The sequence below is a fragment of the Vitis vinifera genome, chromosome 13 (assembly GCF_030704535.1).
Source record: "Vitis vinifera cultivar Pinot Noir 40024 chromosome 13, ASM3070453v1".
NCBI classification, from domain to species: Eukaryota; Viridiplantae; Streptophyta; class Magnoliopsida; order Vitales; family Vitaceae; genus Vitis; species Vitis vinifera.
The window spans coordinates 16,495,905-16,556,656 of record NC_081817.1 but is presented as its reverse complement, the minus strand read 5'-3'; the positions used below and the strand labels follow the sequence as shown (position 1 = coordinate 16,556,656).

The following is a 60,752-nucleotide window of genomic DNA, read 5'->3' as shown; positions in this document are numbered from 1 at the left end:
AACATCAACTTATATTACATATCAAATAAGTACCCATCAAATAAATAAATAAAAGTAATTGCATCGTGTGATGTTTGGTATAGACAATACATTTCAATATTTAGCAAATATTTTTACTTTTACATGTGATAGAATTTATAAAATAAATAAATCTTTTGTTTAACATTAATATATAAAATCTTATATCATAAACCTCTAAATAATAAAATAGAATTTTTAAATTTAAACCTTAATTTATCAAATGTATTATAATAATTAATATTTAAAATCAAGTATATTATTTGAGGGATAATATTTTCATTTTTGTCCATTATATATTTTTGTTTTTATTTAATTTATTATATTAACTATTTATTATATGTTATCATTTTAAGTTTAATATATTAAAAAAAATAATTAAAATCAATAAATATGGAGAAATTAAAGAGTGAAAAAAAAATAAAGAAGTTTTATGAGAAAACACATAAGTATATTAAAAAAGAATATCAAAGGAAAAAGAGAAAATTAACAATAAAAAATATAATCAATGACTATGGATTATGGTGGCAAGAGAGGAAAAAAAAAGAGAGAGAAAAAGGAAAAAAGAAAAAAGTGGGAATGTGGCAAGTGGTAAGTGAAATGTGTGAGAGAGTTGAGGTGAGAGAAATAAAAAAAATAAATTATACATGTACTTGTTGACAGATGATATTAAAGTGGTGTGTACTTTGTCCTTTGCTTTTGAGGGTGCGTTATTGTGAAAAAAATTTAAAAACATTATTAGAGTATGACAATATTTTTTTCTCATTTTACACTAAAATTAAAAAGGTAAAAATAAAGTTCTAAAAATCTTTTTTTTTTTTTGTGATGTATGGTTACATGATTTCCCCTAAAACTTACAAGTAGTTGTTAGTTGTTAGTTCTGGCCACATTGGTTGGATGGATAATCCCACTTAGAAAATGTACATCCCATTATTATTTTCAATAAACTATAATATCCTTACATATCATATTCATTTTGCATAATATAGGATATCTAATATGTTATTTTATACTTATTATTAGTTTATAAAATTAAAACAAAAATGAAATATGATATACATATATATATATATATATATATATATATATTATTTTTTTAATATTTAAAATAAAAATTATATTGCATTTCAATATTTTCTATTTAAAAATATATGAAAATTCTATTATATTTAAGACATTTTATGATTAAAATATTCAAATTTTATAAATAATTTTTTATATAATGTTATTCAGTACATAAAAATAACATAATATAAGTAATATAAAAAATTTAACCAAATTTTAATTTTTTAATAAAATATTTTTCGTTTTATAAAATAAGTAATATAAAAATTATGATACATAAGATATGTCTATCATATATTTTAATTTAAAATTTACATATTTTATGTAAAAGGATATAAAAATAAGATAATAAATAATTTATTTCATCATTTATCTTATTTTATATTTGATTAAATTTAAAATAGAAAAGTAATGGGAAAACTTATCCTATCTTTTATTACCAACCGAACATGAGTTATTCAATCTCTTATCATATCTCATCCGAGATCCCACCATCCAAATATGGCTTCTTGTCGTTCGAGTTTTCCTTCTTTTATATGTTTATCATTAAACCCTATTGAGAAGTCGTAAACTTCCTTTTTCTATTCGGAGAATTTACAACATTTCTTATTTTTTTGTCACAAAAATACTCCTGGAAGAATGACCACAATGCATCACTTCACTATTCATTTCATTATGTGCAATCTTTTCAATTAGCGGTTAGCATTGCTTCGCTAAATATGTCTATAAACAACATCCAATAAAAAATGAAAAGGTTGATTAAAAGGGTCATTGGAAACCAATTTTGGAAATCTAATCTTCCATCATTTCTTGGTCATATTTTGACAAAAATACCATCATTCTCTTCTTATAAAAATAATCATTTCTTTTAAAACTTACATTAAATACTTGAAATAGTCAAAGACATTTATGTCAAAAATGGGTTACTCTTCAAGAAAAAATATGAAAAATATTAAAGTGATTATTATTTCATCCCTTTTAACCAATTAATTTAAAATGAAACTATGGATGTGCATGAAAATAAATAAATAAATTTTAATAAATATAATATAATATATATATCAAAATAAATGTTAATAAAAATATAAAAAATAAAATATCTATTGTAAGATTAGTAAAATTACTATAATATAGTTGATAAAACAGACTCTTAGTAAATAACGAATACCAATATGGAGATTAAAATTTTACTTCATTTAATTTCAATTTTTGAAAACACATCATATTTATAAAATAGATTAAATTATACTTGAAAACATATAAAATTTCATAAAAACTTATCCAACTCACTCTTTATATAAACTAAGTATGGCTACGTGCAAGGTATGTGACCAATTAGCTACATTCAAAATTCACTAAAATATACAAAATACACAAATTTTTAAAAATATATAAAATCCTTTGTAGTTGGAGACACATTCACTACTTCAATGTCGTCATTGCTAACATCTACGCTCCATTGCATTTTACAGATTATAATAACTTTCATCGTCAAGGTTTCCCAAAATGACGTTGTTATATATTTAGCTTATGTAAATATGCCTATTGTAAATAAAGAATTTTTTTATTTAGTAACCCAGTTCATGGATCAAGGAATTTTAAAAAAATATTTTTATGAACCATGTATCTCAAATCCCTGAAAATTTTCTAGAAAAATTAAAAGATATTTTAACCTATCTTTTCAAAACCGAAAAACAGATAGACATTTCTTTTGAAACCATTCCACCTTTATTTCAAACCGATGGATCGGTAGTGTCAGTCTATCACCATGTTTATATAAAACACAATAAAGAACCACTGATTCCTCAATAAGAACCAGAATGGGAAATGACCCATCTAAATGAATTTTCAGAACTTTTTTTATTTGTTTTACAACCTTTCAAATTTATGATCTTAGATCAACTCGAAATAAATTATTTCATCTCATTGAAGAAACAAAAACCATGTCCATATGGAGAAACAAACCTTTAGAGTACATTATTGTTCCAAAACCTATTATTACTCCTCTAGAACAAGATTCTATAATCGAGCTACCAGAACCATCTTCTTACCTCAGTGATGACGCATCATTTTGGGAAAACCTTGATGATGAAAGTTATTATAATTTGCAAAATGCAATGGAATGTTGATGTCAGCAATGACGACATTGAAGCAGTAAATGCGTCTCCAACTACAAATGATTTAATGCAACAATAGAAGTTTAGAATCAATAAAGCTACTCACCAAGCCATGAGATGAAAAAAAGAAAACAAACAAAGAAGAAGTGACCAGACGGATGGAAAAGTCAAATCTCATAAGTCTTTACCATTTCTATATTTATTATCAACCAAACCTCTGAAGACTTTGTAAATATTTTTGTCTACCATCTAATTGCCACCAACCCTAATTAAATTTAGTATTTGTCGTATTTTAAATGTTTTGTCTATAAATAAGTTAAAAGTGAAGCAAGTTTGAAAATAAGCGATCTGAGAGGAGCAACCACAATGTCAGTTGTATCATCAACTTGTAAATTTCTACATTCAACAATAAAAAAGTCAGAAATTTCTGTTAACTTTCTATTCTCATTTCATTTGCAATTTAATTTATTTTTTACTTTTTTTCCTAGTCTTAGGGGCTAAAAGGGGTAAATAGGTAAAGTAGGGAAATGAAAATTATTTCGATCATATTTCAGTTAGTTTTCTTTTACTAGTTAATATCTGCAATATATTTAGATTCTTTATATATAATGTTTCCATCAAATTAAAAAAAATGATCAGGTTATTTAGAAAGTTTTTGGTGTAAAATTAGGTTTTAAAACTAGTCTTTAGTCTTAATTCTTGACCTGTAACCCATTTTTGCCAAAAAATTGGCGTATTAGGGAGACTTTGTCTGGTAAGAAGGGTGGTATCAAGTTTTTCTACTTAGTTCATTTAATGGTTTTCTAAGTTCAGGACATTCAAGTCTCATATGGCCTTCCTGACCACACAAATAGCATTAAAACTTTCCAGGTTTTTTTATATCTTGTTTGATGTGGTTGTTTTTTATAAAAGGATTTTGACTTTCTTCTTAAAAATTTATTGTAGTTCTTAGGTTTTCTAAACTTATATTCTCTACATCCTATATCTAAATTTTCTCCTATATGTAATTTTCTACAAAGTTGTTGATTTATGTCTTGTTTCTTTATTTGTCTTATTTCTCCTACACTTACACATTCTCTTTTTAACCAATTTTTTAAAAATTCTATTCTAGCACCTATATAAGGAGAGTTTTTATATTCGGAGGTTGAAAATTCATTCCATAGTCTAAGTCATACAAGTCCTTGTATTTTTAATATATATTTATTTAAATATTCAGGGGTTCTATCTATTTTAGCAAATATTGCATATTTTCTAAATTTTTGTTCATATTCTTTTATATATGAAAGGTTACATAATTTCAATTGTTCTAACTTATGAAGGTATATTGCAGGTTCTTTTACATCTTCTTGAGTTATTCCTAGAAAATATAATTTTATTAAATTTATAAATACTGATATGCTAAAATTATTTCTAACTTCTTGAAAATAACTACTATTTTCTTGTTCCATGTTTTTAAAGAATTGTAATACGGTTCCTCTAAGGGTACTTTTACAAAATTCATAAATTTCTTGTCAGTTTTCAAATGATACTACTACACCAGCTGAATTTAAGGATTGTTCCCAAATTTCTATGGTTTTCCTAAGGTCTTATGTATCGTCTATATCTAATATTGTTTCATATTCATATATTGGTTGTAAGGAATTGAAGGTTTTGTTTTAGTTTTCCATTGAGGTCATTTTAGCTTACTGTACGACTTACTATATCTTATTATTTCAGTTTTTATATTTACAAATTCTTTTTCTTCATTTATTGTATTTACTGATTCATTTGAGACTATTTATAAGTTTTCTTTAGCTTTTGGTTGAATAGTAAATTGATTTATTGTTTCTATATTTGTTAGTTTTTTTATTGAATTGGTTTTATAAAGTTGTTTTATTATTTGCTCATCTGTATAGTTTTTACACTATATCAACAAAGTTTTCTTGATCTGCATGTTCTTCTAGTAGCGTTGGGTTACTGAATTCTTCTAACATTATATTAACTAGTTCTGAATTTTTGTATAGGTTTTCTATTATTTCGATGTTTATTAAAATATCTTCTTGTATAACATTTACAAATTCCATTTCAATATCTAACTCTACCTCTACATTTATGATTTTATAAGGTTATACTTACACTTTCATCTTGATTTTCATATCAACTACTTGATGTTGGATATTTTATTACTGGTTTATTTATTTGGGGTAATTCTCACTCTCGTCTTAACAAATAGTTTATATTTACGGGTTTTGCTTCTATCATATTTACAGTCTTACTTCCAAAGGTTTTTACTATATCATCAAATTCCATCATACTTCTTAAGCTTAGAGCATTAATGGTTTTTCCTATAAATCCTATAGTTATGCTAAGGTTCTTACTTCCTAATTCCATATCATAACCTTTAGTATTTATAGTTATTTTTATTTTTCTATGAATTCCTTAAGATCTATACAAAATTGAAGTATACAACCAATGATTGCATAATTTTGGTTCATATTAACTTTTGCACTAGCTAAAAGAGCTCGTTCTACTGTATTGTTTCTAGTATCTAAAAGGTTGATATTTATAAGTGCTCCAATTTCTTTACGATGAAGTCATATTATTCCTATTAAAATTATCCCTAAATGCATATATTTATCAGTTTTATTTTTTAATAGTTTATGTTTTGTTTCTAGAGATACTAAGTGTAAATATACAATATTTCCTATTGAACTTATTGTATGTTGGTTTAAAAATCTAGTTATTTTAGGATTTTGAACTAATTGTTTTTTGTAAGGTGTTATTTCTTTTACTGTTTTTTTTTTCTTCATTAAATTCTTTTACATTATCTTTGGGGTTTATAGTTTCTACTATTTCCATGGTTTTATTGCTAAACTTTTTGGTTCAAAATGATTTATTTTTCATTCTATTCTAATTACTAGTTTTTCTTCTAAACTAAAGTTTTCAAATTGTTTTAAAAGATGATTTAATTTTTGTTCTTCCGATGATCTTGTATTTCTTTGTTCATTAGCAAATATATTAAGTTTATGAAAAAAAAATGTTTTCCTTTATAGGAAAGTGCATTTATATTGCTTATTTATGCCTTTGTATGTGTTGTTGGGCCTATAAAGTCTTGAGCAAATTGAATTTATTAGGAAAGAAATAATTGAACTTATTTTTGCAATAAGAAAAAGGAATAAAAGTTCATCCCCCGCTAACAACAATTGGGCAACGAAATTTTTTTTTGCCACTCCTTGTCCAAAACAATCAAAGTTTTATAACTTTTCTACAACCTTTTGTTTAATTAGCTCATTAGTCCACACAAAGCCACGAGGTTCAATGACTAGGACTTGAATGGAAGAGATGCTTAATTTTGCAATATAGAAAAGATACATGATGTAATAGAATACACAACATTTAAATAATCTTAGAATATCAGTAAAAATAAGGGGGAAAAAAGAAGAAAAAGTTGAAATTAAGTACAGGACCTTTAGGAATAGTAGGCATCCTCGGACCTATGTTGTTTTGGATTGACATAATCCCTCCATTAATTCATCAACCATGAATTAGCCCTAGTTTACATCATTTTGGAAGGAGTCTTCACATATAGTATGTTAGGATAGAGCCCTTAAAAGTATGACATGATGTAATAGATTTGTAATTCATTATTTATTTAATGATATTCTAATTTCACTTTCATCCATCCTTATTCCATGCATTGTACTTTTAGAGCATTCTCGCCTAACATCTCTTACATTTTACGTGACTTGAGTGCATTAGAAGTTGTATGGAAGATCTAAGTCATTTGTTTCTTGCAAGTAGATGACTTATTCATAGTCAGTTCATAGACTTAAACAATCCATTAGAGATTGTAGCATATTATCTCCTAATTGGAAGGGTAGTTGGTCTTAGTCATTAAGATGAGTTTCCCATAGTGAGCATATTAGTGTGTATGGTTACACGTTGGACATGACCTATATGGAGTCATGACGTAAGGCTATCAAGTAATCTCTTCACCAAGTTGCTTCATTGTGTTGTCTCTCAACCTCGAGAGAATATCGAACTTGTGCTCAAGTTAGTAGTGGCTTTGATCTATAAGTGAGATCCTAAAGGGATCTTATACTCCTTATGGATTAGGTCATTTTTTATGGAAGTCAATAATAATAGGTATTCTTAATAGAAGCACCATGATATATCATGACATTGAAAAAGAATGTTGTCCTGGGTAATCCTAAAAAGGTCTGCTCATGTGAACTATGAGCATAGTAGTTCCCTAAGTGGAACCTAACATAAGCTCTTTGTTATCTAAGATATGTTAGTTGATTACATAATAGAAGGATCTGTAACTCAAGGATAGTAAATGTAATCTTAAAAGGTTGATAACTTTCTCTTTGTTAAACTACGAATACCAATTCATGGGAAGGTTAAATGCAATGGATAATTAGTCATAGACTTGAGCACTTTGTGTCTCGTTATCATTTACATAGAGTACTAGAGTGTAGTTGATTCTTTGTAGTGAGATGTTGAATCAACTTCATAATTAAATTCTAAAGGAGTGAGTACTATCCTATTGGTCCCAATGATCCTCATTTGATCTCATATACTTTCTTAGCACGAATTATAAGGATTGGATCGACTTTTGGTTCACTTATGTTCATAAGCGCACTTTTGTAATCTCACAAGGTTGCATAGGAGTTAGTGAATAACATCTTTGGATTGTGTTAATTGATTAATTAAATGACCCTATGAGGTTAATTAATTGATTAGGACCCGATTTTTGCTAGATTAAATAACGAAGCTCATGTAGGTTCAAGTCACTTAAACTTAGTTATGAACCCTATAAATACCCTTAGGGGTTACGGTTTTCATGACTTTTGTCTTCCACCATTCAAAGATAAGAATAAGCCTTGGCCTCCACCCTCCCAAACTACCCACCATTTGAGTGCTAAGAAATGAGATTAAGTCATTGTGTGCAAGATCGTGAGTCTAAGAGACTTCCAAAGACATCGATTTATTTTTTTAGCAATTGGAATTTAAGATTTGGAAACAAGAGAGATATGGTTGTTTGAGGCAAGACTATGTAAGTATGGGTCAAATTCTTTTAGTTGTTTGGGTTTTGTTTTGGAAAACTTGTTTGGCTCAATTTGTGGCAGAAATCTGGTGCCTCGTGGACTAAACATGGATGCACAAAGTTGTCATTTTTTAATAGCAAAAGTTCCTAATTTTTCTAGTTGACAAAGTTGTTCTTTTTAGTGGAAAAGTTCTTAATTATCTTATTGAGAAAGTTTCTATTTTGCATGCACAATGGATAGTCATATATGAGCATTATTTTGACTGGTTTTGATGCCAAAAGTTAGTATCAAGTTATGGCAAGTTGAAGACCAATGGCTCTTGTGCATAATTGGAAAGTTGCTTGCGCAAAAATATTCATTTGCCATAGGAACTCTTTTTATTATTTCTTTTTTATGCATATTGATTATATTGCATATGATGAGAAATATTTTCAAAGTTGGTAATTTTGAATTTTCTTTTCGAAAATAAATTTTCATGAGAAGGTTATTTCCAATTTAAGATTTTATTAAAAATTGGAATGGTGCTACTATTAAAGAATTTTCTTTATATAGAAAGATTTTTTAAAATTGTGAGAGAATTTAGTTTCCTTTTCTATAAAGTCCTTAGAAGATCCCTTTTTCAAAGTTTCTAATTTTGAGATATTCAAGGACTTAATTTTCTATATTAAGGAAAGATTTCCTTATTTTTAAATCTTTTTAAAATTAGATATTCCTAATAAGCACACCTATTCAAATTTAGAGAATAAATAAAGTTTTTAGAAATTTTCATGATAGATAATTTATTTTAAGAAGGTTACCAAAATTATTTAAACTCTCTTATGTAAATATGGATGAATGTAAATAATATGAAACTTTTAATAATTTAATGGATATAAATTTTCTTGGAAATTAGATTTCAAAGCATGTTATTTACTTAATTTTGGAATAAAGTAGATTAAGAAAATAAAACTATGAAAATAAATTAAAGAGCAAAGTTCCTTTTCTAAATTATTTCAAATGATTCTAAACTATTTCTTTAAAATTATTTTAATGAGAATCATTATAGAATAAAAGTTTTTCTTTTAGATAAAGTGCTCTCTAGATTTTATTTTTAAAATTTTTGGAAATTTTCTTATTTCACTAATCCCTAATTTGGAGAGTAAATAATTTTTGGAAATTCTTAAAATGGATAATTTATCATTAAGGGAATTACTAAAATTTTTATTTTTAATAATTTTAATAGAATAAATTGTTGTGAAAATTAGATTCCATATTAAAGAATATTTATTAAATTGGAAAGGTGTAGGAATAAGGAAAATAATGTTATAAGGAATTTTGAATGTGAGAGCGAAAGTTCCTTTCCACTTTTATTTTTAAGGATTTAAAATATTTTTCTTAAATTTATTTTTGAGAATCCTTGAACAATTATATCTTTCCTAATTAGATAGGGTGCTCTCAAATTTTCAAAATTTTATAAATTGGAAGTTTCCTTATTATATTAGAGTTTCCAATTGGAGAATAAATATTTTGGAAATTTTCATTAGAAATAATTTATAACTAAGGGACATTACCAAAAGATTTAAAGGAAACTTAGTAATTTAATGGAAATAAATTTTTTTGAATATTTCTAGGATATATATTTATTAAAATTGAAATTGTGTAAAGAAGAAGTTATGAAAATGGACTTTAAAATTTGAGAGTAGAGAATTTATCTTATTAACTTTTGAATAAAATGCTCTCACGAAAATTTTAAAATTTTTCAAATTTAAATTCTCCTATTACACTAGATTTCCAATTATGAAATGAAATTTTTTTATAGAAGATAATTTATTTACTAAGGTAATGGGGATTGCAAATGTTATAAGGTGAAATAATTGAAATCCATATAAATATGACATCAATAACTATGTTAAACATTATTAAGGAATGCACTCAAAAGAGAAATAATGCACTAGTTTACCAAGGGAGGTTCGTTACTACAACTAGCCTTGCTATGTCTTCTCATGGTAAGTTAAAACATATATAATATTAAAATCAGACAACTAATCTAGTGGCACAACATTTGATAACCAATCCATCCTTCTACCTCGCAATCACTTTCTAGTTAGAGATAAATACTAGAACTTCATTATGGAATATGACTATAAAACAAAATCTAAATATGAAATAAAAAAGTCTAAGAACACATGTTGGAGATGTTAAAGATTTAACATGGACCCATGCACATCATCATGCATACCCACATGCCCAAGTGTTTGAGAGATAAAGGGTTCACTCAATTTGAACCATCATTTTGTTAAGATAGAGCCTTTAAAAGTATGACATGATGTAATAGATTTGAAATTCATTAATTATTCAACAATTTTCCAATTTCACTTCCATCTATCTTTATTCCATGCATTGTATTTTATGAGCATTCTCACCTAGCACCTCTTCCATAATACATGACTTGGGTACATTAGGAGTTGCATGAAAGATCCAATTCATGGGTTCCTTACAAGTAGACAATTTGTTCATAGTTGGTTATTTAAGGTTATAGAGCATCACTTCCTAATTGGAGGGATTGTTGGTCTTAGCTATTGGGATAAGGTTCCCATGGTGAGTGCATTAGTGTGTACATACATTGGATAAGACTTATGATGAGTCATGATATAAGGATATCTAGTAGTTATGACTTCACCAAGCTGCTTTACTATATTATATCTCAACCTTAAGAGAATATTAAGCTTGAAACAAAGTTAGTAGTGACTTTGAAATACGAGTGAGATCTTACATACAATGAATGGCAAGTCACAAACTTAAGCACTTACTGTCTCGTTGTTATTTACATAGGGTACTTAAGTGTAGTTGATTTTTTATGGTGGAATGTTCAATCAAATTTAGAATTGGATTATGAGATAGCTAGTATTTTCTTATGGGTCCCAGCGGTCCCTACTTGAGCTCATAGACCTTAATAACATGGTTTATGATGGTTGGAGTGACTCTTGATTCACTTATGTGCATAAGGGTGTTTTAGTAACTTTGTAAGATTACACATGGGTTAGTAAATGGCATCTCTAGATTAGGCTAATTAATCAATTAGGTAGGCTAATTAATCAATTAGGAAGCCTTATTGAGTTAATTAATCAATTAAGATCCTTTTTGTACTAGATTAAGTGAATCAAGCCCATGGTGGGCTCAAATCACTTAAACCTAGTAGGAATCCTATAAATACCCCCTTAAGGGTTGGATTTTAGACTTCTACTTCATCCACCACTCATAAAGAGAGAGAGTTTTAACCTCCACTGTCCTAACCCCCCATCATTTGAGTGCTAAGATTCGAGATAGAGTTATGGATAAAAAAAATTATGGGTTTATGTGGCTTCTAACAACATCATTTGGTTTTTCACCAAAAAGAAAAAGATTTGGAAACATCCAAATCATTGGCAAGGTTTTCTAACTTAAATATCTAGATTCATTTTTGTTTAAAAATGTGTTTTTGCTTTTGTTGTTAGGATTGATGTCTCACAAAGTTAATGCATGTACCTAACCTGATAATGAGATAGGAAACAGAGTAATATGAAATTCCTTACAACTAATATCAGAGCCCTAAGTTAGGAAAAAACATATTAAATCTTTTCTAGGGTGTGCTAACCCTTGTTTTGCAAGGTATTTTGTTCATCCCATGACCTCAATGATGAATCTATGTGCATGTTATCTTTGTTATGATGATTATATATTATGGTTGGATTTATGTTTACTTTTCTTTAGATGGGTTATAAGCTCCATAATGCGGTATAGGATTTTGTTTATTATATATATATATATATATATATATATATATATATATATATATATATAAGCTTCAATATGAAAGAAACATAGGTTTTGATTTTCCAATATAAAAAGTTTTCAATTTTATCAATCTATATAACCCATGGAGAATATGGAAGCAATCTAGATAATCACAAGGTGATCTTGCACGTCCCCCTATCCTATGGAGAAAATTGCGATTGGAGATGCAGAAAGCAATCGTCAGAATTTGGAATTCCATAAGAGCGCTTGAGTGACTAGATTAAAGCTAAAGCAATTATAGTACTCAAGTGCTACTTCTAGTGCTCAAAGCTACATCAACACTTGAAGTGCTTCAGGTGGCTTTTCAAGCGCCCAAAGCAATTTCATGTGCTCTTGATGGCTCCAACAACCTTTTTAGTGTTTTAAGGGTATTTTGGTCTTTTGTGAAGCCACTAACCCTATTTTTGTTGCAAGTTTAATTTGGTATATTTGGATTTTAAAATTTGAATATTTGGTTATCAAATAAGCAATAGGATCCCTAAGGCCATGAAATCCTCTTTTATATTATTTCCTTTTATGTTTTTATTATATATTGTATATGATAGGAAATCTATCTAAATGATCTTTCATAAATGGTAATTTTGGATTTTCTTACAGAGAATAAAATTTCATGAGGTTTTTTCCAATATTATTTATTTTTTGAATTGAAAGTTGTTATTTTGGATTGTCATTTCTTTTTTGAACTTTCTTATTATTTTGGGTTAGGTAGTTCTTTAGGCTTTCCTATTTTGAGAGAAGGAGAACAACACATATGGTGATCCTTCAAACTCTCCCATGCTGAGAAAAGAAGAATAACACCAAGTTTTTCAAGCTCTATCACCACGCAAGAAGAAGAACTATAATTAGAAAATGAAAGTTCAATGACAAGGAATATGAGTGCAATTCCTATTTAGCACAAATGCTCTAATTCAAGTAATAAATAACGTTCGAAAAATTTCATGATGGATAATTTATTTTAAGAAGGTTACCATAATTATCTTAAAGTCTCTTATTTCAAAATATTAAGTGGGAAAGGGCTATAGGCAAGCTCATAGCCTCCAAGATCACTCTCATCTTGATTTTAGGCCCATCACCATCTCGAAGATAGGGTGACCTAAGGAATTAAGAAACGTTGATTATCTTTATAGGACAAGATTATTCATGTTTGTATGATTAGTGCCCAGCTGGTGTATGTCCTATTGACTGGTGTTCAATCAACTAGTGTGCCTTGATTTCAGTCCTCACACGGGAGTAATCAACAAAATTTATAAACCTATTTCACCATGTACTAGGGTAGCATTAGCTAGCATAGCATAGTGGCTCTAGGATCGTTCACTCGGATGGGTTTTCAAATTACAACTGATATTAGTTCAAAAACTGAATTGGTGCTTTTTCTTTTCAAGGTTATCTTTAAAAGAAAACATAAAGATGTTTGAAAAGGTTGGTTTTGAAGTGAAACCAATAATAAAGTAACGGAAATTACTTATAAAGAAAAGTGCTTCTTGGAGTTTTTGGATCACTGGGCTCAAGTTCCTTATACAAAAAGGGAGTTACGGTACTTGAATCTTTTCCTCACATTGGGGATTTAACATATAGTTATTTCCCGAACCGGTGTGGTACAAATGCTTCCCCTTTATGGATTCAAACACTAATTCCCTGTCACTGAATCATCTTGCAATGGTTCATACCTCTCACCTAGTATTGGCCATTCAAGGTGATCCTTAACCTTGGATTACCCGTCAAAAGCTCGCAAGAGATAACTAATGGATGTCTCCTTGGAGTCCAAAAGTTTACCAAGTGTTGGCTATTCTAGAAAATCCTACCTTTAAACCACCTCCTAAAGGCTTGCAAGAGATAAACTAGTGTAATTCAATGGACGAAGTCCACTTACCTTACCAAGTATTGGCCCAAGTGATTTAAGGGATTTTAAGTTAACTAAAAAGATAAAAACCATTAACGGGTCACATTTTCTCTTTATTAAAAACTGAAACAACAAAACTTCCAATTTTGCATTCAGAACCTTACCCAGCTTCCTTCACTCCAAGAAACAAAAAAAAAATCTTAGCCACTCATCCTCTGGGAAAACATCCTCAGAGTTTGTTTGGCTAGTGAGAAAAATACAATCAAAATGAGTAAGTAAGGCAGAGCAAAGCTTTGTGTATTACTTTCTTCCAAAAACTATAGAAAGGGTGTCATCTCTAAGAAAAACTCCTGAGCGATTTTTTAAAAGAAAATTACAATAGATTATATAGAAAGGCTATTCACCCTTCCTTCTTACTTCCTAACTAAGGAATCCCATAATTGGTGGATTACAAGGAGAAAATAGGGATTTATACAAAATATCTGAAGAAAATATCTAACAGAGTCAATCGCAAATATTTGGGATTACACATGTGGATTTCACAAGTTGAAACATGACTTGCGAAAATTTCACAAGTTGAAATTTTCCATTTCGCAAGTTGAACTTTGATTTCGCAAGTTGAATTTGTGATTTCGCAACTTACGAAATTGTCTTTTAGCTTAGTGCAGTTGTTTTTCAATGGTCATAACTTCTTCATTTTAGCTCCGATTTATACACCATTTGAAGCATTGGATTCCTGACTTCCCAAGCTTCAAAACGATATATAGTATGTATAAAATAGACTCCAGGAAGTACTCAAAATGTGTCCTGCAGCTGCTCTCCTTTTGAATTTCGTCATGTTAGATTCCTCTCTCTGTTTTTCCTCCTTGCATTCTTGATTGACTTTGGAAAAGGACTACGAAGCTCCAAATCTTGGATTCTTCATTTAAATGAGCTTCCATTTGCTTTGCCATGGACTATACAAAGATCTCCCTCATTCTTGGATTGCTTTGGTAATCAAAAAGCTATAAAAAACACCAAAACTTACCACAATTTGATTAGAAACGATTGCAAGGGTCCTTAACATGCCAATTGAGTTAAAAGGTAATAACTACTACTCAAAAGTATTTAAAAGAGTTAATTACAAACTATAAAATAGCACTTTTTGAGTAGTAATCATTGTAGTGAGAGTGGTCATTCTTAATGATGAAACTCTTCACTAGGTAAAATTAATGTCAAGGATCTTGGTTGTATACTTAACTTAGACATGAAGTGATAGAATCACCTAAATTGGTCCCACTTACATGTGCTAAAAGTTGAACACAAAGGTACGTGAATCAATGCTTTAAGATAACTTTTGAAGGTTTAAGGCATGATGATTAATTAGAAAGGGCCTCTACCCTAGTAATAAGACTCATTAACTATCTTACAATAGACTTGATTCTTATGATAGTAGGATAACTTGCATAGATATATGAAGTTTGAGAAAACTACATTTTTGTTAAATTAATCACCATCTTACCTTGAATGCTCAGTTTCCTTTATTAATGCATGAAATGTTTTATTTGTTATTGGAATCATGTCTTATAACCCTATTTTCATTGATAATAAGTTGATTGGACCTAATCATGTCATGCTTTTGATACTTGGTGATATTTTAAGAAAATTTATGAACATGACTATTGGAGCCTTCATTTTACTATTCTCAAGATTGATTTTTGACCCTAGATGGTAGTTGCACTCCAAATTCCTATAATTATATTCTCTCTTAATTATACAATAGTCTAATTGTATATCCATGTAACATGCTTTATTAATAAACATTATTTATTTAAATCTAACTTTTGAATGTAAGCAATCAGTTTATAATTTATCTACTTAAGTTTCGGCATATACGAGGGTGTTTGGTAAATTAACTTAATGACTTAATTTAAGTCATCAAAGTATGTTTGGTAAATGTAACTTAATATCACAATTTAAACTCAAAACTAACTTTGAGTATTAAGTCAATATAATTAACTTATTGTTAATCTCAATTTTTTTTTTATCTCATTTAACTATGTCTAGTGAAAATATATTATACAATTATTACTCCACATTCACAACTCATCTTTTATAGTAAATATTTTTTTTTTTGTTTCTCATATTTTTACAATATTTTAAATATGAATATTTAACAAATAATTTTTTTATTTAAACTTAGTGAAAATATAAATATTAGTTAAAATTTATGAAGCTAAATATGTTAATTTGATGATTTAAAATAAAATTTAAGTTAATTTTACCAAACAGCCTTAACACTTAAAATAAAAAAATAAGTAATAACTTTTAAATGAACTATTTAACAATTTAACTTATAGTCAACTTAAGTCATTAAATAATAAGTATTAAGTTTTATCAAATACCCACATAATATAAGACTTAATATGTCTACTTTCAACACTAACTACAAAATGAAACTAATTTTACCCTTAATTTATGTATTAATGATTATCTTATCATATTTCAAAGTTTTATACAAAAATTCTCATATTTTTGTGGCCATAAAAGCCAACCAATAAGATATTTAAATTTTCATCTTTTATTTTGACATGCAACATTCACTCCCTTGCTAAAAGTGATGGAGATGTTCTCCATATCTCCATGTCTTATAGTCCAACCAAATACAAAGTGTTTAATTCATTGAAAACCTTGAAAACAAACTCTTGTATTAAGTTCCAATCACTTTAATAATTACATTAAAAATCAATTTATTTTGATTTCATTAATCATTTAATTTAGGAAAGCTTAAGCTAACTTTCTTGAAATTATTAATAATTACTTAGATATCCTTAAGTTTCCTGATATTAGAATGTCACCCCTTAACTAGATATTTTCTAAAAAAGACCATCTATTTTATTAAGAGAAAGCATTAGCTATTAAGAGAGAGTATTAACCATCAATTGATTGAGAATGTTTTCTTTATATGTATATATATATAAAGAGCATTAGCTATTAGTTTATTGATGATGTTTTTGTAAGAGAGTATCAACAACCAATCAATTGATAATGCTTTTAATAGAGTGAGTATTAGTTATCAATTGATTGATGATGTTTTAATAATTTACAAGGATGCAAAAACTATCTATGTTAAAAATCAATTCATATCCATTTAGGTTAGGTTTAGTTGGCAGAATATAATAAGATAGGATATATAACATATTCATCCTTATATAAGATTAACATATCCTATGTAAAGGGGATATAATAAAAAATAAAAAAATGGATAATATATCACATTAGTTATCATATTTCATGTTTGATTGAACATAAGATATGATAAGTGATGAGATGACTTGAATCATCATTAATTAAACATAAGATAGGATATCCCACATCGGATGAGAGGAAAAAGTTTTTGGTTCTATATAAGAATTAATTTTTATTAACTATCTAAATGTAATTTAAAGTTATGAGGGTTCCTTTCGACCCAGAACAAATAATATCTATATGGTTGGATGCATGTCGTTATAATATCTATCACATCATATAATATCATAATCATTTTAAACCTAAAAAGATATTTTTAATAATATTTTAAGTAATAAAATCACAATATTATTGAATAATCATGTACGTAAGTTATCTCTTCCACTATAATATCTAAAATCCTTTAGGAAGCGTTAAGTAATAAAAAAATTACCTCAATGACAAACCTATCATATGAAGCATATTGTCATGGATCTAGTAAGCAATCTTTTGATATTAAATAATTCACCTTTCTTGAATTTAGCTTGCAATACAAATTAAAAGACCATATAAAAATTAGAGATGAATAAAGAAGGTAAGTAGAGAGACTACATAAGCTAAGTTTGAGCTAATTTGGAAGGATGTGGCAATATGGCTGTGAAATTCAAATCAAATTAAATATTCTTCATGTGTAAGAAAATTGTGCAATGCATTTTTAGATTATAATATCTCAAAATCAGTAAGAAAAACAATAAATTATTTGAGGGGTGGAAAATTTCTTCCTACCTGACATGTGTTTTGCCTGCGATATTAGTTTACTATTAATAAAAGATTTTTCTCTAAGAAAACAATTAAGAAAGAAATAAAAATAATAATAATAATACACAAGGAGACAAGCAAAGAGCCTGTGACTCACTGACACATCACAGAGAGTGAGTCCGATGGGCTTTCACAGTGCCAGTCTCTTCTTCATAGTCCAGCTGTGTCTGCAACCCTAACCCAGAAGAAGTGAAAAAAGGTTCCAATTTGAAATCACAGCTTTAGTAGGTAATCACAACTATATTCTCTTTCCGAACAGGGAAGATGTTGACATTTGCTTATGTTTTCAGTTGGAATATATTCTGTTTTGGATCTGAAAACATGGGTAATTTTTTTGTTTTTTGTTGGTTTGAATTTGGAACTTTCAGATCTTCAAACCCTTTTGCCTCTTTCATGAACTTTGATGCTTAGGGGTTTGCAGCAGCTGGTTTTCAACTATATATGACCTTGTCTTTTTTTTTTTTTTTTCATTTTGCAGGGATCGTTTTGTTGGTGGGTCACTCACAAGTGCACTGCAAGTGTACGTGTATTGTAAGTACTTGAATTAAACAGTCAGGTAGGAATTTTGCCACAAGAGAAGAAAAAACCCATAAAGGGAAGAGGAAAGCCATAAAGGAGAAGAAAAGAAAGCTTTTTGTTTGTTTGTTTGGTTGAAGGATTGGAAATGGATGGAGGGTCAGGCCATGGCTTTGTGCCTCCTTCGGCTTCTTTTGATAAATCTCGAGTTTTGGATATCAAGCCTTTGCGGAGTTTGGTTCCGGTGTTCCCTAATCCGCCCCAAGCGCCCCCGTTTGTGTGTTCACCGCCCTTTGGGCCGTTCCCACCTGGGTTTACTCCATTTTATCCATTTAGCGTGGCGCAAGGGCCTCAGAGTTCACCTGAGTTGAACCAACACAAAACCCCAACTGGGGCTACCAATCATGAAACCCCAATATCAGCTTCTGCTAATTTGTTTAGGACTCCGCCCCATTTTCCTGGGGTGGTGAATGGAGATGCGGAAACCTCCAGAGAATATGGTGTGCAATTTCTAAATGAAAATTCGAATATGGGGGTAAAACAGGATGGGTTCTTTGATGACCCAAAGCGAGCAGCTCCTCATTTGCGCGCCTCCAATTCCTCTCGGAAGAAGGCTAAGAAAAGCAAAGATGTGGATATTTCTTTAACAGTTGATAATGAGAAAGGATCAAGTAAGAATTTTGTTATGAGATTTGACTCACTTCAATTGGATGATGGTAACAGGGAAATGGTGAATTATGTACTTATGACATTTGATGCACTTCGAAGAAGACTTAGTCAAATTGAAGAGGCTAAGGAATCACCTGGTGGAGGTATTAAACGTGCAGATTTAAAAGCTGCCAATATTTTGATGAGCAAAGGGGTTCGGACAAACATGAGGAAGAGAATTGGAGTTACTCCTGGTGTTGAGGTTGGTGACATTTTCTTTTTCCGGATGGAGATGTGTTTGGCTGGATTACATGCTCAATCTATGGCTGGGATTGACTACATGTTTGTCAAGGGTGGTTTAGAAGAAGAGCCAGTGGCTGTAAGCATTGTCTCGTCAGGAGGATATGATGATGATGCAGATGATGCCGATGTTTTGATCTATAGTGGCCAGGGTGGTAATGTAAACAGGAAAGATAAGCAAGTGGCTGATCAGAAGCTAGAAAGGGGCAATCTTGCTTTGGATAGAAGCTTTCACCGAGCCAATGAAGTAAGAGTTATCCGAGGGGTGAAAGATGTAGTTAATCCATTGTCAAAGGTCTATGTCTATGATGGTCTTTATACAATCCAGGAGTCATGGACAGAGAAAGGGAAGTCTGGTTGCAATATGTTCAAATATAAATTGGTCAGAATACCTGGGCAGCCTGGTGCTTTTGCTCATTGGAAATCAATTCAGAAATGGAAGGAAGGTTTCTCTTCAAGGATTGGACTTATTCTTCCAGACCTGACATCTGGGGCAGAAAGTATACCAGTTTCACTTGTAAATGATGTTGATGATGAGAAGGGACCTGCTCATTTCACTTACTTTCCTACTCTCAGGTATTCAAAATCATTTAACTTAAAACACCCTTCTTTTGGTTGCAACTGCCAGAACGCATGCCTCCCTGGTGATCTCAACTGCTCTTGCATTCGGAAAAATGGTGGTGATTTTCCATATACCTCCAATGGGATTCTAGTTGCCAGGAGGCCATTAGTACATGAGTGTGGTCCCACATGCCCATGCATTCCTAACTGCAAGAACCGAATGTCCCAGACTGGTTTGAAAGTACGCCTAGAAGTGTTCAAAACCAATAATAGAGGTTGGGGTCTCCGGTCATGGGATCCAATCCGCACTGGTACTTTTATTTGTGAATATGCAGGTGAAGTCTTGGACAAGGTTAAGGTTTATCAAGAGAGGGATGAAGGTGAAAGCAATGAGTACCTCTTTGATACAACCCATGTTTATGACAATGCTTTCAAATGGAATCATGAGCCTGGGTTACTGGATGAGGAGCCATCTGCTGAGCCTAATGAGTATTATGATATCCCATCTCCTCTAATTATAAGTGCAAAATATGTTGGAAATGTAGCTCGATTTATGAATCATAGCTGCTCTCCTAATGTCTTTTGGCAGCCGGTTCTATATGAACACAACAATGAATCCTTTCTCCATATTGCATTTTTTGCAATCAAACACATTCCTCCTATGACAGAGTTGACATATGATTATGGGATGTTGCAATCTGAAAATTATGAGGTCCAGAGTAACCATACTCCAAATGGGAAGAAAAAATGCTTATGTGGATCGTCAAACTGCAGGGGCTATTATGGTTGACCATTAAGAAATGCACTCTGATGGAGTCCACCAGATTAAAAGGTTAGAAACATTTCTAGGTTGTTTATCTTTAGCCTCTCCAACAGAACTCTTTTTTGTTTCACTATTGTTATCTGTGATTTTCCTTTTTATGCATCAAAGCTTGTAATATATGGAAGTTTATGCAATTATTTGAAAAAAGGGTTAAAGATGCAATTTATCTAACAAAATGAAGCAGTATATAAGTTTTTAGTTGAAAAAATTGAGAGATTTATAATTTAAGTATACATGTCTAAATGCTTTAGTTATTTTGTTAGATCTCCTATGATATAGCATCAGAGAACATTGTATGATATTGATGTGTGAACATTCATTTCAGTGTAGAGGATGACTGGGTAGAACCTTTAATTTGCTTCAACTTCTTATCTTTTTCTATTGCCTAAGTATAGTAGGAAGAAAAAAAAATGTTCTCTTTTATCTTTTTTAATGGATAAGAGTATGTTAACTTAGAAAAGAGATGTGACCAAAGATAAAATATGCATACAAAATATACACTCTAAATATTATAAAAATTTAGAACCTTCCCCATGTATTACTTGAAAACTAAAAAGAAAAATTGTGTTCAATTATTACTCATATTTCATACCTCTGGACTTCATTAGGTGATGTGTTGGTACATCTTTTGGTTTCCAAGCTATAACATATGAACTGCAACTCTTTGAAATTTTATTGAAAGAATCTTTTGCCTTCAAACATTAGCATATGTTTGGAAAGGAGGAATTTGGTGGGATAGGAAAGAAGTTGGATTTGAAGTTTTCAATTCCTTGAAAAAAGGGTAGAATTTGAAAGGATTTGGAATTAATTAAAATAGAAGATTGGATGGAACTTTCTTCTCTTCTCTTGCCCCCTCAACTACCCTTCTCACTCGCTCGTGTTGTTCATAACTTGGCAGCTGTTTCCCCTCTCTATCTTAACAAAGTTGTGCATTTGGCCTATTAATATTTAAAATCTTTAGATAATACCTAAATGAGTTTTAGTAATTTTTTTTTTTTAATAATTTTTGTAGATTTTCATTAAGTATCTACCCATAAAATAATATTTCTGAGTTGATTCCATATGGTATATGTTTGTTGATCTAGTAGGTTCTTATTTGGGTTGAAAGAAAAAAGGGGGAGTTTGCAAGGTTTCAATTTGTGTTTATGGGGCATACCTTGAGGGGCACCTCAAGGCAAGGTGTTCTATAGTAGTCTCGAAGCTATAGCCCTATTGCATGGGACTAAGGTTTATGATTCACCTTATTGAGGTGTATGGCCCTTGGGCTAAGAGACTCAAGGGTTTGAGGTGTAGGCCTTACATATGCAGAGTCTTAATGGGTTTTTGACTTTTGCTATGTGGATCTTGGGTCTTTGATCTTGGATATTGGGTTAAATGGTTAAAAAAATTAAGGGTTGAGTTTGTTGACATTTAACCTTGTGAGGAAAAAAAAAAGGAAAAAAAGAGAGATAGAGAAAGAAGAATGAAGAAATCAAAAGCTAAGGCAGGAGGTTAGTTTCATCTCATACTTGATGAATACTTTTTTTTTTTTTATCGGTAAAGTAAGTGATTATATTAAAAGCACTTGGGAAAGGCGCACCAAAGTACACACAAGGTATACAAATAGCACCAAAAGACAAGCAAAAGGAAAAGAGCAACAACAACTACCACCCAATACAAAACCAATGCTCTAAAGACATAGTTAAACAGAATGCTCCCCAGCCAACCCTTTTGCTTTCTCTGCACCTGACCCCAAGAAACTTCCCACTCCTTAGCTCCTCACCATTGGGACCAACAACAGAAGCATCTTTGATTCATTAAAGCAGGCTAGATATAAATTAGGTCTGGTTTCTGAGCTCTAACTAATGACTTTATAAAGCATGCTTATGCGTACATCATCTGTAAGTTAACTTATACTTTCAATTTACTAATTTATGTATTTATATATAATAATCTTGTTATTGACAAATAAAAGAAGAAGATAAGTGCAATTGGTGGATGAAGGAGTTGATATTGAGACTGTTGAATAGAATGATAGAGCAGTTAGATTTGTTGATAATTCCTTAAAGGATCCTATTGGTGATGGTGATAGTGATGGTGGAGTTGAAGATTATTTGATGTAGCCATGAAAAAATTGGATTGTTTAAGAGAAGAAAGATGAACCAAGTAAAAAATAGTTGAAAATAAAAATTTACTAATTTTGAAAATAAAAAAGATGAACTAAACTACTAATTGTTTTTGGTATTCCTTATGTTTAGTTTTTATTTGTGGGAGAATTCCTCATCCTTCTTTTGTTCTACTTAACTCCCAATTCAATATATAACATTGTTGTTTCTCATAAAAAAAATAAATAAATAATAAATAAACTAATGATTTTCTTGGTGTAAAGTTAATGGTTTTCTATTATTTTATTTTTATGTGGCTTTATTAGTATTTTTTTAGATTCTCTGACATTTTCATGCTTAGGTTGAGACATATGTCTTATGCCTAATGTGTTATTTGGGTAAAATGCCTCACAACTAGCTGTAGCCTTTTGGAACATTGGTGAATCATTTACTTAAAGGATATGCTTATAAATATAGTGAGGAAAGAAAAATTGTATGGTTCGAAGGTTCCTTCTAAGCATTGTACGTATGTCATTTCTTAGAGGATATAAGAACTGTCTTAATGGTTGGAATGGGTGCCTCAAGCATGACATATGTTGGTTCATGTTGTATGTGTTATCTAGTCAAGTTGTCATGTTGCCAATACATAAGTTGGAAAATAAGAAACAAAACTACAATTAACTGTATTGCATTGATAAAACACGAGGCAATAAATCTAACATGTCAGTGTTGTATTGTATTTTATTTTTTGGATAGGAAAATTATAAAGTATACCATAGATTAGGCACCTAACAGCAGTGGGCACATTTACAGATCAACGATTCTTATAGAGTAACAGTAACACCCAAACTTCTATTATCCAATCCAAATTTAATTAGGTCAAGCTAGATATCAGTCAATACCAAATGATATAGTGTATGCTAGCACACCATATCTTAATCCAGTGAATTTCCTTATATTTGAACACTCACCCTTAAACTAATGTTCCATCAATTTGAAAAAAACAAGTGTTTCCATGCTTCAATAACATTCGTTAAAAAGAGTACTGAAGAATTGAAGAACTTGATCCCTAAAGAAAGCCTATGTTTCCTTTATGACGAGTTCAATTGGAAGTGCTTTAGGCTCATAGGTGGCTAGCAATCTCTAACATCTGTCCAAACAAAAAACAGGCAATGTTCCATCAATTTGCAAAAAAACAAGTGTTTCAATGCTTCCATGCTTCAATTGCACATGCTAAAAAGAGTTATGAACAATTGAAAAACTAGATCCTTGAAGAAAGTCGAGTGTTTTCTTTACCATGAATTCAATTGGAAGTGGTTGTAATAGTGTTCACATTAACAAAACGCAAATAGACTAATAACTGAAAACCCTAAACAGTTGTTAATACTGAATGCAATAAAATGTTAACCTCACTAGATGTATCCAGCTGAAATAGGCAAGTACATACATTTTGTCAAGCGCATCTGGGTGGATAAATACATTGCACTAAACACTCGAACCCAAAAACACTAGGCTTTTGAGTGGTCACAAACTTTCAAGTGGGTTACTCGCTCTAGGCTTGTAGGGGGCTAGCAAGCTCTCACATCTGTCCAAACACAATCACACAAAAAAAAAAATCTTTCCAACTTATGAGAAACTATCCCTTTTTTTATGGGACAACCAATCAAACCCTTAGAATTTTGCTGAAGAACCAGAATTTGGAGTAACACATTTAGTTAGTAATCTTCCAACTTTGATGGATCAAGACATGCATTCATCAGCAGAAATGAAGGAGATCATTATTAAATTTAACAGAATCTTACCTGGACTTACTGCAGGAGACATAGACAACATAATGAAGAGATGCTTATTCCATATGTTGAAACCATCTCAAACAATGCTATTGGCTATAAGTTAGTAACAGGGAAGAATTTACTAGTGAATGTTTACTATCACATATTTTTAATCAATGAAAATGCAAATTAGGAAGCAAATAGGTAACTATTTAAGAGACCATGTATTGCTGATTTTGGAGAGGCTTCCAATTGTCATAACCATATCTAGAAGACAAAGGAAGATGAAAGACTGAAACGTGCAAATTTTGAGCTGAATTAATTCTTCTTTTGAGAGATCAGAACAAATGGCTAGAAATCTTTGCTCACCCTTTCAGGGGCCAATTGAAGTCCACCCAACTGTATAAAGTGCTTAAACTTGGGACATGGGTAAAGCCCTCACTCCACCTTCCAACCAAACATCTCCTCAGCTTAGCCTTTCTCTTTTGAACCTCCTCAGACCCCATCTGAATCCAAATTGCTTCACCCAATCTACCATGACCCTTCCTAACTGCATCTGCAAATGAGCCTTTTGTCCCATCCTTTGAGCTGCCCCCATCTTCCACAGTCCTAGAGTTGACTGAGAGAGGAGCCGCCCCAACCACAAAAAGGGAATCAACCCCAAGGTGGCGAAGCTTTTCTGCCAAAACAGACCATCCCCCAGGTAGACCCCTTCCTTCAGGAAAACATAGAGAAAAAATCTCTTAGCCTCCACTGAGCTTACCATGCAGTGAATGAATCTGCCAGCCCTGTTTGAATGGTGCTCCAATCTGAACTCTCTACCATTTTCCACCCAAACTTTGCTACACCGCTTTCCAGCTTCATCCCTGCAACAAGCTTCCACTCCATCCAACAGATTACGTAAACTGAATTCCCCAAACCTAATCAAGGAAGAAAAGCCTTTACTTCTCTCCACAATTCTCCCCGACAGCTTACCCCCAACCTCCTGTAAAGAGATCTCAAAGGATTTGGACTCAACAGCAAACCAACTACTCTCTCCTACAAACCGTTGTCACCCACCGTCATAGGGATGTATAAAGATTTGACTTTAACACACCGTGCAACAGGTCTTCTGCAGCATTCTGGGAGTCTTTGGCAAACTTTCTTTGCTCAATCTGCCACTTAAACTTTTAGATTGCATGGGCTGACCAACTATGTATGGAACACCCCTTTTCCCCTTTTGGAATAAGCTATTCAAAAATGGCATTTGGCAGAGAGGTTATTTCATTTCAACCATTACCTTGTATGGCTATTTGCAATTGGATGAGATATATGGATCTTGTTCTAACGGGAATGGTGTATGTAATGTTGCATTGCAGATATTACTTTTGTGGATATGAGGCCATGAGAGTTATTAAATTCAGGGTTGATTGGAAACATGGATTTGTTGGTTGACTTGTCATACTTTTTTGTTGACTCAACTTATACCATCTCCTTTTCAGGTGCAATTATACTATAATGTTATAGATGTTCCAAGTTTTGCTTCTCATATTTATTGTTTATTTTCCATTTTGTAACAGAAAGATGAACTAGGGCAACAAACTCCTCATGATCCTGTTTACTAGTGCAGAATTACTGAGCAGGCGCATATCATCTCTTGGATTACCAGCACCAAACTTGGTTATAGCTAGGATTAGACCTGCAAGCTTTGGTTTCTAAAATTGTTGACAACTATTTAGCAAAGTTAATTGGTGCTTAAAATATTAACTTGTAATACAGTAGATGGTTGTTTCTATCTATGAGAATAGCTGTTTTTAATTGCTCTTATAATGGGTTTTTTCTTGTAAGAGTCCAGTTGTCTGGGATTGTTAATACCAAAGCTTCCCAATGCTGTTTCATCAGGTCATGTATGTAGTTGATCAAATCTTGACCACCTTGATCGTGGGGTTTTAGGGAGCTTAATATATGTACAGGTTTAGGGTACTAATTTGGCCAATGTATATCACTCATCTCCTCCCTCCCCTTGGATTGGTCTTTTTGTATTAATTCTTGACTAATGAAATCTATGACAAAAAGTTAATGAAATTCTCGGAATTGTTGAGTATTCTTATCAACTTATGCCATCAAATTACTTGTAGTAGTGGTTTCAACTGTTGTAACCTTGAACCAGACCTTAATAGCTGTGAACAAAGTCCTCTTGCCACTTGGGCATTTCCTCATAATGAAAAAAATGAGTTCTAATAAGAGCAATCATGCCTTACCCCATGTCTCAACAGCTTTGGCGTCAAGGGCAAGCCTCTGTAATAACTCAAAAGCAATCAAGATGGGAGGACTAATTCGCACTTGGCAAACCCAATTTGTCTTGTATTTTGGCTCATTCTTGTCTTCATCATCATTTAGTTTTGGCACAAAGGTTCTCTGCTGTTTTGTGATTCTCAGAGCCTCCGTAAAATTGATAAGGTGATCATTATTTGTGGTTCTTTGTATAAGATCGGTATCACTAATGATAGCTTCACTGACATCTTTAGCTTGAATCTCATTGAAATTAGAGAAAACTTGCTCATAAGGTAGATAGAATTGCACAAGCATGCATGCAGCCAGGGGCAGAGCCACATAAGGCTTGACCTTTTATGACAGTTTGAACCCATACCCTGTAGTTTAGGAGGAAACCACCATTAAGCTATCCAATTGATTTTTGCCATTTTTTGCCCCCCAAAAAGGTTTAGTATTCTTGGCCCCCCCCCCCCCCCCCCCCCCAGCTTTCCGTCACTGGATGCAGTAGTGGGGAAAAAAATGAATTTTTAGAACTCACCTTTTCACCTTTACCAATAGGGTATCATGTAGACCACAAAAAAATAAATAAACATATGGGCTAAAAGACACCATCTCTGCTGCCAATGATGCGAATGCCACCTCCCATACATATGCATGGTTATTAGATTCTCTTTGTAGAAATTCTAACAAACGTTTTTAGTTTAAGACGTATTTTTTTTAAAAAAAAAAAATTAGGTTTTTAACAAAATTTATGAAACACTTATAAAATTTTGAAAAATTATTTATAGTGATGAAAAATCATTGTTGTATTTTCTGAAAAAATACTTTGATATATAATTTTTTTTTAAACGCTTCTAAAAAAACTCTTTCACTAAAATACTTCAAGTAAAAATATTATTAAACACGCTTTTAAAAATTGATCTAAGACATGTCTATAATGTATATGAATGCTATAGCTAGTTATAATTAGGATAGGTTGATCATGACCTTGGGGATTTTCATAGTAAGTTCCAATTGGTTGTTGGAGCTATTGGACTAAAAATATGCACATATTTATATAAAGGAAGATTAGTAGTGGAAGAAAAATGAAAAGAAATTTGTTTTGCCTTCAATCACTCTTTATTTCAATTATTACACAATTCCTTACTTATTCATACTCATACTTTATAAAATAGAAATTTTGAATAACAAAAGTTTATAAATCTACAACTCAATTCATCAAATATAGAGCATAAAATAGAAACTTCTAATAAGAAAAGTATAGAAATCTAGAACTCAGATTAATCAAATCTAGAGACCAAAATCTACTATTTAAATTTAAAATATTTTAATTGACTTTTAGAAACCAAATCAGATGTAGTTTGGAAACTTCTCAAATTCAAGTTAACTTTTCAATATGCCCTTTACAACTTGATTTTTAACTCCAACTATAATTTTTAATTTTCTAATACTTATGTTTATAAAGTACTTACCTAAGTTTCAATTTTTGCATGATACAAGGATAAACAAAAATATCAATCGAAAGAATAAGTTCAATTGAAAGTCTTTGATTAATCAATCAATTATTATAGATAGTACCAACAAAGATAAGAGTAACAAAGGTATAAAAAGAAATCAATTCATTATCTATGGCATCTACCCATACCTTGATTCTAGATCAATCAAATTCATTGAGCAACTCATCTTGAAACCTAAGTGTGGACCCCACATTTCGGCTTATGCGTTTTCCACTCGAATGGCGAGCTTGATTTATATTTGAAAAATTATGATTTTTATTTATTAAGAAAATGACTTAGAGTCGCTACTTATTTTTGTTTTATTTTTAAAAGGGTAAACAAAATAAGAAAGAAAACCCTAAGTGTGACTCCTTATTTTGGAAAAGGTGATCTGCGAAAAACCGGATCAGGTTCAGGGGTCAGGTTACTTATCAGGAAGGTACGGTAAAAACCGTAGCACCCTTCTAAGTCCCTAAAAACGGGTCTTTACTAATAAAATGAAACAATCATGGCAACTGATAAGGAAAATAATGAATACCCGAAACTATCATGCACATATGAGAATCAAAACATGTATATAAAAAGACCAAAGTGGGAATAGATACGCACTTGGGTGAGGAGCCACAATAAGCTATCAAAAAGTGAGGTTAGTGCACAATTAAGAAATAATTTCGAGCATGTCATGGAGCAGGATAAATCAAATATGAATAACCATCAAATCAACCAATCAATCAATTAATCGATTAATCACATATATTGGGCCCCCACCAAAGCCCGTTTATTTTGCATGAATTAATTCCGTAAACTCCATCGTTTGGAATTACAGAATTTAAATTCATGCTTATTTTAAATCATTTTTAAAACATGAAAATTTCGAAAGTTGCTCGCCAAAAAGAAAATGGCGGCCAAATTTATTGAAAATGGGATCTTAGGAACCTCAAGAAAATGCTCTAAGGATGGAGAAAGAGGTGGAACGTCGGTCGGACAGAATTCTGGATGCAAGATATCTAGGGAAGGTTGAACGTCGGTCGACAGGATTTCGGATGTGAGACATCCGGAGAAGGTTGAACGTCGGGCGGGTAGAATTTCGGATGTGAGACATCCGGGTGGAATGTCGGTGGAGAAGAATTTCGGATGTGAGATATCCGGGTGGAATAGCGACGGAGAGGAATTCCGAATGTGAGACATTCGGATAAGGTAGAACGTTGGCCGGGCAAGATTTCGGATGTGAGACATCCGGGTGGAATGGCAGCGGAGAGGAATTCCAGATGTGCGACATCCGGGTGGAATGTCAACGGAGAAGAATTCCGGATGTGAGATACCCGGATGGAATGACGGCGAAGAAGGATTCCGGGTGTGAGACATCCGGATAGAATGGCGGCGGAAAAGGATTCCGGGTGTGAGACATCTGAATGGAATGGCGGTGGAGAATGATTTCCGATGTGAGACATCCGGATGGAATGACGGCGGATTTCCGTCCGGGTGGAATGAGCTATGCCACGCGTCCCAAAGAGGCTGCCTGCTTACACACGGGAGAGAGAGCCACATGGCATTTTTTTAAGGAGGATCCCACAGGTAGGTGAAAGTTTAGAGAGAGAAACGGGTTTGGTGGGTTGTATGGATATGGAGGCTTGGGTGAGTAGTTTTAATGGGTATGCGAAGGAGTGAAGGATAGCATGCACCCGTGAGACTCCATGTAAGTGAGGGAGTGGGATGGAGAATGAATGAGAGGAAAATGGGTGTGGTGGAGGGTGCCTGATTCCTGCAAGCTTGAGTGAGGAAATGGGTATGACGACCTAGAGAGAGAGGTGTATAGATGAACGATGGGTATGGTGGATAAAGGAAAAACATGTGGATGAGATGACGACACGCTTGCATGAGAATAGAGATAACAGGATAGCAACAAGAAGAAGAACAGGAAGACTTTAACCGGCATATCGGACCCATTTCATCGTTTCATCCATGGGTCCAACATCCAGTGAGTTATGATGGAAAATACTCGTCAGAATAGGGCATAAAACACAGCAAACTCTTCTAATATTTGAACAGTAATCACCAAAACAGAACAACCCAACAAGCAGACATAAAAAAACACTGACAATCAGACCTGGACAGTATGAAAAAAAAAATGGAAAATATACACAAAAAAAACAAATGGTCATACTTGGAAATCTCCCTTCTCAGCTCCGTGTCCTGGACTCTTCCCAACAACTCTACGCTCCTCTGTTCTTAGCTTCTTACTGCGGTTCCCTCCATACTCTTTCCCTCATTTTCTCTCAGAAAACTCCTCCGTCCTTCTACGATGCTATCTTCTCTCCTTTCCTCTTTTCCTCAGAAACACTCCTCCGTTCTTCCACTGGTCCTCTCAAGCTAAACTCCGCTCTCCTTCCCCCCCTCTTCCTTTTTTCCTTTTTTTCCTTTCCTTTTATCTCGGATTTGCCTTCACAATGATCTCTGCTGCAGCCACCTTTTCTCTGCCACACTCCTTCTGCAGCCACCTTTTCTGCCTGCGGGACCCCTCTTCAGAAAGTTCCTCCACATGTCAAAGTCCCACTGCAGCTTCAAAAAGCGAGGTTGATTCCTTATGGTCACTAAGGATGTGACACGTGGTCCGCTGGGATAGTGACACCTAACTAAAAATGTGATCTGCAAAAACAAATAGAGAAAAAATGACTCATGCCTAAATGGGGGTCTACACTAAGACAATTGATAAAATTATCAATAATTTGATCACAAGACTTGCTAAATTTTAATTGTACTTCGTTTTCTATAATATATTCTATGATAAAATGATATCTTGAATTGATATATTTGCTTTGATCATAAAACACTAGATTTTTTGAAATGCAATTCCTGATTTATTGTCCACTTCATTGATGTCTTATTATATGTAGCCTTTAGTTGCAAATCTTTACTTTATATCTCTCTACTTCTTATTTTGTATTCTTCTCTGCTTTATACATTTATTTCACTCTTAGTGCTTTTCTTCCTTATTAGAACATATTTTAGCTCACGTGTCATTCTTCCTTGTTGTTTTATTTCCTTATTCATGACACATTTTCACGTTTTATCTTACATTGTGCTAAAAGTTATTGACTCATAATTTGTAAAAAGAAAAAAGAAAGATTGTTTTGATTTGTCATTACCTTATAAAGTTCTTATAAACACTTGAAACGTGGTATCCTTTTGCTAAAATTTTTTTTAATGCAAGATGATGTTGCTTGAACTTTATAAGTTAATGGAGATGGTGATGGAGAAGTGTGAGACAACTTTCTTTCGTTTGTTGTTCTTCTTTATAGATAGGAGTATCATAGTTTTCTTCTTCAATACTTCAATCTCATGTTTCTTTTTCATTAAACTTGACATCTCTACTAATAATGATTTCTATCACTTGGATTGTACAGTTTATCTCATAACTTGATCGTTTTAATTTGGTATATGAGCATGTGTAATACTTATAGATACTTGTAAAAGTGAAATACTTAAGTTTCTTTCATTCCCTTATTGTTTTGATGTTTATTCCATAATTTTTGATAGGAGAATTGTTTGACAAATATACAACATGATCAAATGCTTTTTTACCCAAAAAATTTTAGGTGTTTTCTTGTATTTCAATATACTTTAGGTCATGTTAAGAATAGTTTTACTTTTTCTTTTAATCAATACATTTCATTAATTATGAAGACTCCCAAAACTATGAAATGGTTAACAAATCCTATAATTTTCATAATATTATTCAAATTTATTTGATGTGAATTCGAAATGGTATTGATTTGCACCTACTTTCTCTTTTTATTTCAAGTTCATATAGTCTAGGATTTTGTGAGCATTTTGTTTTCAATAAGAAACAAGAGTGAAATTTGAGGTTAAAATCCATTATATTAAAAGTATCTTAGATTATATGGCCATACGGATATTTAGGGACCAACCAAAATAGCTTTTTTAATAGGTATTCACTATTTTGTTACTTTTTAACAACTTCTCTATAAGAGCTTGGGTGCATGCCATGAAAACTAAGGAAAATGTTTGGGAATATTTTTAAAACAAAAAGGGATAATTGAAATTTAAACTAGTAGGAAGACCAAATGACTAAAATGAAATAATGGTGGTGAATACCAAAGTGATTTATTTTCAAGTACATCAAAATGAGGGCATTGTTTGATACTTCATAGCTATAAATAAACAACAACAAAATAGGGTAGCAAAGTCTATAAATTGAAAATTTTTAGAACAGGTTTGATACATATTGTCAAATGTTATACTTGCAAAGAATTCTGGGTTGAGATAGTTGTTTACTCATGTTGTATCATCAATTGTATATCTTTAATTGCTATTGAGGGCAAAACTCCTATTAATATATGGTTTATAAAACTTGCAATTGATTATGATTCTTTATATATTTTTGGTTCCATTGCTTATTTTCATATGAGTGAATCTAAATTAGATCTAAGAGTGAAGAAAAAATTATTCATGGGCCTCAATGTAAGTGTGAAGAGATTGACTTTGGTATGTCTAGATTTGAAAAAAGTAATTTTGAGTAGGGATATGACTTTTGAGGAGTCTACATTGTTGAAACATGCAGAGAAAAATTATTCTCAAGATGAGAAAATCTTGAGTACTTCAGAAAATGTGGAGTTTGAGATAACATCAATTGTCCCAACAATGTCAACAAAACAAATAATGACCTTCAAATTACAATTGAAGGTATTATAGATGAAGAAGATGCTTCAAGCAAGGATAAAAATATTGGTAATCACGGATATATCAATACTTCGATTTTATGGATATATCGGAGACATATCAACGGATATTTTGAAAAAAAAAATATCAGTAAACCTAAAATTGATCAAAATTTATAAAAATATAAGAAAAACTTCATAAAAATGTAATTAGAAGTATAATAGATATTTTGAAGTTGTTTTATTAAAGAATTTGATATATGTATAATATGATTTATCATATTTGATAATAATATCGTATGCATCGATAAAAATATGAATTTTATAAGTGTACATTTATTATTAAATTACATCAAATATTATGATATTTGATTATAATGTGTAATTTTAAAATATATATTAATATTATAATTATGATCCATTTAATTCAATTGTGTTAAATGATATAAAATAAATTGTGATATATGTAAAAAAAAATATAATATTTAATTAATCTATTAATGATATTAAAAACACTATGAAAAAAATTATCATGATAATTTTTATATTTTTGGTAATCAATTAAAAGAAATTTTTGCATTTAATTATAAAATAATTATAATTAATTTGCTCTCTAAAATATTCTTTTAATATTTTCTTTATATGACGATTTTGAATATATATCTTTAGTGCCTTTTATTTAACAAAAGGCAAGCTTGCCCTGGTTGTAAGGTGGTCAACAACCCAAACCTTTGTAGCGGGTTTGACCGTGTTCACCAAATATCGTTTCCATAACCTCTTATACATGATATATCGCCAATAACCTCTTATACATGATATATTGCCGATATATCTCGATATTTTCTTTCATGGCTTCAAGTCCAACACTTCCATAATAGCAAGATTTGATCATAATAAGTAGACCAAGAAGAGAGATTTACACATGTGCTCCATTTGTTGATATAGTGGCATATGCACTTCCAACAATAGATAAAAGATGGTGAGAAATACATTTAGTGAACATTGAGAGCAACAATAGATGAAGAAATGTGATCCCTTCAAAGGAATTAGACTTAGGAGTTAACTCAACTAATCAAGAGTAAGAAAGTAATCTAAAGCAAATGGGTATATGCAAAGAAAGACAAAGTTCCTAACAAACATAAGATCTATTCTCAAGGCTAGGTTGGTAGCTAAGAGCTATGCTTAAGGGAAGGCATTGGCTATAATGAGGTGTTTTCTCCAATTGTAAGTATTCCTTTATCTAAATTTTGTTAGCTTTGGCTGAATTATTAGACCTATAACTATTTCAACCTAATGTAAAAACAACATTCTTACATAGCAAGTTAGAAGTTGAGATTTATAAGACTTAACTAGATGGTTTCAAGGTTTTTGGAAAAGAAAATTGGGTATGTAAATTGAGAAAGTGAGATATGGATTAAACTTATCTCTAAGATAACAAGAAAAGGTACACAATAAATTATTTTAATCATTATGCATGCATATTTTTGCAAGCTACATGATGGATCTATCATATATTTTCTCTTAGAAGTTGATGATATGCTAATAGCATCAAAGAGCAAAATGAAAATTAAAAATTTGAAAACTTAGTCAAATCAACAATTCAAAATGAAAGAGTTAGGTGAAACTAAGAAAATTCTTAGCATTGAAGTTTGCAAAGATAAAATTAAAGGCAAGTTTAGCTTAACATATAAAGATATTTGAAGAAGATTGTATAATGATTTAGCATGATTAAGCAATCAAAATGTATAAGCACCCCCACTTGCTTCTCATTTCAAGCTTAGTGCAACTAACTCTCCTACCATAACTGCATGATATGAGTACATGTTGCAAGTTTCTTATTTACATGGAGTAGGTAGCTTGAAGTATGTTAACTATGTACGAGGCCCAATATTTCAAAAATTGTTAGTTTGATAAGTGGTTATATACATGATCCTAGTAAAGGACATTAGCAAGCTATGGAATGGATTTTATGAAACATTTTGCACACCTTGGATGTTGGTTTTGTTTTTCAATGGGAGGATGATCTTGGTAAATATGTAATAGTTATGTTGATTTTAGTTATATAATTTACTTGGATAGAGGTCAGTCAATTACTAATTGTGTATTTATTCTTGCTAGAGGACTTATAAGTTGGAAGTATACTTTACAGTTTACAATTGATTTATTGACTACAAAGGCAAAGCATATTGTGGGGAATCTTGAATCACTCTATTCCCTATCTTAGGGTCAAGTTGGTGCATGATTTTCTAACTAGAGCTTTAGATCCTAGCAATGGAAATAGAAAAAAAAAAAAATTTAAACAAAATGGATCTAGATTAAAGTGTTATAGAAACCTTTACCTCAGATTTGGATATTCCCAAATCAAATCTGCATGGTGAAAGTGAAGCTTAAGGTATCCAAAGGTCTTATACACCCAGCCGCCCAATGGTTCTAACTCGATCTTGGCACTCCAAAGGTGGGTTTTGGAAGGGAGGAAGCTATGACTCTCTTCTTTGAATGGTGGAAGACGGCTAACTTGAAAACCCTAGCTCTAAGGAGGTATTTATATGGTTCCCTAACTGGGCTTAAGTGATTTGAGCCCCCACTTATGGCTTGGATCACTTAATCTAGTCTAAAATAGGTCATAATGGATTAATTAACCATTTAGGGCCTTTTTAATTAATCAATTAGCTCAACCCAAATATTTTGTTTACTAACCTCTGTGCAATCTTACATAATTATCAAAATACCTTTATGCATAGAAGTGAACCAAGAGTCAATCTAACCCTCATAGACTGTGTTATCATAGTATATGAGCTCGATTGAGGACCATTAGGATCCATAACATAGTATTGGCTCGAAATTGATTCAACATCTCACTACAAAAAATCAACTGCATTCCAATACCCTATGTAAGTAATAACGGGATACTAAGTGCTTAGGTTCATGACATGCTATCCATTGCATTCAGTCTCTCTATAAACTGGTGTCCATAGTCCAACATGGTGAAAGCTATCAACCTTTTAAAACTACATCTATTACCCTTGAATTATAAATCTTCGTATTGTGTGTTCAACTAACATATCTTAGCTATCAAAAAGTTTATCTTAAGTTTCATTTTAGGAACTACTATAATCATAGTTTACATTAACACACATCTTTAGGATCACTCAAGGTGACATTCTGTCTAAATCCTATAATATATCATAGTGTATTTATTGAGAATATTTATTGTTATCAGTTTCCATTAACAGTGACCCAATCCCTAAAGATTATATGATTAACTTACGATTTCACTTATAGGTCAAAGTCATTGCTAACTTTAGCATAAGTTCAATATTCTCTCAAAGTTAAGAGACAATACAATGAAGTAGTTTGGTGAAGTTATGACAACTTAATAGTCTTATGCCATGACTCATCATAAGTTTTGTCTGATTTGTAATCATCCGCATTGGTGCATTTACCATAGAAAACTCATTTTGATAGTCAATACCCACCATTCCTTAATTAGGAGGTAATGCACTACAAGCTCTAATGGATTATTTAGGCCTATGAATCGACCATAGACAAGTCATCTACTTGCAAGGAGCCCATGACTTAAATTTTCCTTGCAACTCCTAATCCACTTACGTCACTATAATACAAGAGTTGTAGGCTAGAATGCTTACAAGGTATAATGCATGAGATGATGATAAATGAAGTGAACTGAAAATTTATTAATAAATAATAAACCTCAAAAGTGTATTAGATCATGTCATGCTTTTTAAGGACTACTAAGCTTGCACATGGACAATTAGATAATAAATTCAATGTTATATAATTTTTTAATTATTTAATAAAAATTATCAAAAAGAATTATTTTTATATTAAATTAATTAATTATATAAATAATAATAATTTAACAAATTTTCTATTTATTTCTTATATTTTTTAATTTAAATATAAATTATTTAATTTTAATTTGATAAGAGTTATAAATATCATCAAAATGGAATTATTATGTTAGTTTTCTAAAAGATTAAGAAATATTGTGAAAATATTAAACAATTTTAATAAAAATCAATAAAACTCTTAATTATTACCAAAGCTTTTTGTCATTACCAAAAAATCACCTTAATGCTTTTAATAGAGAATTACATTATCTATTTTTTTTTAACAACCCATATCCTTCCATATATCATGCATTGTAACACTTTATTAAATTTGATTTGTTTAAATATTTACAATTATATTATCAATAATGTTTAATATTAACAAATACAATTAAATAAAAATGATAAAATAATTATTAATGAGCACCTAAAAAGTAATTATAAATAATAAAATAATACTTAAGCATAAAATAAATTTTTTTATACAAGACGTGCATTATTTTCATTTATATTTTATCATTTTTTTATTTAACTAACTTCTCTATTATTCCATTATCTAGTTTTTTTTATGCAACAATTAAAATTAATTTAGGAATTTGAAATTTTTGATAAGATTAATCATATTTATTTATTTGAAAAATACCAATTTAATTTAATTTTTTTAATAGAATTCATGACTAGATTAGGATTATCACACCAATCAATCTAACAAACATTAAAAAATATTAATATAGCAAATATTTAATAATAATTTCTTCATATATATTTACTTATGTAATTTACATATATTTTTATATAATGATATGTTTTTTTAATAAAAATATAATCTTTTATTAGGTTATTTTATTATTATTTTTTTATCCTTTCACTATAAAAGTCAATTCAATGGAAGTTCTGACCTTATCAGAGGCTTCTAGAGAGAGTGAGAAAAAGAACAAAGGGAGAAAACAGTTTTGGAAGGAGAAAGGTGCAGTTTTTTTAGTTTATTTAAAGTCTGATCGTAACTTTCATGTTGGCAAAGAAAAATTTCAAAGTTAGCAATAAGATTTTCAGAGTTACTAATCAAATTCTTTTTTTCCTATAATTTTCCATTAATCGGATTTTCTTCTGTTATGTTTGGTTCCTTAGAAAATGCTGGAAGAAAAGTTGAAATTATCTACCTAACCCTAATCACTAATCATGTTTTTCCTCCATTTTTGACATCTTATCTTTTGTTTTTTGTTTGGTTTCCTAGAAAATGTAGGGAAAAAATCTCCTGAGCTTTGTAGCCCTAAACCTAATCCCTAATCATGTTGGACATGTGGAAGACCTTTGATATTTTTCCCTCTTCAATTTTGAGTGAGTTAAATGTGCTTAGATTTATCCATGTAAAAATTATAGATTATCTATCATCTTTTTCACTAGTAATTGAGTTTTGTAATTTACTTACATTAAAAAATATGTAAGAAAATGATTATTTTATGTTGGGTTCCTCTATAAAAAATATAGAAAAAATAAAATATAATTAAAATTAGTTAATTAATCTTTGCATAAAAAAGAAAAATGAAAATTATGAAATGAGTTTGATGTAGTATATAAATAATAATTTATTAATTTTAAATCTAATTTTTATTTTCTTTTACAATTTTTTTCTTTTATTTTTCTTCTTTATTTTTCCTCAAATATCATATATATTTCATTTAATAAAATTTAAAATATTAATATATTTATAGTCATACATAATATAAAAATTAAATATTATTGATTTTTAATTTGAATAATATATATATAAATAACGATTCGATTTGATTTTATTTTATTTTAAAAAATATTCATAATAATATTTACATCATTAAAATTTTAAATAAAGAAATTTTATGTAGTATAGTGTAGGTCAATTTACCTTACACATAATTTAGTCTTGGTTCAACTTCATTTATTTATTAAATTAAGGATATTAGTATATTAATAGTGATTTATCGAATTTCTTATAAAAATTTAAAAGTTGTTAAGCTTTGGGTTGAATGAACTTAACTGGTGGGTTGCGTTAATAATGAGATGGGTGCATTTAGCAACCCTCTGATTTTAAAATTTCTTGACTCTGGAACTTCCCAGAAGGACTTCGCCCTTTCCGGAACATTCTGGCTCCTCCATTTACCACCTTCCCCTGACATCTATAAAAGCCTCTTGTCTTTCTCATCAATCCCAGGTTTGATATTTTCTTATCACTCTCTGATAAATCTTTATCTTTTTCTGCTTCAGCTTCAAATCTTTCTTCACAGAATGAGGTAATCCTCTGTTTGTTTGATTATTTTTCATATGTTTCAGTTTCCGACCACATGGTGAGTTCAAGTCTGAATGCTATCTCCTTGATCAAATGTTGTTTTTGTGTATTTGAAACGGTGCTTATTTCTTTAGAGATATTTAATGTGTTGTCCTTGGCTTTGACTAGATGGTTTCTTGTCGATGGCTAATATTCTCTGAAATTATGTTCGATTTTAATTTTTTTCGTAGTGTGTTTCTGAATATCCTGTTGTTTCTGTGACTTGATCAATTATTTGTGTGTGATTGTTGCTTTGGTTTTATGCCTCTTCAATGGGCTTTTGTGCAAAAGGCTAATTTACCATCCTTTGTTTGAAGCTCTTTTATTGCGAAGGGAATGCTGAATTTGAACATTACTCTGTCGGTGTGAACATTAGAGTTTCTAGAGGGTTGATGCTGTTGGCTGCTTTTGATTTCGATAGAATTTCTTTGTGATGTGTCACTCAAGTCCATATTTCATAGCTGCTGTTGGAAAAGTGTAATCCTAGTGTAATATACTATATTTGGACTTGTTTGCAGATAATTTCATCTCTCCTTTCTAATTTTCTCAACTGTTAATCGAAATGTATGCTGCAGAAGTGTCGCTACTGACAAATAGCGAGTAGCAGAAATTGAAAAAAATACAAGAAAGGATAAGATTCCAATAGGAATGGCTAGAGCTGATAGTTTCTTTAATCAATGGAGATTAGGAATTAAGACCCACAAAGCTGTTGGATTACTGGGGCAACCGAAGTGAAATCCAAAATGTGTTACTCTAATTCACAAGACCCTTGGAGAGTTGTTTATAGGCACTCCTAAGTTCCCTACAGTCCACTCATAGTGGGTGTACTGCTTTCCCCACAATTGGCTCCAAAGATTGGCAGAGGCATCGGTGATATACTAGGATACAGCAGAAGAATGCAGAAGACAATGCCTTTTTTTTTTCCTCCTTTTAATCTTCTTTCCCTTATAGGAATTTAGCATTTTTCTTGAACAACATATGGAGGGAACCTACTAGTTTAGACTACAAATCTCAAGTCCCTGCACCCAAGAAATGGGAATAGATGAAGGAAAGAAAACAACAATCTGCACCTCTTTAGAATAGAGAAAAGAAAATAATCAATACCATTCTCTGGTTCCCGCCAACTTCCATCTAAATTTAAAATTTTTGAATGTCACCTTCTATTTCTTCTTCTTAGTGAATAGATTTTTTTAATATCACCTTGGTGTTTTAATACCCTCAAAAGTACTTCTACTTTGCTCCTTCCACCTGCACTATGCTAGGCTTGGAGGTATTGCATTTCATACTTTCCTCATTCAACATTAATGCCATACCAACTGGCAATAACGTATCTCATGGAATGGGTCAGTATTCAAATCACACCAAAGGATGAAAATTCTATTTTGGGAGTCTTGCAGATGAGAAATGCAAAGAGAAAGGGTTCACTGCTCTCACCATCCCTACAATACAAAACACCAATTTGGGATTAGTTCTCCTTCCTTGTACAAATCAGTTGTTAGAATCGCACCATACATTACTATGCACATAAAAAACATGATCTTTGTGTATCCCAAAGATCAAATAGTTGGAAAATCTGCCTAACATTAGTTTTCCAATTCCATAAATGAAGAACAAGAAAATTTTTTAGTACAAAAATAACTTCATGAAATCGCATCATAGGTGCTCCTACTAATATCCACTCTTTATATAGGTCTATAGAAGAGAGGAATTCCTCTACTTATCTTGAAAACATCTGACAAGTTTATGGTTGATGCTTCATCCTTTCCTCCTAAATGATAGATATTCCATCTTATCTCTGTTTACTACCTCTCACTGAACAAATTTTCCTTTTGGAATCTTACTTGTATCCAGCTCTTCCTGCATACTTAGAATTGAACACATGGACTACACCCTTACATAGCTATTGAGCAGCTCCATCCAATATCTCTCGATCCTTTTCCACAACTCATACCACATGAGACCCTATGTTTCTGAGTACACCATCAATCCTCTTCCTACCCATGCTTGTTAAGGTGCTTCTGGTCAGAATAAGTCGACTTGTGATAAAGGTTTACTCCTTCCCATTAAACAAATGCTTCTTGTTAATTTTTTGTTGACATGTGAACAAAGATTATATGTGGTACATGATCATTGTGACTGTAAGCTAGCATATGAATGCACTCTCATGAATCACTAATTAGTGGCTTCTTCTATTGACATGTTGCCCTCTGCTACTACTAATTGCTATTGCTTCAGCTACTCTGTTAGACACTTGCTAGATTAAATGTGAAGAATTACTAGGTGGCACCTACAATAATGGTGTTGCAGTTTTCCAGTGTCCCTTACTGGGATTTCTCCTTAGAACCTATCAGCCACCACCTTCCTGTCACATCTGCTCTGTTTCTACTCAAGATGCTGCTATTTATCATTTCCATCATTACTTCTACTGACAGCATGGAGATTCATACACTTATAGCTCTTTGATAGTGCAAGCTCAGCCACTTACCACTTCCCCACTAGTGTTCAACTACAGAGCCAGCGCACTTAAATGAATTATTGATGGAGCACACGATGTTCCATCTCTATGTGGTTCTTGTAGTCTAGTCTTTTGGTACCTCTTCTCTTGCTTGATTATGGTGCCAACATAAGAGTACTAATTACTTCTTGCATGGAAATCTGCTTATGGCAGATGCCTACTTTACCATGGTAGATGCTAGCACTTTTGGCTTGATGCCTGCTTGTATTGCACATCCAAAAGAGTGGAAGGGAGCCAGTGGCAGATGTCTAAAATAGAGGATGTGTGTTTGTAGTAGATGTGTGCAAGGGTTGATGCATGCCCTTGTCAAATGCCTAGGGTAGTTCTTCTACCTACCCATGATGATATCATTCATATGATAATGTGCATGAAGAAAGGGTTAATGCCAAGATGTCAATGAGGAAGGTCTCTAGAAATCTGTTCCTCACTTTCACCCATCAGCTTTACTATTAAGTTTTCACTTCGTCTGAAGCTGCTTTTAATGTTTTTCAAGATTTAGGTAGTGGTATGACATGTGTCATCTCTTACGCTTTTCTCAAAGTTGCTTAGTAGCACCCAAATGCCTCATGCCTACCTAATTTGGGAATGGGGATAGAAGAGTAATAACTAGACTTAGAGGACCTTAATGATAGACTTAGTTTGCCTCAACATCAGTGTAGATGATCTAAGGGTTTTGATTTGGAGTTGGTATGAACCCAATCGGATTGAAATTATGACATGTTTAATTGATTCTTGAGGAATTAAATGAGAAGGAATCATTGTCTTTTCTTCCATTCCAAATATCTACTTAAAACTTGAAATCAGCCAAAAAAAAAAATGCAGGATTTACCTAATTTTAAGGAATCCCTTTCTATTTTCTTATGAATGAAAATAAGACAAAAATGCCCTTGGGATTAATATAATTGTTTTAAATTAATATACTAACATATTTAATTATAATAAAATTATATATTAATTAAAAAGAATAACATGTTTTCTAATAAATTAAAAATAATGGCATGAATAATAAATATTACAAATTATTTTAATTATTATTAACTGAGATAATAACATATTAATCACTAAAAGTGAAAATGAAGAGATTTTATATGTTATAGTGTAGGTTAATGAACCTAATACATATTTTAATTTATTTAGATATTAAATTTTTTTTAATAAATTGAAGATGCGCATATAGTAAATAATATCAAATCAATAAGCCTTTAGTGTGGGTGAACTAATGAACAATATTTGTATATTTATTCACCTAATACATGTTTAATTTATCTGGTTCAATGTTAAATTCTTTTAATAATTTTGTATAGTAAATAATATCAAATCAATGATGTTAGACAAAAGGTAAACTAATGAACAATATTCCATTTCCTAATATCGAAATGAAGATTATTTACAAAAATAATGTTAATTTTAAATATTCTTACCTCTTTTTTTTCTTTTTTTCTTTTTTTTTTTTCTTTCTTAATGTATTAATAGAGAAAAGAGACATGAGAAAGATGAGAAATCCTCCCCATGAAGTATAAGCTTGATCAAAAGAACTAAGTAAACCTCCACTAACCAAGGAAGGCTATACAAGAGGTACAAAAGGACTCGTGATCAAAAGAACTTAGTAAACAAAATATTCTTACCTCTTTGTATAATGGCAAAATTAAATATTCTTATATCTGTGTAGGTCATTATAGTAATTAGATTTATTCTTATTCCGTTTCCTAATATTCTTGTAGACACTTCAATGGAATTCTTCTTTCATTTCTTTTGCTTTCTATTTTGAATCTCTTCCTTTTGTTCCCTTTCCTCAAAGGGTCTTAAGCATGCCACTAGAGGGAGAGGAATCCATTGTGTGGTGCACATGTTGTTACCCTTTTGCTAATGAAAAGGTTAATTGACTGCTCGTATGGGGCCTTCATAATGTTTATTGTTTTTCATCCCAGTTGACCATACCAAAAGAGTCTTGTAAAGAGAGATAATGGATCACCATTCCTAAGGTTGAATTTTTTAGATTGTTGATATTGAAGCTCTCCAACTCAGAAGCTTTCTCACTCTATCCCCTCACCCTCGCTCTGCTTTGCTGTCTCCACCAACTGCAACTCCTAAACTTCTATATGCCAACCTCTTGATCAATAACTTGTTATACACATCTACTTAACAATCTAACACAAATGTTGATGCCACCCATTGCTCTTGACAAATGGAGGTTAGCTCTCTATTTTCTGATTTCACGTACAGTACTAATACTGCAAAACAATAGATGACTTGTGAGGTGATTGTTTTTCTGTATTTGAAAAAACTGTTGTGTCATTTCCATAAGACCAAGTTGTACAATCTTCCAAAATTGGTCCCACCCAAAAACCTTCTACAATTCCTCCATGTATAATATCATAACCGATCATTTAATAGGAAGCCCTCCATCAGATAATAGATTAATATGGAGTCATTAGATTATCCTATCTGATAGTCAGACTCTTAAAAGCAACATGCAGGGGATCCATTAACCAGAACAAAAGAATCTTGACTCTTCTATTAGTTTATTTTTCATACATTTTTTAAGTATTTGGCTTGAAAATGTATACAGGTAACAAATTGTACCAGTTGAGAGAGAGAAAAAGGAGGAGGGGAGAGTGACAATCAGAGATATTACCATATTCATTATCTAAGACAGCACTTTTCTGTTTTTGCTTTTTTGGCTTCACCTGATCCAAATACAAGAAGCCCAAAAGGCATAATAGAAGTGAAGTAGACCCAACAACATCTCTATTGTTTTCTACTTTTCCTCAAAGATCCCAGTATTTCTCTTTTACCACAAGATCCAAGGCACAATGAGACATGTGATTTGCCAAAGGGTCTTTATCTCTGATGAAACTCCCCAAACCTCTACACAAGATGGTATCATGTCACATATGCTCTTGGGCAGAACTCAATCCATCCTAGCTAGACTAAATAGCTTATGCCAAAGCCTTGATATTAATAGGCAATGTAAAAAGAGATAGTCGATTGATTCTTCACTTCCCATACATAAGATGCACCAATCAAGACTAAGGAATTTGTAAGGTCTACCAAATTTGTTGGATATGTAGAAGCATTAACCAGGACAAAAGAATCTTGACTCTTCTATTAGTTTATTTTTCATACATTTTTTAAGTATTTGGCTTGAAAATGTATACAGGTAACAAATTGTACCAGTTGAGAGAGAGAGAAAGGAGGAGGGGAGAGTGACAATCAGAGATATCACCATATTCATTATCTAAGACAGCACTTTTCTGTTTTTGCTTTTTTGGCTTCACCTGATCCAAATAGCTATTAATTTCTCATCATTCTCTTTTATGGTATGCAATTTAGTAAATGTAGCCATTCTGACAGGTTTTTTCAGATTCAACCTATACTTTTTCTATTACAATTCTATGAAGACTAATAGGAGATATTGTATCTATCTTGTCAAAATTAATGTCACACTACATTCCTATTGTCATCAACCTTGAGATGCTCACATTTGCAAAATTATTTAAGATTCAGAAATAGTTTCCATGTGACTTATCCATAAGCCTGAACTTTTAACTATCAACTTGTAAAAAATATGCCTGTAAGGTCCCAAGACATCTGCCAACTGAAGATGGAAATGGAATTATATCAGTAGAAAAGATTTAGCTTTGATAGAAATAGGAGTTGCCATCTAAGAACTAAATGATCATTGAAACCCCTTCCAAAAATTGATGCTGTGGATCAGTTACCTATTGTTTTTCTAGTGCTAGGCTTAGGGATTGTGGTATATGACAGATGGGATAGTTGGTCATTCCCCTCATCTGCATGCTTTAGACTGTCCTTTACTTCTTGCTTAGTGTTGAATTGTATTCATGAAAGGGAAGAAATTCCAAGATTCACAATAAACCAACAAATCTGCTGAATAAGCAAATAACATGTAGAAAAGGAGATTTCTCTATTACCAGAACAGGAAAATGACAAAATAATAGGAAGCATAGTTTGGTAGAGAATTGGGTTTTGGCAAACTGGATTAGATATATTCATCATGAATATATTTACTGGTTACAGCCGACACCCAACTGTGAAGTGGGCCCAGAGATCTGACAAGCTCTACCTCACTGTTGAGTTACCTGATGCTAAAGATGTAAAGCTCAAGCTTGAACCTGAAGGGAGATTCATGTTCTCTGCCACCAAAGATGATGTACCTTATGAAGTTGATATCGAACTGTTTGATAAGATCAAAGTTGAGGTATAATGACATGGAGCTTAGAGGGTCCAATGAAATTTCTCATTTAGTAAATCAAGCAGCTGAAATGATGTTAATATTACAGGATAGCAAGTGTAATGTTGGAGTCAGAAGCATCGTCTATGTCATTGCAAAAGCAGAGAAGAAATGGTGGGCTAGGCTAATTAAGAACGAAGGAAAACCACCCGTGTTCCTTAAAGTTGACTGGGACAAATGGGTTGATGAAGAGGATGAAAATGGTAGGGGTTTGCATTTGTCATAAGTTTCCTCTTTGTTCTATTCTCTTGTTCTATTTCATTCAGCTTCATTGATACAACCTTTTCTGCAATGCTTTAACAGAGAAAGTTGGCATGGATTTTGATGACATGGACTTTTCGGTAAGTAACATGCTTAAGCATATATAAATAATGACATTACCTTTTTTCTCTTAATGTTTCTCGGGGACAGATTTGTAGTTGTAACTTCCAATATTGTGAATCCTGCAATTGGTTATTTTGTTTGTAAGCTTTATATTCTGTGTCTAACAGACCTGATAACTACTGAATGAGTGTCTGAATCCCATAATTTCATCATGTAAACATCTGATGCTGCATATGGTAGTCTAGTAGGCTTTGAGTCTGGTTACAGGTTGTGCATCAGTTGGTATGCGATCTTTTAGATGGGGTTTAATTAGGCTTTTTGCTTTCTGTCCATGTTTATTCTTTGGGTGAGGTGGTTATTGTTGTAACAGAAAAGAAAAATAGGTTGAAAAAGTCTTGATTGAAAGGGAACAAATCTTTCAAGGTCACCAAGTTACAAAATGGAGATGCAGAAGAAGACACTGTCAAGAAATGATTTTGGTTTTTCATTGCTGACTAAATCAAATATTGTGCAGAAATTAGATATGGGTGAGGATGACTTTGATATGGATGAGTCAAAGGATGAGGAAGGTTAGAAATTTTCTACAATCAGATCATTTTCCCCGGAAAGATTTTTGTTTTTACATGTTATCTACCAGTAGTGTGAAGTAGTATAGAGTCAGAAGTCATTCAACTCTGAAATTTGTAGGTGCTCATAACAAAGAGCCAGTGCATGATTATGTCTTTAATATGGTGGTGCATATTTTGCAGAAGGGTTCGAAGCAGAAGAGGAGGAAGGCAAAGGAAAAGAAAAGCAGGTTGCAGCATTGGCTGAGGAGGCTAAAGCTTAAGTGCTTGAGGCAAGAGGTGTAGTCTTGGATTCATATCATATTAATTACAGTTTGTTTGTGTATAGGGTTTGGCCTTTGTTCAGCAAACAAGTTGTAAAGTGTAATGTGGAGGGTTAGATTTTCATCCCTTCTAATCAAATAACCCTTTCTCTATTTCAGAAACCAAATTAGATTTTTGTCACATGAAATATATCAAGGAATCATTGCACCAAATCAGATTTCTAGGATCCATTAACCATGTCTTAAATTCTTTTCAGTATTTTCTTACAAGAGAGTTTTTACTTGGAAAAAAAAATGAGTTCTTCAAGGCCAGGCCAGGCCATGTCGGTCCAAACCATCTTCTATTTCAAGAAAGATTGTCCTGACTAAAGAATCCTAACATAAGAAAAAGACTTCTTCAAAACCCTCCTAAACTCAAAATCCTCACCACTAGTTCCATATCCCATTTCAACACCTATTTCCAAACCCTCTTCTTCAAATGGATTCAAAATTCTTTCCACCAGTTTTCTAGACCTAAATTTCTTAATTAGACCCTTTTCTCCTACTACTTCACCCTTCTACTCTTCATACTCTCAAACTCTTGGAAGTTCATCCCTTCAAAATCAATTTAGTGAAAAGACCTCATCATCATGGTTGAGTCTTCTCCTCTTGAAGATTTCCAATTGAGTATAGACACTATGATCATTCATGCTTTTTTGCTTTGTGTTTTTTTTTTTTTTTATATAAAAAATAATAATAATAAAAATTTATCCTGAATTCTAAAAATCATCATTTCCGAATTCTTTTCAAGAATGATAACTTTATTTTGGGTCTACTCAAAAGATTCTTCCTCCATGTCTTTCACCAAAATTTGAATATTTAAAGACTAATATCAAAGCTCCTCAAAATTCAAAATTGAATTTTTTTTCTTCTTTATTCCAATTTACTATCTCATGGTTACAGTGTTAAGATTTCACTCTCATCAAAAAGTAAATCTCCATGCCCTACATATTTGGCTAAAGAATTTAAAATCAAATGATGGTTGGGTTATACAAGAATTGACCAACTCTAGTAATTCAAACTCTTATACCCAAAGACTCCATTAACACCTCCTCTCATGGATATCTATGATACCCTTTTCAAAAGTTCCAAGAATACTTAGCAAAAAGGATCTTAAGAAACGTCTTCAAAAATTTTCTTTGAAATGGAGAATGATGGTGATGATTTTACCACAAATAAGAGAAGAAGTCCGTCTGACTTTAATGAAGTTATACAGACTTGACTCCAGTTAGGAATTACACCAACAATAACTTTTAAATTAATTGATCAAAGAATGAAAATGAGTGTTCTATTACATTACCATAAGGTCTCACTCCTTGAACTTTTAAAGATAAAAGTAGAGAAGAATCGAAGACAACCATTTTTACTTTCAATACCCTTATCTTCAGGACAAAAGATAGAAAGACGGACCTCATCTTCAAATTCAATCGCTCTAATATCAAATAAAAAGGACACGATGCTTTCCAAAAGAAAAGATAAGATTCCTTTAAAGATGGTGGACAACTCATAACTCATCGTACGTAAGACTTTTCTCTTTCAAAGACAAATATGTATATAAACTATGGTGGACAACTCATCACATATAAGGCTTTTCTCTTTCAAAGACAAATATATATATAAACTAATGTATCCAACCTGGCTTCAAAAATTAATGCAGCTCTCTTTTCAAGACATGGCATGAGGAATCTTCAACTTTCTGAATTCACGACTCTCATTTCCACATATTTAAGATACTTTGAATTTCACCCCCTCAATTATGAAAAGGACTTTTTGCAAGGAGAAAAGGCTTCAACTGGAAAACCTTGGAAAAATCTTATTGCTTGTGCTCTCCTTATGCTCTTATGTCTTTCATATCTTCTCTACTACTTATCTTTTGTATTCCAAACTTCTCATCTACGAACTGTACGTCAAGGCCATTGTAAGTAAATCAAGTTGTTTTAAATATTTTGTTGCTATTTTTGTTATTTATGTTACTATTTTAGTATAAATTATTTTAATTTTATTATTTATTTAACTACTTGTATTTGTTTAAAGAATTAAAGAAATCTTACTAGAAAATTTCTCAAGTCAAATGTCATATTATTCAATTTCTTTTTTGATATTTTCTTAAATAAGTTTCTTAATGTTGGATTCTCTTTGACCTGAATTTTGAAAATTTTGAAATTTAAGTAAATAACTAAAGACTCTGCAATATATATATTTTGTATTATCATTATTATTATACAATATTCATTTGAAGAATGAATGGAGTCCCTTCCAACCATAATTGATGGCATAAGTGTCACATGTGGAATCAATTACAACCATAACTAATGACATAAACACAACTATAACATATAGAGAATTAAGCTAGAATTTAGTTGCTATGATGAGGAAGATTTTTCATCAATTGCTACCATCTTATAGCAATTTTAGTGATGGGTGGTCGAATTACAAATGATGGTGTCTTCCTTTCATGGGATTGCAAAATTAAAGTTTCATCAAGAGTTGTAAGCTTGGATTGTTGAGATTGGTATTGTTGTCCGAATGATAATGACTTTGTGAGCAAGTTTGCCAATTGATTAGCTAAATGAACATGTGACACCAAAATGTGTTTCTTGGACACTTGGTCACAAACAAAGTGATAGTCAACTATCATATGCTTCATTCATGAGTGGAAGATAGGATTGACACATGGATATCTTACTCCGATATTATCATATTACATGGTTGGTGTAGATAAGAGAGAAAATTAAATTTCTCATAACAAGTTTTGAATCCAATTGCGAAGGTGACAACATCATGCTCAATCTCAATTCATGAGTGAGCTATAATCTTCTACTTCTTGTAGCTCCAAAAAATGAGGTTAGGGCCAACAAAGAAAATATAACTAGTTGTTAAGGTTTTTCCATTGAGATTTCTAGCCTAATTGACATCGATAAATGCATTTAGTGATGGTGAAGAGGATTGAAGAATATAAATGTTCTAATGTATTATGCCCTTAAGGTAATGGAACACTCTTTTAATTGTTGCTCAATGAGTATGAGATGGGCGATGCATAAAACTAAGACAATTTGTTGATAACAAATTATATATCTTGGCATGTCAATGAGAGATACTATATGGCTCCAATAACTTTTCTATATAGAGTGTCATTAGCTGACGAGCTGTTATCATTAAAGTAGAGAGGCTAGATAGATAATAAAGTTGACACCACTTTTGTTTCGTGCATGTTGGTTTTCTCAAGAAAGCCACAAATATACTAGTGTTAGGAGATAAACAAACCATGCTTGATTAAGAGGGCTTTAACTCCAAAAAATAACTCAGAGAGCCCAAGTCTTTCAAAGAAAATCAAGTGGCAAATGATGAAATGAACTTATTTAGTGCTGATGTGCAACTTCCAATAATGATGAGGTTGTCCACATACATTAAGATGTACAAAGTGACAACTTTTAGTTGATTAATAAACAATGATGACAGATTGAGATTTGACATATCCATATGAAAGTAAAAAGCTTTTAAGTTCAATATGCCATGTCTGAGGAGCTTGGTGTTGGTCATAAATAGAGCTTTTTAACTGAGCTTCACATTGACACTATATAAAAAATAGAGGTTATATTTATACTTTTGTGGATTAATTTTTAAAAGTAGAAATTGTTTTCATTCTTTTGGCACAAATATTTATTGTATGGATAGGAGTGATAATTGATTGAGTATTTTTAGTATCAACATCGTCTTGCTCCTAATAAAATAAATTTGAGAAAACCTAAATATTAGGATGGGTTGAAGATTATTATTATTTTTTAATTTTTTTAAAAATATTTTAATTATTATTTTTACCAAGTCGAGTATGGGTATTCCTTGTCTCGTTCTATTGATTTGATTATATATATATCTATATATATATATATATATATATATATATATATATATATATAATTAAATAAAAAATTAATTTAATTTTTAAAAAATTTTATTTTTAATAACACATAAAAATAAAAATAATTTATTTCTTATAAAAAATTTATAATATTTATTTATTTTTATATTATATTTATTTTCAATATAATTAGAACATGTGATTTTGATAAAATATCATTTTTTTAAATAAATATTTATTAAATTATGACTGTTTTAAATTTATGACACTTTTCATCATGTATTTTTTATCACAAGTTGAAAAGGTTTTATGACTTCAAGATTCAACTTAAAGAAAATTTTCAATTGAATTTTTTACAAGTGCCATAAATTAGAAAATTTTCTATCCAATTTTTAAAAATACTTTTTAAAATTACTCTATTTATTTCAAATTCCTGGATCCTGTTAACATTTCAGGGTTTTAATGCTTTTCAAATGATTTGCTAATTTTTAGCTTGAAAATTTAAAGTAAGTTTGAAATAATTTACTAATTAATGAAAATAAAATTTTAATTTATTTCTTTATGTAAAATTAATATTTAAATTAATTGATTAAATAATTCTTCAATTTATAAATTTATGAATTTAATCATAAAAAATAACTCATTTTGGACCTAAATATATTTCTTTTAAAATATTATTTTTATAAAAAACATATTCAAATGACTTAAAAAAAAAAAAAAAAAGGAAAAATGAAAAAGAAAAAAAAAAACTTTCATCAAATAAGTGAAATAACCCTTGATAATTTAACTATATAAGTCAGATCTAGGGCTACACTGCAGAGCATCTCCTTATTTTACCTGGCTTTGGTCCGCCGCTCTCTCTGAGCCCAACCCTAGCAAGTTAGGTGAGGCCTCACAGATGAAGCCAGTTCTCTTTGATTCACTCAATCCACACTTTGGATTCTAAGGCTCTCTACTTTCCAAAGGTGCCATGGAAATGTTGTTTGACAGATTGGTTTCCTTTGACTTGCTCAAGCGATTGGAGAAAGTATTGTTGAAGATCCATGTAGTAGTCAACAAGGCGGAAGAGAGGCATATCTGCATAAGCGAGGTACTCGACTTCATTCCTTCTCGTTGTGGTAGTTTAAGCCCCACTCAGTCCATGGGGTCCAAGATAAGGGCAATCAGTTGCCGGTCAGGAGATATTTCTGTTCTAGGTTTGAAGAAGGTTGCAGTGACAATTTGTGCTTTGGAAACACCGATCTCTGATGGTAGAGATGTTACAACGATGTTAAGAAATGATAGCATGGGGATTTTTATTATTGGAATGGGTGGAGTTGGTAAGATTAGATGCACAAATTTTATATTAAATTGAGCAATGCTTTGCTTATTGTTCAACGTCGGATAAAGGGTTATACATCACACCCTTTGATAAAACCGATCGAGAATAAGCAAAGTGATTATTTTCATACATTATTATTAAAGTCATTTTTTCAAAAATCACCTCCGTCCGAGGGGTGAATGTAATGCATGACCTCATTAATGATGTAGCTCAATTTGTGAGAAGAGAAATATAACATCTGTTCTCGTTGCTGGAGAAATATGCTTTATATATGTTGAAATATTTTTTAATATAAGATGGAGAAAGAAGATAGGTAGCAAATAATATTGAAAGGAAGATCGGATGTAATCATCATATACAAGACAAAGAGGATGATAAGTTGGAGGTTACCTTGTAATACACTATTTGGGAAAGTACTCTTTGAGAATTCATTTTTGAGGTGTAATAAGCTGAGATCGAGGAAATGCAAACCTATTTTTGTACTGAAAAAGGTATGCACATTCCAAAAAAAAATCTATACCACTTCCAATTTGTGCCACATATTATTACAAGTTTTTACTATTAGCTTAACTAATCATGAATTTCTAACTAACCTTCCTTTTTGTTGAAAATTTGACTAGGAAGTGGTTATTGACGTGGTTTATTGGCTTACTATTTTCTCGTCAATCTTCCACAATTCCATGTAAGTATCGCCATTTCTAGCTTTCCAAATTCAGTTTATGATGCTATATTATCCTTAAACTAGATGTATTGGACTCTCATGCTAACTTTATCCGTTTTTTCTCTTTGTATAGGCAGATTTGTAGTGCTTATGGTGTAGAAAGGTCAAAGGATAAGAAAGGATTTATTTCCTTTATGAATGTGTATTCTCAGTGATTATTGGAAGTTTTGTCTTCTGTTACATGTAAGTACCACAATGTGTGCCATTCTATGCATTTTAATTCAATTTTTTGATTCACCATGTAATGCATCATTCCACCTTTGTTTATTTTCTGACCCAGAGGCTATACTAGAACAAATTCAGGTTTATTTCTCTAAATATTTACTCTTGTAAACAAAGAAATGATAAAGTTTTCTTCTAAAAGAAATTAATAAAGGATGAAATACCTCAAGTGTTATGGTTTTTAAAATTTTGTTTATAATTATTTTTGATCCTCAGTCCTTTCTATCTAATATAATTGGATTTTTTCCCCTCGTTTTAGCATAGAAAACTTCATTTGGTTGTGAATTAGATGACACTAGGTTTCATTGGTTTATTCCTAATGCAGTTTTTACCTTTGAAGTTGAACAAATATGAAATTTTGTCAAATTATTTTTGATAGCAAAAGTCAGCAACTGTCCTGCATCTTCTCATATGGGGAACATAGAATGCTTTTCAATTTAGCGGTTCCAAACTTTTAAATTACTGAAACCGTATCTTTTTCTTTGCATTTACATTTTGTCAAAAGGAAGGGTTCAAGGTGCCAGATTAATGAAACCATATTTTCATTTTGGTGGGTTTGGAGGTCGTCAAAAGTACTTGTTCAAGGTGGCAGTGGAGTTACTATTTTTTTTCTCTTATTATGCTGAATGAAGGGAATTGGTGTTGCATATTGGAGACTCCCAAGTCATAGATTTGTTACATTTACCCTTCTAAAGTAGGCCAATGTTTTAGACTGTGAACAGGGGAGGGGATAGACAGTAGCATAGCCTGAGTGTGATTTGTTACATTTTTATATATTTATTCCTTTTCCGATTTCTAATGTCTATTTTCTGAAATCTTCTATCCTAACCACTTGTGGCATGTTTTTCATGAACTTGCTGCAAAGTGGCCTTTGGCAACTACGATTGCCCCTTGATACAATACCAGGTCTCTATTTCTTTAATAAACATGAACCTCTTTTGGTGTTGCTCGTCTTTAATGAACATCCCTTGATCCACCTTTCCCCCTTTCCATTGTAAGGATTAGTTGGTATGATCTTTGCAGGTCAGGAGTGATAAGCATAAGGAATTTATAAATGTCATTTCTTCGTGTTTAGATGACTTCATTATGTATATATGCTAGATGACATCAATGTTTCCCACATTCTCATGTCAATCTTTTACATTCAATGCATCACGACACTTCACTTGAATCCCTAATATACAGTAGTGTCCATGCCTCAAATGCTTACTACACAGCCTTGGCAATTTGGGTATATTGTATGCAAGTTGGTGTGACAATCTTGTGTTGTTTTTCCAGGAAGAGGGCTTCCCATTGATGGAAGAGATGAAGGAACTCAAGATCTGTGAGCTGGTACCCAATGGGAAGCTGTGATTGCAATTTGTATGGTTGTAGAGTTGTACATTAGGGACGCCTGTGTTGATTTTTGTTTGAACTTTTCTCCAACACAACTTTGATTTTTCACTCAGTAAATGCCCATAAGTAAATGTTTTTGATTTGATTACGTGAATCTTTGGAGGAAAAAGGTATTCATCTAGAATACATCCGAGTCATTGACAAATTCATTTTTAACATTTGAAGATACCTAGAATATATTCTTCATGCATGTGTATAATTGATATTTTTTCTGACATTAATTATATTAATCTTCAATTGATTAAACTTGATGTTCCAGTATTTACCCCAAGTAGCTCGTCAAGGCAATTAGGACCTAAAGGCGAATCGTTTTGACGTGGATGATCGATCGAGTTTCCTTTAAGCAAAATATGATTAAATGTCTATTTTACTAGCAGTTTAAGCAACAATGATTGATTGTTTTAAGAAAATGCAAGACAAGTCTTAAGTTAGAATTTCTTCATTCTTCTGTTTACTAAACCATCCTTCTTTCATAGAAAGATATTATTTAGGTCAAACAGGGGTCGCTCGGCCAAGGCTTGAATCTCTGGCCAGCCCAACCAGTCCAATGCATATCTTGGCATATGCCTTAGGCCCATAGGAGCATACCATTATCAAATACTTAGATCGTTCTTTGTCATTTTCCAATGTGGAATACACTTATAAAAAATACAAAGACCATTCTTCATCTTCTGTTGAGTCATGTTCAACAAGTATGGTTACTGATATTGTCTTGATTTCAAAGGTCCATCTACCAGGTATGATTAAATAATAAAATATCAAAACATGCTATGTTCCACGTCGAAAAGGAAAGAAGTTCTGAATACCATATATATACATATATATACTTCTTTAACCATGGAAACACAAGCGGACAATATCTACATGAACCACTTAGAGTCGTGAACCCAATCAAGACACAATGAAAGTTAAACAGAAAGGTCTTGCCAGATTGTTCTTTATTCTCATTTCAGACTTAAAAAACAGTAGAAAGAAGAATGACAAGTGCCAACAGGTATTAACCACATTAATTCATTCCATGGTTGGGGTGGTGTTGGATGTAAACTCTTCTGGCACCTTGAACCCATAACCCATCCGTTCCACAACTTGCAAACCAAAGGGAAATTCCAAAGCATTTTATTTTGCTCATAAGACAAGACATTGGACACCAACTGATTTGTGTTTTCAAAATTAGGCTGCAACAGAATTGGCAACCAAATGAAGGCTTTTTATATGCTAAGATGGGGGAAGAAAATGTTGTAATTTATAAAAACTGAGTGGTGATAATAAATATTAATAAAGGAAAAAAATAATGCATGATAAATTGAAATAAAAAAACATATTCAAATTCAATGGCAAAAATATTGATACCAACAGGTAATTGTAGATCCATCCATTTATAAAGGGAATAATACTTCCTTATCCTCTTTACATTCCAAAGACTGCAAACCCATCAAATTACAAAGGAAAAGAAACAAAGCAACTTAACAACAAAGATAATCTCATTGAGCTTAAGGATCCCATTACATCATAAATTGAAATTGGCACAGTACAAATACTGATGCTGACCTAGAATTGCAGGATGAAGATGTCAAAAGACATTTCCTAGTTTAATTTTTGACAAAAAAAGATGTTCGGGGAATAGTAAAAGCACTACAATGACATATACACGAAATTGCAAGTGGAATAGTACAAAGATACAAAGAATTGGGTGTTGGGTATGGGCACATCATATCAAATGAAAAGATAGAATAGGTCAATCTATCTCTGCTCTTGTTTTCTTGTGACTCCAACTATGTATAGCTTAAAGATGAATTTTCAATCCGCTTTCGTACCAAGGATGTGAGCACCTTGTTCCTTAAATAGTTATGTCCATACCATGATCAATCCATTGATAGTTCAATGAATCTATTACTCCAACTTATCATTTAAATGAAACATATCTCTTCAACAACAATCTAAATGAAACATAGATCTTAATAAAACATACTTCTCCAGCAACAAAATTAAATGAAGTATATTTCTATCATGGTAGATAGTTTGTTAATAAGGTCATGTATCACAAACCACCAAGAGATGATTAGGAAAATGACTTTGAAAACTTCAAATAATTACCATCTAATTCTATTTGCTCATTGGCTAACGGTCATTAAACCTTCTGCCATCCATAATTTTTCTCCTCCTATTGGTCATCCTTTGGGAATATTGCACAATAAGGAGATCTCATTTTCCTACATGAATGTATATGATGATAGCTCAATCTTAATGCAGACAGAATCCTTCCTTTCTTACTAGGTAAATTCTGCTAGAGATTGAGTTAGGAATTACTTTTGCTATGCTCAATGCATTCAATTCCACAACCACAATGCATCACCACTCCAACAACCTTACGTCCGAAATGAGCAATTACAATCTTACCAACTCCACCCATCCCAATGATTTTCACTGATCCGTAGCTCATGATCAGCCACCCCTGCCATTCAGGCCAGGATGATACGCCAAAGATGCAGTTTTCCAAACCAATTTCACCATTTGGAAGGCAAAAATCTCCTAATCGGCCACTGATTGGGCAACCTATCTTAGCACTAGGCCTAAACTCCATGGGACTGAAACTTCCACAAGTGGAAATGAAGTAGCTCACCTTGCTTATGCAGATCTGCTTTTCTTCTGCATCGTTGACCACCCAATGGATTCCTTTGAGCTCTCTGTCAAATGAATTGAGTTATTGGCGTACAAAGTTGAGAGGAAGCCAATCTCTTAAAGGAAGAAACACCACCGTTTCCAACAACTCGAATAGGCTTCCTCTGCGGAAACGCTTAAAGCAACTCTGCGGCGGCTCCGCAGGAAGGTAAAGCAGAAGATGGGAATGGTGGAAGTGTAGCCCTAGCCCCAAGGTTTTCTACCTGCACTTTTATACGTAAAATAAAAATACAAAAATAATAATAAGACAAGATGGTGTGCATTGTCTTAAAATTAATTCAGAATTTATATATTTTTAAAATATTTAAACTTTTAATATAATTATTATTATTATTTGTTATTTTATTTTTCTTTCTATCTTTTAAACAATTCAAAATTGTGGGCCAAATTTCTGTTTGTTCTTCTAAATGTACATAAGAAAATTTATCAGTGAAATATGGTTTGGTTCCACAATTTTTTTTAATTTTAATTTTTTAAAATTAAAATTTTGATTGTTTTTCAAAATCTTGTTTGATAAGGCTTTTTTTTTTAATTATAAAAGTAAATAGAAAATTTTTAGCAATTGAAACATGATGTTTCATATTGATCAATAAAAACCATCAAAAAATATCCATAGACTTTAGAAAAGAAAAGAGATTTGCATATTAATTTTTATTTTTTAAGTAAAGGGATGAAATAAAGAAAGTTTGTTTAGGACATTATCGAAATGGTTATAAAAATTTGTTTTTGAGAAACATTCTAAAAAATAGTTTTATGATATTTTTATAACAAAAGTCTGCTTAGGAATTAGAAATGTTTTCAAATTATATTTTATATTTTCAAACATTTTTTAAAAATTAATTTTATTTTAATGATTCATTTTTCATATTTATTCTATTATTTTTTAAATCAATTTTTAGAAGACAAGTGAAAATAATTAAAATGTATTATCAAAAAATAATATTTGAAACACTCTTTGCTATTTATTTTAAAAAAACTATTTTTTTGTTTTTAATTGTTAAATATGTTTTTAATTTTTTTTTTTAACAAAAGGTTATTGGAAAAAGAAGGATGGAAGCCGGAGAGTATTGAAGTGCCCAAAAGAGCATTTTGTAAAGGATATTTGAAAGTAATGCCATAGCACATGAACCTCTAAATATTTTCCAAGTTGATGAAGGTAAATTTAATTTTACATAATTGGATTCCTATTTTTTTTTTTTCCAACCAAATTACCAAAACACCCTTTTTGGTAATTACATGTAATTAGATGATAAACTTATTTACAGCATTTAAAGTTGAAAATTTTCTAAGATAACCAACCTGGTAGGGCAATCTAATTACATTTCAGAGACAAATTTCACCTGATGCAACTGGCATTTTAGGAAGCTTTGCATCTCAAGTTGCTTTCTGAGTACAAAAGTTGTTTAGGCTTGGGTCCTCAAATCCCAAAAGATAAGAGTAGATAGACAAATTCAAATACATTTTTAGACAGCAAAATCTTCAATCATTTTATGACACTTAGTGTGAAGGATATGTAGTTGATGAAAATGGTAAAAAATAACCATCACGCTTAGACCCACTTACTACCGGCGCAGGAGCTGCATTGTCACAAGGGGATGAATCCTACTTTTGTTGGGTACAACCAAAGATTTGAAATTTCGGTAAATCAAGGTATATCGGTATTTGGATTTTATGGATATATCAAAAGTATCGAAGAAACATTGATGAATTTTTTAACCAAAAATATCGATAGAACATAAATGATTCAAAATTAATGAAAATACTTAAAAAAAACTTAAAATTTTTGATAAAATAAGTAAGAATATACGTATTAAAATTATTTTGTAAATGTAATTGATATAAGTATGATTAAAGTTAATATTTATCAAATTTTTATAAAAATTAGCTTAAATTTCTTCAATTTACTTATATTCATTTATTTTAAAAATTTTAAAAATATTTTTTATCAAAACATGTTTTATTATATTTTAAATAAAAAATTATTGATTTATAAAAAAATATTTCATTTGAGATTTAATTTCTAAAATTTTATTACAAATTTGTGGTAACAAATTTTTCTATTAATATTAATTTATTTAAATAATTAAAATTATTAATAATTTATCTTATCAAATTAATTTTAATTTATAAAATATTAGAACTTCATTAATTTTTTTTATATTGTAGTAATTTTTCAGTAAAATTATATTTTTAATATTTTAAAATAACAAATTTAAATTTAAATAAAATTAAAAGGATAAATAAAATAATTAAGAGTGAAGTGATAGTAATTTTTTAAAATAGGTATATTGAGATAAATATGAAAAGTAGTTAAAAATAAAAGGATAATATAAAATAAAATGATAATATAAATATAAATAAAAGATAAATTAAAAATGAATAAAAAAATAAAAAAATAGGATAAATATTTATAAAAAAAATGGTGTTTTTTGAAAAGTAGTAAAAAAATGGATGATTTTTTATTTCCATACCCCACGCGTGAGCAAGGATGACATATATATGGGATATATCGGGGATATTTTGTAAAAAAAATATCGATAAACCTAAAATTGATCAAAATTTATAAAAATATAAGAAAAACTTCATAAAAATGTAATTAGAAGTATAATAGATATTTTAAAGTTGTTTTATTAAAGAATTTGATATATGTATAATATGATTTATTATATTTGATAATAATATTGTATGCATCGATAAAAATATGAATTTTATAAGTGTATATTTATTATTAAATTATATCAAATATTATTTCATAATAATATTATGATATTTGATTATAATATGTCTAACTTAAAAATATATATTAATATTAAAATTATGATCCATTTAATTTAATTGTATTAAATAATATAAAATAAATTATGATATATGTACAATTTTTTAATATTTAATTAATTCATTAATGATATTGAAAACACTATGAAGAAAATTATTATGATAATTTTTATATTTTTGGTAATCAATTAAAAGAAATTTTAGTATTTAATTATAAAATAATTATATTTAATTTGCTCTCTAAAATTTTCTTTACATGATAACTTTGAATATATATTTTAAGTGCAATTTACTTAATAAAGGGCAAACTTGCCTTGGTGGTCGGATGTGTTGAACCCCATTCAAATCCGTTCAACATCACAAAAAAAAGGAAATTCTTAGAGTGCACTGTAGCGCGTTGATTGATCGAAAAATTGTCGAAATATCGGCGATTTTCATCCTTTTGGCCGTTTTTTTCCATTATATCGGCAATTTATCGCTTGGAGCTGATATATCAGCGATCTTTTTGGCAATTTTTGTAGAAATTTCTCCCCTCCGATTTTTTTCCACAAAATATCATGTCGACCCCTCCCAATACACGATATCTCGGCGATATATCCCAACATTTTCCTCCTTACCCGTGAG

General features: G+C 31.2%; 2 protein-coding genes and 1 long non-coding RNA gene across 11 annotated transcripts; all 3 read left to right on the top strand.

The window, feature by feature from the left end:
• The first annotated feature begins 17,894 nt into the window (after positions 1–17,894).
• LOC100262508 (histone-lysine N-methyltransferase, H3 lysine-9 specific SUVH1) lies at positions 17,895–26,686 on the top strand. 5 transcript variants are annotated; one of them, XM_002273899.5, is made up of 3 exons: positions 17,895–18,137; positions 18,388–20,766; positions 26,173–26,686. In XM_002273899.5, exon 2 carries the CDS (start codon positions 18,574–18,576, stop codon positions 20,722–20,724), a length of 2,151 nt encoding a protein of 716 aa, XP_002273935.1. In that variant the 5' UTR covers positions 17,895–18,137; positions 18,388–18,573; the 3' UTR covers positions 20,725–20,766; positions 26,173–26,686. The 5 variants fall into 5 exon arrangements, 3 of the variants coding, with proteins under 3 accessions (XP_002273935.1, XP_059597784.1, XP_010659032.1); XR_787250.3 differs by having other exon boundaries at positions 17,983–18,137; positions 18,388–20,783; XR_009467390.1 differs by having other exon boundaries at positions 17,983–18,234; positions 18,388–20,783.
• A 12,288-nt stretch (positions 26,687–38,974) lies between these two features.
• On the top strand, positions 38,975–47,284 carry LOC100257397 (co-chaperone protein p23-1). 3 transcript variants are annotated; one of them, XM_019224643.2, is made up of 7 exons: positions 39,110–39,159; positions 43,638–43,900; positions 45,751–45,931; positions 46,014–46,167; positions 46,268–46,305; positions 46,803–46,857; positions 47,038–47,284. In XM_019224643.2, the coding sequence occupies exons 2-7, from the start codon at positions 43,866–43,868 to the stop codon at positions 47,115–47,117; spliced, it is 543 nt and encodes a 180-aa protein (XP_019080188.1). In that variant the 5' UTR covers positions 39,110–39,159; positions 43,638–43,865; the 3' UTR covers positions 47,118–47,284. The 3 variants fall into 3 exon arrangements, with proteins under 3 accessions (XP_002276982.1, XP_002277004.1, XP_019080188.1); XM_002276946.4 differs by lacking the exon at positions 43,638–43,900 and having other exon boundaries at positions 38,975–39,159; XM_002276968.4 differs by lacking the exons at positions 43,638–43,900; positions 46,803–46,857 and having other exon boundaries at positions 38,975–39,159.
• Positions 47,285–51,808: 4,524 nt separating this feature from the next.
• On the top strand, positions 51,809–54,762 carry LOC100853315 (uncharacterized). 3 transcript variants are annotated; one of them, XR_002031633.2, is made up of 4 exons: positions 51,809–52,105; positions 52,957–53,018; positions 53,131–53,240; positions 54,558–54,762. It is a non-coding gene; the product is annotated as an uncharacterized LOC100853315 (long non-coding RNA). The 3 variants fall into 3 exon arrangements; XR_009467300.1 differs by having other exon boundaries at positions 51,827–52,334; XR_787251.3 differs by having other exon boundaries at positions 51,827–52,827.
• Positions 54,763–60,752: the final 5,990 nt, after the last annotated feature.

What these genes read in the sequence shown, in the direction of transcription:
- LOC100262508 (XM_002273899.5), top strand. Translation starts at nt 18,574, where the DNA reads ATGGATGGAGGGTCAGGCCATGGCTTTGTGCCTCCTTCGGCTTCTTTT.
- LOC100257397 (XM_019224643.2), top strand. Translation starts at nt 43,866, where the DNA reads ATGTTGATGCCACCCATTGCTCTTGACAAATGGAG. An exon ending in TGATGAAGAGGATGAAAATG is followed by an intron (nt 46,168 to 46,267) that starts GTAGGGGTTTGC and finishes ATGCTTTAACAG; the next exon opens with AGAAAGTTGGCATGGATTTT. An exon ending in TTGATGACATGGACTTTTCG is followed by an intron (nt 46,306 to 46,802) that starts GTAAGTAACATG and finishes AATATTGTGCAG; the next exon opens with AAATTAGATATGGGTGAGGA.